The sequence below is a fragment of the Myotis brandtii genome, unplaced genomic scaffold (assembly GCF_000412655.1).
Source record: "Myotis brandtii unplaced genomic scaffold, ASM41265v1 scaffold581, whole genome shotgun sequence".
NCBI classification, from domain to species: domain Eukaryota; kingdom Metazoa; phylum Chordata; class Mammalia; order Chiroptera; family Vespertilionidae; genus Myotis; species Myotis brandtii.
In genome coordinates, this window is record NW_005370182.1 from 1,648,095 (window position 1) to 1,705,852 (window position 57,758).

At 40.7% G+C, this 57,758-nt stretch overlaps 1 protein-coding gene across 1 annotated transcript; it reads right to left on the reverse strand.

Annotated features, from left to right (window-relative positions):
* Positions 1 to 10,043: 10,043 nt before the first annotated feature.
* On the reverse strand, positions 10,044 to 54,806 carry LRIG3 (leucine-rich repeats and immunoglobulin-like domains 3). Its single transcript, XM_014550085.1, has 19 exons — positions 54,664 to 54,806; positions 51,697 to 51,768; positions 51,414 to 51,488; positions 29,089 to 29,220; positions 28,379 to 28,522; positions 27,205 to 27,348; positions 26,755 to 26,898; positions 26,196 to 26,339; positions 25,197 to 25,277; positions 24,101 to 24,172; positions 21,038 to 21,109; positions 20,356 to 20,519; positions 17,925 to 18,245; positions 16,522 to 16,803; positions 15,134 to 15,586; positions 14,182 to 14,340; positions 12,450 to 12,593; positions 12,070 to 12,345; positions 10,044 to 10,705 (listed from the first exon to the last, which is right to left on the reverse strand). Exons 1-19 carry the CDS (start codon positions 54,789 to 54,791, stop codon positions 10,461 to 10,463), a joined length of 3,252 nt encoding a protein of 1,083 aa, XP_014405571.1. The 5' UTR covers positions 54,792 to 54,806; the 3' UTR covers positions 10,044 to 10,460.
* Between the last annotated feature and the right edge of the window lie 2,952 nt (positions 54,807 to 57,758).

The window sequence follows — 57,758 nt, forward strand, 5'->3', positions numbered from 1 at the left end:
GGATAGAGCATTGGCCTGCAGACTGAAGGGTCCCAGGTTGAGAGAGAGAGAGAGAGAGAGAGCGAGAGAGAGAGAGAGAGAGAGAGAGGGAGAGGATGAGGACAGGAGATTTATCATTTGGAAAAAGAAACAGTATGTGTTAACACCTGGAGTCTAGGAAAAGTATAGCACAGTTGAATGTAAATATTACTGAGTGTAGTCCATGATGAGCAGAGGGTAAGAAAAGAGTTTGTAGAAATAGGTAGTTGGAAGATTTGCTCTTCAGGTCTTATATTTCATGGGACTATATAAATAATATCTATAATAGAAAGATTAAAATACATTACATTAACAAAAATATATTAAAATAGATAATTATTCTTAACTGCTTAATTAGTTTTGATTAATTAGGGGCTTGGTCTTTTCTGACAACATTCATAATAAAATTACTTGATGAATTAAGGTCATTGAAGTGCAAGTCAAGAGTTAAGACATTGATAAGTATTGTGAAATTCAGCAACACTAGGAATTACTGACGTTCCCAATGAAAGTCACAATTAGTCCCAGGAACAGAGAAGTAAGCATAGCTACGATTCACAAATATGAAAAGTATTCATTTCGCAGATAATAGATATTATCTTCAGCTCCTCTGTAATATCTTCATAGCTATTACATCAGAGAGGAATTTAATGATATACTTATGATACTTAGAATCTTTAGTAGAATTATCCTAAGAGCCTACTCAGAATTACACAAACACACATCTGTGCACATACATAGATATTCTTAACTTGGCAGGGAAGCTAGATAAAATGTGAAATGGAAGACATAAAAATAAAACCAATTACTATCTTGGCAACAAGGGTTCTTTCATGCTACTTAGCCATCTCTCTGAAAATAAAAGTACGCATTAACAGCAATTCAGACAGTAATATGTTTCCATACTTATATCTCTATGAACCCAATAAATAATCCGGATATACTTGGACATAATGACATCTAAAACTATAGAGAATTAAGAATAAAATTGACAGAGTAATGAGACTCCGTTTTTTAAGAAGTCAGACTTGGGGTGCTTTCAAATTTTAGGTTTTCAACTAAACTTGCTAATATGGCCCCACTTATCTTGTGTATCCTGAAATAACGCATCTTTGAGAGCGACCCTTTGATTTTATTCATTCTTCACTGTAGCACTGGTATGTCTACCACGTCCTTGAAGTTAATGCGAAAAGTTACGAAGAATACTAAAAGAAGAAGTACCTACCCTTGGAGAGATTCCCAGAGAAAACCCACGAGAACTATAGTTCTCCCTTCATCCCCCACTCAATAAGGTAATTGGCTTAAGTCCATGAGGCTTCTCCAAGTGGAAGAGGGGTCTGCTAGAACCACATTAATCACAAGTGCTTCCACCATTAGCCATTAAACTACAGTGGAAAAGTTAAGTCACCGCACGCATGACATGCTGTGGTCCAGGGAGGAGGAGAAGTGGTGTGCCTCCTTTAATTACTCCCATGGAACTGAGCACATGTCTAGCCATGGTCTTTTCTTTTACAGTTTCCCAAATAATGAGCACTCTAATTGCTTCAGCTGGAGCAGCCCTTGCTCATTTTAATACCTGGCTGCCAGTGTTCTTCTCCTTTCTTCCCTCTGTTCTCTCCACACACGTTCTCCCCTTCCTCCCCCTTTTCTGGTCTGAATTTGATGAAGGTCTGGTTTTTACTCCCTGAAAGTTTAAGTGGTTGAGTTAAATCACAACTTTCTTTGGTCAATCACCTAGGGAGCTTTTTAGGAATTGGGGAAACATTTTATTTATGACTCAACTTTCCACCTGTGCTGACATGGCATGGAATTTACAGCTATATGGAAAGCGTTATAACCATCACCTCAGAAATTCCACATTCTCTTGAGCTGCATTATTATGGGGCATTTGTCAGGCTGCCAATTGCTGTGTCAGCCTCTAATTGATTTATATTAGCATCTGTAGGAATGAAGTGGAGTGAGGGTGGGGTGAGCCTGGGACCACTTTAGACTACCCAGTTCCTGAGTTTCCTGTGGACATGAGAGATTTCCAAACAGAACTGAACACAAGGCACCATGGCTGTCTCTTTGCTTTATTGTTGGGCAGCATCTCTAAAATCACTAGTACATACGTTAACAAAGCCAGTATAAACTTTGGTTACTTTGTGAAAAGTTGAGTGAGCTTCCCTCTTTCTGCCATGCTGTTACTTAACTGTAAAGAACACCTGGCCCTAAAAGGTCGGATTCATTTTCCCCTGGGGAGGGGGGTGAATAAAGAAACCAAGAAACACCTTCAAAATGTTTTCCTCTGACAGCCTTCATTTACAAAATAGAGCAGTTAGCTTTAATAGCTCTCTTTTACACTTAGATTCCACTCCTCCTGGATTAGAAACATAAATCTAAATTACTCATTTAGAAACACCTGGTCTGAGGTTAGGTCTGCGTTGAGGAAACCTGAAGAAATCAGCAGAAGGGGATCGTGGTGAGAATGCCCAAGACACCCATTCACTACAACATTGGTTCTGGGATGCATTCATGGTTTATCCAAGAGCTCCCAAACAATGGCGCTCCCAGAGTGTCCTGGCCAACCTGATTTTAGCTGTTGGCATCTTTGATGGACACCCCAGCCCCTGCTATTCCCTAATGTATTGTATCTGGCCCAATTCACACACACAGGGAATGTGCCTGGCCTCTGTTGGTATATGAGTTTGCAACAGAATAATCATGCCCTGAGCACTTTTTATATGTCAAGCATTGTTCCAGTTGCATTGTTCCTGATGTCTAGAAGCTTCTGTAAGAGGTGTAGGACAGGGGACAGGGCATGATAGGAGATAGGCATGGTGTGAGTGTGGAAACAGAACTATATGATGAAAGAAAGGAGTGCCATTGGTTTATTTGGGCCTCTGGCTATGGGGCGACCATAACTGAGAGGACCTCTAGGGAAGGGGTAACTTCTTTCTACTGCCCACAGAGAGCTGGCTAGTCAGTAGAGGTCCTAGTGGCAATGCCAGGCCTGGGGCACAGTGTGCCTGGGACACAGAGCTCCGGGCCACAGCAGACCTGGAATACAGTGTTCCTTGATCTCCATGCCCACCTCTAATCCATCAGCAAATCCTGTTGACTCCAAAGTCAAAATATATAATTATAATCCTCACTACCTTCACAGCTGAAATTGGCATTGAAGCCTGAAAAAAAGAGTTTCCAGAAAGGCAAGAGAAAAATAAAGAGCGAAAAGAGATTGAAAATGTACTACTAATTGCCTAAATATTTATTCATTCATTGAACAATCACAAACTGAGCACTTTTTATATGTGAAGCATTGTTCCAATTGCAGGAAATAAAAGGATAAACAAAATTAATAAAAGTTGCAGGAAATAAAAGGATAAACAATAAATGAGGACGATAATTGCAGGAAATAAAAGGATAAACAATAAATGAGGACGACAGACAATAAGCAAAATGAATGAGCTGAATAAATGGTATGTTACACTGTGAAAAATGCTAAAAAGAAAAATAAAGCAAAAAATGTGCTTAATGGTATCAGGGGTGGGGGCTGCAATTTTATATGGGGTGGCCACAGAAAATTCAATCATTTGAGCTGTGTCCTGAAAAACAGGGAAGGATCCAGCAATGCTGACATCCAGGGGCAGAGCACTTCACGCGGCGTCGAAGTGGAAGCAGGAGCATATGGTTTGAGGGAGGAACTCGGTGGGGGATGAGTAGGAATGTGCTTAATGGTTTCAGGGGTGGGGGCTGCAATTTTATATGGGGTGGCCACAGAAAATTCAATCATTTGAGCTGTGTCCTGAAAAACAGGGAAGGATCCAGCAATGCTGACATCCAGGGGCAGAGCACTTCACGCGGCGTCGAAGTGGAAGCAGGAGCATATGGTTTGAGGGAGGAACTCGGTGGGGGATGAGTAGGAGATGATACAGGAGAGGTCACACTGGGGTCAGATCCTAGGGCCTTAGAGGCCATTGCAAGAACATGGGCCTTTTCTCAGTGGAGCAGGCCTGGGTACTGAGGGGTTTTTATTCAAGGAAAGACTTTCATGTTAACAAGTTCATCGAGTGGCTATGTTGTTAATAGTAAAGAGGGCAAGGTTGGAAGCAAAGAGATTAATTACATGACTATTATAATAATGCAGCCAAGATGTGATGGTCCTCTTTTTAGGCTTCATTGCTAATTCCACTTCATCTTTTGTCCCCTACACTTTTGGCTCTCTTATCTACTCACTCACCATCTCTCTCCATCTCATACCCTCTCAGGACTTAAACGACGCACAAGCTAATGATTCACCTCCCTTGGTCAGGAGCATGGTTTACTCTCCTGTGTGTTATACTCTCCAATAGTTGATTGAAATTTTCACTTGGTTTTTTAATAAGGTCCTCAAATTTTAGAAAATAGAATTTATTATCTTCTCTCACCAAACTTATCATGTTCTATGTCTCAGTTAATGGGTGCTACCATCCATCTAAATCACAAAAGCTAGAACTTTGGTATCTTCGCTTTCTCCTTCACAGTCACTTCCCACTTCATTTAGAGCTTTTTCTGGTGAGGAGGACATTCTGATTTCTTGCTTCCATCTTCACCCACCAAATATCAACATGTCTGCATATGTGGGTGTCTGTGTGTTACATATACTGTACGTGACGTAGCCACATTCAAAAATGGCATGAACAAACCTATGGGCCAGGCTCAAGTAACAAGAGGACAACACAGGCTTCCCTGTGATTTTTTTCACGATGATTCATATAAAATTCTATGGGGAAAAGTTGCAGTAAAAGGAAAGGTTTGGTGTTGAAAGAGGAGTGGATTCTGCCGGATGAGAGAAGAGAAAGAGCACCTCAGGAAAATAGTTTTGTCATTTGTCTAGGAGCTTCTTGGGGGAAGGATCTTTGTTTTAATAGTATAGTACAGCCTAAGCATCTAGGACAGCACCTAGCACAGTAGCCACTCAATCAATGTTTGCTGAACTAAAAATGAGAAAATATGCACAATGACAACCAACAGTATGTTGCTATCAAATTTCAACTCCAAGCTGTACATATGTCAATATAAAGCCATAGAGGTGCATAGGGGCTGGGCAGGGGTACTGTATTATCCTGTTAAAAAGTTGGGAGGGGGTGGGCTGGAGAAGGGGCATGCATGGTTCAAGGGGTGGGCTGGAATCAATGTGTGGAAAGTTTTACTTGTTATAACTGGGGCTTAAAGTTTAGCTCTTGAGGGTTTTTAAACAGGAAGGTGACCAACTTAGATCCATTTTAGAAAAGCAATTCTAGCAACAGTGAAACAAGGAGTTGGGTGAGAGAGATACAAGGGGCAAGAAGACACTGCTGCAAGGGACAGATACTGATCTGAACTTGGCTGTGGTAATGGGATAAGAGGAAAGGCATGAACAGCCTTGAGATAATTCAGATGCAAAATCAGCAGGAATGGTGATAATTGCTAAGTAAACAAAGGGAGTACCAGAACTGGACCAGATAATCAGCTTGTTCTAGGACATGCTGAGTGACGTATATTCAACAGTTCTAGGTAGCTCAGGTAGGATTAGACACCAAATTAGTTCCTGTAACAGGGGCCCTACTAAATTACAGCACTTAACTCATTGTAAGTGTTTATTTACATACCTGTTTCCTATACCACTGATAATAATTAGGACAAAGATAATTTTACTCAATTCACGTCACCTATGCAACATATACAACTTCGTATATAAAAAAGTTTGACAACTGATAGTATGTTGTTACCAAATGTCAACTCTGAGCTGTAGATAGGTCAAAATAAAGCCATATGCAGAAATATCATATAATTACAAAAAAATGACCATAATTTCATGAAGGAATTAGGTATTATGCTCAAATATGATTTAAGAAAAAAAGTTGGACATATTAAAATAAAAGCCAAAATCAACCATGAAACTGAACAAAGATATGTGAAAAAGAGGAAATAAATGTAGAAATCCGAGAATAAAATTGTAATGGTCTTGAGTTGCTCTGCCTTATTCTTTAAAATGTATTTTCAAAAATTCTTTAATTAAAAAAAATGTACATCTAATAAAAATCTACATGTGAATATTGGTTACAATTTCTTTTAAAAATAAGTTTTATTGATTTTAGAGAGAGGAAGGGAGAGGGAGAGATAGGAAAGTCAATGAGAAGCATTGATCTGCTACCTCCTGCAAGAGGCATGTGCCCTGACCAGGAATCGAACCAGTGACCTCTTGGTGCTTGGGACGTCACTTAACCAACTGAGCCACACTGGCTGGGTTGGTTATAATTTGTGTTCATGGATATAAATCGTCCATGAATGATTTATGGGAGGATATGGAATTCAGGATAAAGAATTCAGATCCTTGACTGGAAATAGAGTAAAAATGGGAAATGAACTTAGTATTTTTGCAATAGTAACAATGTATTTGATAAATTGTACACATTTCAACCTATAAATTTTCTACCTCAAGTGAAAGCAAACATCTGTATTAGAAAATACCCCACCACAATCAAACTTCTCAAAAAAAACCCAAAATACAAATGGCCCAAAATATTGGAATAATTCACTAAATGTATGTGGACAGACCTCCTCTCTGTTAAAATACAAACTAAAGTACCTCTGGGCCATTTTAGGTCAAACTTGAAAACTCTCAAGATGTTTCAGTACACTCTTATTATACATTAAAGTGCCTCATGGAAAAGGTAAGTTCTGGCAACTGGATGTTTCTGGAATACTGAAATTATTCAATGTGTGAAGAAACTGTACCCCCTCTTTAAAGACTCTAATAGTTTTTTGGCGGGATATTGTGTTATTCAATGTGTTAATAAAATGCTGTTTTAAAAAAAGTATTTCTAAATTATACTAAGAACAGCTCTGACAAGGAGTTAATGTCCAACGTATGCAAAGAACTCATACAACTCAACAAAAAATCCAGTAAAAAAAAAAAATGGGCAGAAGACCTGAACAGACACCTCTCCCAAGAAGACATACAAATGGCCAACAGATATATGAAAAGATGCTCAAATTCACTATTAGGGAAATGCAATCACACCTGTTAGAATGGCTATTATCAACGAGACAAGTAATAACAAGTGTTGGAGAGGTTGGAGAGAAAAAGGAACCCTCCTCATTCACTGCTGGTGGGAATGTAAACTGGTACAGTCACTATGCAAAATTGTGTGGAGGTTCCTCAAAATATTAAGAATAGAGTTACCGTATGACCCAGCAATCCCTCTTCTGGGTATCTTCCTGAGAAATTTGAAAACATATGCACACCTGTTCATTGCAGTATTATTCATGGTGGCCAAGACATGGAAACAACCAAAGTGTCCTTCAATAGATGATTGGATAATGACAATATAGTACATGTATACCATGGAATACTACAGCCATAAAAGATGAAATACTGCTATTTGTGACAACATGGATGGACCTTGAGACTATCATGCTAAGTGAAAATAAGTCAGTCAGAGAAAGCTAAGAACTATGATTCCACTCATATGTTGGATATAAAACTGAAACTCATAGACACAGACAACAGTATGGTGATTACCGGGTAAAGGGGGCCAAATTCCTGGAGATGGAAGATGATTTGGGTGGTGGGCACACAATGCAATATATACATTATGTATCATAGAAATATACACTTGAAACCTATATGATCCTATTAACCAATGTCACCCCAATAAATTTAATTAAAAATAAAATTTAAAAAAGAATTTATTTAAAAAAATAAATTATCTTATTACACAAGTCCAATTACTGCTGATCCAAGAGTGGGAGGGACAGGGCAGGCATTTTGCAATGACATTTGGTTCTCATTCTCTTAGAAAAATACTAGCATAGCACATCTCCTGCAATATTGATTGTGAATTACTTCCTATCACATTAAATCAAAAGGACTAAAACCCCTCAAGTGTGCACAAAGATCAAAGCACTTTCCAGTCAAGTTTTAAACCATAGTCCCATTGGTTTTATTCTGAAAATAACTGTTGGTTTCTTTCTGTAGGATCACTGTGAAAATAAATTGTAAAAGTTCTACAGATATTTAATCTTTAGAAAAATGTTGTCTACCATAACTAGGGAATATTTCCCCCAATATCTTCAAAAAACAGATAAAATTATACACAATAACTATCTTATCATTAGTGTCAACAGTGAACAAAAAAATACAAGTTGTGTGAAATCTGTTAGGATAGGTTGTACATGAATTGGTCTTGTATCAGAAAGCATAGAATAATTAAACATTTTAAACATTCCTCCTCATAAATAAGGCAATTTGATATTTATTTACATTAGTTTTTTTCTTAAGTCTGTTATTTTAGGATTTCTTAATACCTACTGGACTCATTCTGTTAATTGAATATGAAGTCTCAAAATTATACATCTTTTCCTGCAAATGTCCAAAAGAAGTTAAGCTCCTCCTATTTCTCTAGCAGCTAAGATTATATGCAATCCATAATTTCAGCATATGAGCAGAGTAAAAGGGAAAATTATATTGATGCAGAATGAATCTAAGTTTTGAATTTCAGGCATTAATGACTTGAATGACCCTCTGTGCTTCAGTCTGGAAAAGTTAAATGCTTTAAATAAGTTCATAATTATTGAAGAGGTCCCTAGTGATGCTTGCATCACATCTGGCAATAATGAAGACAAATCAACAGTAAGACTTGAAAATTTGGCAATATGATAAAGGCAAGGCATCTGAGATCACTTCTTCGCACTTTAGTCACTGTGGTCCAAGGGAGAATCAACTTCCTGCCTTGGACTCGGTGTCTAAACTAAAGAAGGAAAATCTTACTGCGATCTGGGTTCCAGGCTCCTGGCTCACAAACAACAAAGTTCTGAACTCACTGAGCAGGAAAACTTTGCCCAACATCTCTTCAGAGGAGAATCTGCTTTCTCTAAGAGCTGTTTTCAATTTACTTCAAAGAACTGACAGTGACATACAGTCTCACTTCCAACTGGTTCAATTTTAAAGCTGAATGTGCTATATTAACTCCTTCCACACCAATTTAATTTTTCTTGGGCAAGAGAAGATTGTTTTAACTACAGATGTGAAGAATTTTCTGGAAAAAGAAATCCAACTTCATCATCTGCATTATTTTTTTTTTTTTTCAGAGAGGTAGGGAGAGGGAGAGATAGAAACATCAGTGATGAGAGAGAATCATTGATTGGGTGGCTGACTCCTGGATGCTCCCTACTGGGGATTGAGCCTGCAACCGGGCATGTGGCCTTGACCAGAATCGAACCTGGGACCTTTTAGTCTACAGGCTGATGCTCTGTCCATTGAGCCAAACCAGTTAGGGCATTATCTGTGTTATTAAACTTAAGTTTGTTTTATTCTATTGCTTCAAGCTATGTCACTTAACTACTGTTTAAAACAAATATTTAAATTATTTTATGTGTCTAACAGATCTGATACTCAGTTTTTAACAAGTAGAGAGCTATGATGATCAAATTACAAAAATATTTTAATTATTAAAGAATGTTGCTGGATAGCTTAGAATAGCTTTTTCTGTAAGAAAATCAGTAAGAACAGCAAAGAATTCTACCAGCATCCTATTATAACCTGGAATAGTGGATGAAAATCCACATCTACTTTAGCTGTTTTAACTACAGAAATGTGCAAAAAACCACCCTCGTTATAATTAAAGGGATGGTGAATGTGAAACTATTTGGAAAAGCACAAGGCATTAGACCACATAAGGCATTATTATAATTAAGGACTCATGGCTCCGGCAGTGACTTAGCAATGATGGTTGTACTATATTACACCAGAGTATAACAAATCTTTTGTTTGAAGAATTAGAAGCAAATTAACATACCTTGAATCTTTGCAGCTCCTTCTCACTTACTATATGCTTTCACATACACTAATCTGATTTGAGTCTATATTACAACCCTGGGAGGTAAGCAAAATGGTTGAATTTGCTCGTATTTTTATGTGCTGCATATAATTTTCATCAATTTGAGACATGATAATATGAAATAATTAAGCCTACACAGTGTTGAAAACAATAAAAATGCTATTATATAGATGACACTTGGGATCAAAATGATACATTTTATTAAATGTAATGTGCAAAGTAAAATGAAGTGACCTCTATTCAAAAAAAGTACAAGACAGGTATTATTTAAATTGCTTTAGTACTTATTTTCAATAAAAAGAAATCCGGCATTATAAAAATACATAAAATAGTCATGGATTTATACCCTTAATTTACACAAGATTTTTTTGTTGTTGCATAAAACAAAGTTATAAAATACTTTAAAAAGAAATTCTTATATGAAAGTTACTCCCAGTATAAAATTTTTATAAATTTTGGTAATTTTGGTCCATCTGTATAAATAAGACATTTTATCCTTTTAAAATTCATAACTCCATTTAAAAACATAGGATTCTCTCTCTTTTAAATAAAAGTCCACTTGAGGTAGTAGTATATTAGAACTCTTTGGTCCCATCCAGTCTATGTGTCCAAGTCATAAGACTGAAAATTTGGAGTCCTGTGGTTTTCTAAGGTCTGTTTATAGGTACATGTGTGATTTTCTTGCTGAAAATCTGTCCTTTCTTTCCCATCTTCTTCTGACTCAGAGTCCAAGTCTGGGGAAGAATGAGCTTTCAAGTGAAAAGCTCTTGGCTGACAATCCGACGTCTGTCCAAAGCTTGAAAAGACATCTAGGTGAGGTCTCCTCAGAGGCTTTCCAAATGTTCCTAAAAGAAACAAAGAAACCCCTTGAGCATGTGGCACCTTTTGCTAACATGAAGTCATCAGAAAGCACTTCAAATGGAGCACCTTGCCCCATGAACATGAATAAACATTTTCGACAAGTCCACATTATGGTACTTGGGGGTATGTGTATCTGTGTTATGGAGACAGAACTTACAGAACTCCTTGTGGTTTAAAGAGATCCCACTTGGGGTGCATGCCCGAGATCCCCAGGCAGGCCCTGTGAAGTGTTAGATGACAGGATACCTACATCCCAGAGATAGATAGATAGATAGATAGATAGATAGATAGATAGATAGATAGAGATATAGATATATATCCACTTAATGTGTCCATTTCTTATCACTTCTATGACTTATAGTAATATTTATCATTGAGCAATGAAGTTCTCCAATGTAAGTTCAAAACCCTGCTTTAGGACTTAAGAGCCCACAGTCTCCATGAAGGGCAAGTTTAGACAGTAACATACAAGTAAACTGTGCCTGAATAAAGCATCTTTTAAAATAATCCTTAGGTCATATTCTTTCCTTTTTAGCAGCACAATTTTATTCAATTGACTCAAATTCTTGCCTGAGTTTCATAAAAGATATTATTTTCATTTTTTCCCCCAAAAGGAATATAAATAATTATACTGTGACAAAATATAAAATGTCTTAATAGCTGGGTAAAATATTTTAAAATTCTATTTCTTAACAAACGAGACAAGCTGTGGTTTCTTTTCCCCTATCTCCACTCAGTGAAAAGATGACCTAAGTTCTTCCATCGCGCTGGTTCCAGGCACCAGACGAAAGAAGTCTGCACACGAATCTTGGTGCCAGCCGGCGTCGACCACCACCACTGGGGGCTTTAAGGCTCTGCTGGTCTCCTCTGCCAAAGGTAGTCTAGCCTGGCTGGTGAGCAGTTAGTTGTTGCCAGGTAGGACGCCGTCTACCCTTCAGCTGCAGGTTTAGTTATAAACCACCAGACATCCAAACCACAATCATGCAGTGCACACAACTCCACCCCAAAGGCTGTTGTAGCCCAAAACCACTTTTTCCACATGGCTGAGAGACTGAGCTCCTAAGTCACTCCTGAAACTCCTGTGTCCTAGAGGGTGCCACACACAGCGCTACCCAGAAAGCTCCTAAGGCTTCGTTATGGACTAAATGCATAATCAAGTAAAATCCCCCATGCCTGACTCTGCTTTTAGAAATATGTAAACTAACAAATAGAATGTCATAACAGAACCATTAAAAATCAAAGACATTTTTCACTCGCTCAGCATCTGAAGTTCTCTCTCATTGCTCTCCCACACGCAACGTGGGCTAGGAGTCCCATGTCAAGGTATCTCACCACTGAATGAACTTACCCATGAACGAATTACTTGAGGTAATTGGTGCTGGCTCTGAACTTGGACTAAAATCTAAAGAGGACTTGTTTGGACACACATTTTTCGGGCCAGGTCCTTCATGTGGAGAGTGAGTAGAGCTGATTAACTTCCTCACGTGGGAGGGCCAGCCTATGTCACTGCCACTCTGTTCGCAGGATTCTTCGGGAGGATGAGGACATGGGTAGCACTCCTTTTTCTTTATGTAACTGGCCTCACAGTGGTCCATTAAAGCAGCTCGAGGGTCCGGGCTGCAACCTTTTTCATGTTGAGACAGAAGGAGAGAGAGTATCAGAAGGAGAGAGAGTTAGCGCTTGTAGAAACCTTGCAGGAAACAGAACTCGGGTAGGAAGACCACATACCTGCGTGATAGGCTTCAAAGGGATCCGGCCCATATACATTCCCCTTCACATACACAGGGCCTGGGGGTCCCAGAAAGGGACACAGGAATGGATCTGTGACAGCTTCTACGTCGGTTTCACTGCTGTTGTCAATATGACATGTCCCTTTAAAACAGATATCTTAGTCACTGAACCCATTGTATCCAAGTACTGTTCAGTACTCTCTCTACTTTGGGCATTTTCCACGTTTACAGACTTTGGATAGGGCATCATATAAAGGAAAAAAATTGCAGAAATTTAGGGTTTTTAAAAAAATGCATCAAAGCCTACGGATTGGGTAAACTCGTGACATCTCACTAACAGGGACTTGATGAACCACTGTACCAGGTGTGCTAACCTGTTTGCTGGCCCCACCTGCTGGCAGGGGAAACTGGTCTGTGTATGAGGACTGCAGCAAAGCGCTGGGACCTGAACCACAGGGTGCCAGCAGCACTGTCCCTCCGCCACAGCCAGTGATCAGGACCACACACTGGCACTTAACCAATGACCTCTCACAGTGACCGAGCAAAGATGGGCTCAGCCAAAACCAACTCCTATCGTGAGGATCTGAGCTAAACAACTCAGAAACGAGATGCCAGTTAGCCGTGGACCCAGCAGGTGAAAGGCAAGAGATGTGGTGAGGGTTTGGAGGTGCCTTGATGAGCCATGTGCCTGGAAGAGGGGAACTGGACAGTCAGAGGGTGGCTCAGAGAACAGCAAATGTGCGGAATGTGACTCGGTAATGATGGTGACCCCTACAGGGCCCCGAGAGCAGATCGACCTCCGGCCCCAGCACCCAGGCGACGGGGCACTGCTACGTTCCGGCTCTGCCCCTTTAGCCTTTCATGCAGACCTCCATGAATGTCCTTTCGGTAAACCCTGCTACATGTGAACGAAAGTGGGCCTCTGCTCTTTGCAACCAAATGAGTGTAACTGGAACATCCACTTTTATCTATCTGCTATTACTGCCTTACCAAGCCCTCTGTCATTGTTAGTTGAAGTTTTGCTCACCACTGACTAAACTGTAAAACTGAAAACAAATACTCTTCTTTCCCAAGTGTGGCATCCCCCACAGAGCAGACACTCAATAAACGCTTGCCGGAAAAGGTGCCAAAATGTTTGAAAATAATGTCAATAGCTTCCACTTGCTGAGCCCTTAAGATGTGCCAAGTAGTTTTCCATTACCGTTTCATTTAATTTTCACAACAACCGAACAGGAAGTACTGTAACTGTCCAAGGAGACACGGAGTGTCAGAAGTGGCTCTTGAACTGAGGCTGTGATCTTACTTATGCTGCCTCCATTTTTTTTTTCTTAAAACCATACAGTTCTTAAAGCAAAGAGTCAGAATTAGATTTCTCTAATAAAGGTGTTTTTAAATCATTTGACTTTCAAGACCGTGCACGAAGCCAGCCAATGCCATTTAATAAGGACAACATTCAGGGCACCAAAGCATATTTACAATGTAAAGAAAATACACTGCATGGAGGAATTAAATTCTACTTAACCTACTTGTCTCCTTTCATTGTCAGAAACAAAGCTTTTTTCGTATGTAAGAAAAAATGTATTCAATTTTAGCTTTACTAGTGACCTTAGGCCATGTCCTCAGATCCGTTTCTGGTGAAAATTAATATTATATGTGAATCTTCCATCAGGTTATTTCAAAACGGCCCTCTCTGAGAGCCCAGAGCAAAGATGTTCACCTCAAACACTTACCATTGCTGTCGTGTTGTGGTAAGAAAAATCCGCCCCCTGAGGAAGTGACGAACTGGTGGTGGCTTCCGCTTTCCGAGGAGACGTACCCATCCTGTCTGTCAGCTAGCGTTCCCTGAGATGACAAATAACTAGGGATATCTGCCGGCAAGTTGGTCTCATCTACAATCAAACAGCAGCACTCTCTTAGCCAAGAAGGATCTCAAGTGCCCCGCGGGCTTCCCCGATGAACAGCATGCACTGCTTTGGTTTCTGTGCATTCAAATCACCGAGTCCCGCAAAACCAGCTGGTTGTGCAGCGCGCAGGCAGGCAAGTCAGGGCTGCTCTGGGAAGCCTGAGCTCATCTCCTACCTTATCGCCCGTGGGATGCCCCTCCCAGACTTCAAAAGCAACAAGTGTTTAAAAAGAAAGGCTTAAGGATTTTCATGGGGTGGTACCTAAGCTCTGGAATCAAGCTTGATTTCTGTGATAGTCCTGACTTACTCCTCATAGGAGTCTGCACATAGGCCTCTCCCTAATAAGTAGTGTCCTTCCTAGACTCCTGCACACACATGACAAAACCAAAACCTACAGCGGAGTATAAACCTCCTAGCTAAGGGGCTGGTCCTGGTTCTCCATCAGCATCTTAGGAAGGAGTTAGGCTACTGAACTCTTATGATGTCCACGGGATCTCACAGCCAACAGGATATTCGGATGAGGTTTTCACAAAAAGTATTAATCTTTAAACACGGGCTATATTTTGGGCCAGGGTGCTATTTTTAGCTAACCATATTTCTGCAGCTTGAAACAAATGAGTCACCCTTCTGACATGGCCTCGGACTCCAAGACACACATTCTGGAAGAGAATTACCCCGGGATCTCACACTCCCCCACACACACACACACACACACACACACACAAACACACACACACATACGACTGCTACACCCCATGCCAAGCTTCTGTTTACACACCTGTGTTGGTAATGCTGCAATCTTCATTCCTCCGCCTTGTGTGGTATATGATGACCACCCACACGAGCGACGTGCCCACCACACAGCAAACCACGGCTATGATCACGATGCCCACAGTGGCCCACCCGTCATCGTCTAAGGATGAGGCAGTCATCTGCGGGGAGTCGCAGGTCGGAGTGGGGATCACACTGAGGCGCACGTGGCCTCTCTCAGTGCCCAGCGTGTTCGACATTTCACAGGTGTATTTCCCAGCATCGCTGACATCTGAGTCCACAATGATCAGCAGCTGATTGCCTGCTGCGAAAAAGTGCCTCTCCGTGACCACCAACGGGCTGTCGTCCTTGGTCCAGTTCAGCCTGGGAGGAGGGCTCCCTCCCGCGATGCACTGCAGGACGGCTGTTTCTCCCTTGGTTACAGTTCGGTCCAACAGGGGCCGCAAAAATGATGGCGTTTCTGAAATGACAAGTTATGTCTTTAATCTTTTCAATGAAATCAGGCTTTGCATAAGACCTAGCACTTGAATTTATTCAAAGTGAAAGGTGAAATTTTATTCTCCCATAAACTAATGCCCAGGTTTCTTTTAAAGCCTAAACATATACAACTCGTGGGATTTCATTTCATTGTCCAGGTGTCATTTTCTCATAACACCAGGTAAGGATAACATTTACTATTTTTTAACCTCAATCTCCCTCCCTCCTGACAAGGTTGAGGAACGGTGGAAGAGGGGCAAAAGCATATTTTTCACAAACAGAAAATGTATAAAAATATTTTCGAGCACAAGAGTGTGTTGATGCATAAAAATAAATCAGAACATTTAATTTTTTAAAGAGAAACTTTCTAGTGCCAGGTGTCCAGGCATATATTAAAATTCTGGAAATGATTTACTTTTATTATGTGGTGTTAAGAGGTTACTTTAACTCCTTTAGAGATATACATATGACTAACATGTTCACGTTTTTAAAAAAGTGTTTGTTTAGGAAAAAGATAAAAAACAAACTCTGATTTCCAGAGTGGTAGGGTAAGCTGAGAAAAGACACTAGGTCCTTCCCAATTTGTTCGTGTATTTATTATGTCAGACATTCTTTGTAGTGTTGAGAACCAGTGGCGACGGCATGATGGGGAGAGCAGGGGTGGGTGAACCCTGCAATACAGGGAAAGCATCTCCGGCTCCTAGAAACAGAGAGTGCGGGTTCGTCTCACTGGCTGTGGCCTGGAAGGTGTGAAGCACTCCTGACTTCAAAGAGTCTGAGGAGCCATTTGTTGTTCCCAGGAAAGGGCAGTGTCCTCGGGCCATCTCTCACCCTCACAGCTCTGACACTGAGGGTCTCTGGGTAAGCTCGTACCTTTATGATTAATTTATATCACAGAATCTGAAAATACCCACTTACCTAGGACAGTCAGAGTCGCATTGGCAGAAATGCTTCCTGCGCTGTTCTGGGCTGTGCAGCTGTACACCCCGATGTCCTCTATCTTCACATCCACGATAAAGAACACGTCATCCTCAGGCATAACATGCATGCGCCTCTCCCTCGCGGCAGGGAAGTCTGTGCCCCCGTCCTTCTGCCAGGCTATCTGCGGGGCCGGGTGCCCCAGGGCGGCGCACTCCAAGCGCGCCATGGCCCCCGCGCGGATGGTAAGGTCCATGGGTGTCTTGGTGAAAGAAGGGAGCACTGAAATCAGAAACACAATGTGGGCGTTAGCACTGTAGCATTTTAGAGGCTCGTTTTCACGCCTTTTGTTTTTGATGCTCACAAATGTCCCTGACAGAGGTAAGGCAGGGTTATTTCTAATTACAAGACAAGGAATCTAAAGTTGAGATGGAATGATTCAGTGACTCCCTCAAGGTTACAGAGGTACAGAAATGATGGGGTCAGGAGAAAACACAGGTCGCCGGGATCTTCAGACTGAAGGTCTTTTGGCTATTTTCCAGTTTCCTCAGTAATTATCTGTGAGATCTTGGGCAAATCAATTTATCTCTTTGTACCCTGACCACTCCATATTTTTTTTCTTTTAAGTCCCTCCTGACTCTAATACTCCATGACTTTAAATGTGTTTTGTCCTACAACTTAAACTCAAAATTGTTCCATGTCAGGTCTCAGCGATCATTTGTGGAATGCATTAATAAATCATATACAAAATCTTTCACAGGGGAAGATACAAACGATTAAATGACAAAGTGGCAAGGATCCCATTGTAAACTGTATACCTACCATACAAAGCCAACCATGATACCCTTCTTTTACTAAGAGCAGCTAACACTCACTGCTTTTACTGAGTACTTACTGTATTCTAGGCAGTCTGCTAAGTGCTTTACACAAATTATTTTACTTAATGACTATCATACCTATATAAGGTAGGTACTATTATCCCTAATTGACAGATGTAGGAATGGAGGCACAGAGAAGTTAAGTGACTTGCTCAGAGTCACACAGCTGTAAGCAGAACTGGCAGAATTCAAATCCAGATCTCGGCATTAAAGGCGGTACGCTTTAACACTACGCTTAGGGTGTCCCATATCAAACTAGTGTACTGTGAACTCCAAAGAGCACAAGTTGTCTGGTTCATCTCTGGGTTACCCATCATGCTACATACGGGTCGACATAAACAATGCTTCCTTAGATACAAATAAACCAAGAATCTTAATTTTGTGGGATGAGAGGTAGGAGCAGAAAGGGTTAGGTGGAGAACGCTGAGAACAGAGGACAGGATAAGGAATAAGAGAAGGAACCAACCAGGTGCTTTGTTTCTACAAGGTGCCTTTAAATGCAAAAGGAAAAGTCGGATCACATACTGTTTACTGTAAGCTTGGCTTTGACGGAGTAGGATGAGCCAAAGTGATTGGAGATGACACACTGGTATTTCCCTTCGCTGGTAAATTCCACGTTGCGCAGCCGAAGAATGGTGGTGTACTCCATCACCTCCCCACCTTGGGCCCGGAGGTGTGCATAGTTCTCCATTTCAGCATCAGGCAGTAGTTCGTTGTCCTTTTTCCAAGCGAAAGTCATTGGGGAATCACTGCTGCTGGCAGCCGAGCAGATAAAGCTCAAATTGGAACCTTTTATTGCCGATTGTGTTTCTGGCTGCACCGTGATCTGGGGTTTAGGGAAATCATCTGTTCAATAATGGAGAGGAGGAAACAAAACCATTTTAAGGCTTGAGAGTCCACATGCTACTCAGATTTGAACACCGAAAACTCAAAACAAACAGGGGCTTAGGTTTTACCCTTTGTGTGTGTTTCCCAGATGGAGTAGCCGCCCCAGTGTTGAAACGAGAGCCCGGGAGTGTTTATAAAGGAATTCGTTCTTCAAGTAGAGACAGAGATCTATTTATCAATCATTAACTGAGAGGAGCCTGCTGTTTGGGAATACAGTGTATCCCAGACCCCTTGAGCTTTTTAAATGTAAATACAAGAAAAAAAAATCAGTTAAGAAATGTCCAGGCTTATGGGCCACTTTTAAAGGCTACTATCAGGAAAACTGCAATTCTTTCCATGTCCTCCACATATAAGGAGCAGCAAAAATGAAAAAAAAAATCAATCAATAATGATAATCAATATCACTAAAGATAGCAATGAATACCCCACTTACCAAAAACAGAACCCGTATTAAACACAGTACTCTGTATGGGAAGCAGAAAAAATAAGCCTGCAGTGAAAGAGAAAGCACCTCCCCCGCTCACTGGGAGCCCTGGCTTCCAGGGGACAATCCATCAAGCCGCTGTGCTACATGTCAGGGCTACATTATAATTACAGCTAAGCAACTCTGTCATTCCACACAGTTATTTTTAGTTCTCTGTTACTTTTTGGAAAAGTTACCTTTTTGAACTTCAGTTTCTCAGAGATGCTCTAAACCCAGAAGGAAACATCTTGGATCTACCAAAATGTATTGTGTGGGTTCGTGTGTGAGAGAGAGAGATGGGGTGAGGGAGGTGCTCTGATAACTCCATTGCTGCTAATTTCCAATGCCATGCCTGCACGTTGTACTCAAAGACAGTTTCTTCTTTTGTATGATTATTCTAAAATCCTCATCTGGAAAATCAATGCTCATTCCCCACTATGGAGGTTAATAAAACATTATAGCCACTGTATATACAGGTGGGCAAAAGTAGGTTTACAGCTGTGAGTCTGCAGAACAGTTTATTCTTGCATTGTTTATTAATTATTGTATTATTGCCCATACGAACTGTAAACCTACTTTTGACCGCCACTGTATGCCTCAGAGTAATAAAGAGTTCATATCTGGGAACTTGAGAACTGTGAGAATAGCTCAGGTCCTTATAGAATAAGGCCAAAAGCTTATTTAGATCCAAAAGCTACATCATTTTATTTCCAGAAATTGTTGGCACTGTTTAATGCTGCAACCTAAATATATATATATATTTGTTATACTTATCTAAACAATCATAGGCAAAGCAGTTTTAAATAAAAATTTTAAAGGTCAATGTAAAATTAGGTTCCGGAATATCTTAAAACACGTGCTAAAATTTCGGCAAATTGTGACTTCATGTTCAATAGACGCATTTTTACAAAGGTCTCTGTGGCAGTGAATAGTAAACTGTGTCGTGTAGTAGGCAGCAAACTGCACCAGGGAGATGAAAGCGTGGTTTTTTTTTATCCAGATCTACTAACTAGTAGGTGACATTTGGGTAAGCACATTTCTAATGCCGAGATGCTTAGATGCTAAAACAATAGACCTTAAATTTATTTATAATAAATTTCCTATTGCTTGTAATGCTTTACCCACCAGTAGTAAAAAATTTAGCAGCCTATAACTCACTGGCTAATGATTTGCTCTTTCTACTCCACATAAATAGCATCTGCCCCGGGATTAGTGAAGTCTCTTCACTGAGCTCACAGGAGCCTGTCAACAACCCCCGGAGTTGGGACCGCAGATCCCAGAGTTCCCATTTCATACGTATAGAGACCGAGGTTCGGGGAATTTAAGTTATGTAGACGGGCTGGCGCTACACCCTCCCAGTCTCTGGAGCTCCAATGTCATTCTCTTTCCATCAAACCACCCTAATGCCCAAACGAAGATGACGAAAACTCTCCTTCCCATCTGTAAAATTAAAATAATAAGCCAACTACAGATCCATTTTCACCTACCTCAGCAGAAATAAGTGCTTTATTAAAAGAGCATAAATTTATTCAAAACCATTATTTGGACAAATGGGAGACATAAAAAGAAGAATGACTAAAAGGCAGGGGCAATAGTTAGACTCACCACACACAAAGCCATCTGGGCTAACAGCAAAAATGCTTCTTCCCTTCAGCAGCTGAGGATGGGCACAACTGGCATTTACAAAGCTCTGAAAGTTGTTCTCCGCCACCCACTGAGGGAGCCATTTCAGTTGGCAATCACACAAAAGGCTTGATGTATTTAAATGCCTGAGGAGAGTAATTACATTCAATTTGTTTTGTATGAAATGCAGATTTGTACAAGTAAACCAAACTCAAGTAAATATTAACAACACGATGAATGTGGAAAGCAAATACACATATCATATGTAATAGTATCCTTTAGTCCATCTTAAAATGCAAGAAATGTGACCAGCACAGTTTTTTGTTGTTGTTGTTTTTCCTGACCTAGTGAGACAGAAGTGCTGATAGATCAAAAACACCTCCCTGCTGAACACTTGTGACTATGATTAGGCCCTGTACTGTATAAGGGCTCACAAAGTTAAAATGCAAATTCATCACAGAAAGAACAAGAAACTTCTCTTTGTAACAAAAGGAATGGATTTTTCCTTCATTGCTTTTCTCTTTTCTCTTGTTTTCTGGTATAAAAGAGGGCCAATATTAAGAAAGTGCTAGACACATTTTACAGGGACATAATCTAGGATGATATACCCCATGGTGGTTTCCCCTCTATGCTTAACTGAAAACTCTTAGAAAGGAAAACTTACAATTGTTGAAGTTTCTTCATTTGTGAAAATGCATTGCCTTGTAATGACATGATTGCATTGTCACTCAGGTCTCTGAAAACAATCACACACACAGATTAGAGCCAAGTATGGTCACCGCATGCCCTCAGGCAGAGACTGGGCCCACACTGCCCACTCCATTCACCAAACACTCTCTGTGTTGAGATGCACAGATGGGTCGACTCCAAAGACCCACCAGGAAGTTCAGGCTGAAGAACAAGGATCTTTGTATGAGAGGCCAGTTCTGTTATGGTGACAAAGATTCTCTTTACATTACCACTTACAGGTTACTTGACTCATAAAGGCCCGAACTGTCCTGCTGTATAATTTTATTGAAGTTCTCATTATTCAAGTTAACCATTTTCAATACACAAATAAAATTGCTCGTAATTATGCTTTTAAGAAAACCAGCATGTATAGAATAGTCCCTAAGATGCGCACTGTGCTAAGTGGCTGACGTATATTACATTTATTCCTCACAGCAACCCAAAAGATGGCATTGCTACCTTGCTCAGCAGGAGGAAAAGGGCAATACGATTTGAACCCAATTATTTTCAATTTCCAAACCTATGCTTAATTGCTAGCCTAATTCTGCCACCCACAACTCGCTACTGTAAAGATGGTTAAGTGTTTAGACAAGATGTACTTGCTAAAACAAACAAACACTTGAGGCAGAACATTTATACAATGAGCAAATATTCTGGGCGGATTTTATTTTTAACTAGTACTTACAAGTAGTTTGAATTAAAGTGCTCTCCACAATGATTACTACTCTGTTTTTCTTTACAAGGGTCAGAGTATACAAACAGGATTTTGAATGAGACAAGTGGCCACAGAAGACAGAATGAAGGTACCAAACACAGGCAGAGAAAAAAGGCTTCGAGAGTCAAGGAGGTTTAGCAAATTGAAGCAGAGGTTAATACTCCACTAATTCCACTTTCCCAGAAATGGAATGGGTCGGATGACAAACCCTTTTGGCTGGTTTTCCTTTGAAAATAACTTGTTTCAGTAAGTCCGGCAATACTGGTCTGGCCTTCCAAATTCTGCTTTGCACAATCATTCCACCACAGCCTGAGCTGCTGCCCTGTCAGTATGGCTAGCCACCCAAATCTCCCACAAGCTAACAGGTAAACCAGGCCATGACAGCACGATGGCCCAGAGAAAACAGCGCAGCCTCCACTCTCAACACAGAATAAACAAGGGCACCAACCAAATGTATATTTTAAATTATAACTCCTTTTGTCTAAGTTAACAGATATTAAAACTTCTGGCTATAATCATGCCTTAGCAGTGAGAGTGGACATATCTAGATTACTTTGTACTTTTACTGTCCAAGTTTAAAACATATACTCATGGTTATAAGCAGCTGGTTGGTTCAGTGCTCATGCAAGTTTTGACTCCTATCATGGTGGGCTAGCCCATTCTCCTAAAGCTGAAGACAGGTTAGCCCAGGGGTGGGCAAACTTTTTGACTCGAGGGCCACAATGGGTTCTTAAACTGGACCGGAGGGACGGAACAAAAGCATGAATGGAGTGTTTGTGTGAACTAATATAAATTCAAAGTAAACATCATTACATAAAAGGGTACGGTCTTTTTTTTTTTTTTTTAGTTTTATTCATTTCAAACGGGCTGGATCCGGCCCTCGGGCCATAGTTTGCCCGCTGGGTTGGCCCCTAAATGCCATGTCAAAATTGTGTGCTGAGTGTTACTAAGAATGGCCAGTGGCAGAGACTATGAAGGCAAGAGCTCATGTGATGCAGAGACACTGTGAAGGCAGAGGCAGCCCTGGTTTGAGTCCTGAATCTATCCGTTGCTAACTAATGGGTTAGTGGCAAGAGAACAAGAAAAAGGACAATAAAAGGGGGAAAGAGGTTGTACGTTTTATAATTACACAACAGCAGTTGTACATTTTATATTTAAACAACAAACTAACAAAAACTCTCAAAGTAGGGGTAATACCCTCCAAATGTCACTCTCAAGAACTGTGGGGATTGTTTTTTTCTAATATCCAAGTCACCTTCCTAACTGTACAAAGGAATAAACCCTCAGAATCTCCACTTCTTGGTTTAAAAATAAAGATGATAATAACTATTGAATAGTCTTGTCATAGGATTAATGAGACAATACACCTGGCATCATGCCCAACATGTTGTGGGTGCATAATAAATGGTAGTTTTAAAATTATGTTTTATTTTTATTTCATTTTTTCCATCACCTGTATCATTTACCTCCTCTTCCAACTCCTCCTCCTTCCCTCTCCCCCAATCACCACACTGCTGTCCATGTCCATGAGTTCTCTCTCTTTTTCTTTCTTTTTTGCTCAATCCCTCCACCCTGCCTCGTCCTCCCCTCTCCTCCCCCCTCCAGAGCTGTATGCCTGCCCTCCATCTATGAGTCTGTCTGTTTTGCTTGGTAGTTCAGTTTGTCCATTAAATTCCACATATGAGTGAATCATATGGTACTTGTCTTTCTCTGACTGGCTTATTTCACTTGACCTGGAGAACAGTATGCTAAGTGAAATGGTAGTTTAAAATATATATACCACTTGAGAAAAAATAACTAAACAAAACCCAACATAATCTGCAGTAATGCCCCTAAATGGCAAGGAAGATATATACCTGTATACTTCTAGACCAGCCGTGGGCAAACTACGGCCCGCGGGCCGGATCCGGCCCGTTTGAAATGAATAAAACTAAAAAAAAAAAAGACCGTACCCTTTTATGTAATGATGTTTACTTTGAATTTATATTAGTTCACACAAACATTCCATCCATGCTTTTGTTCCGGCCCTCCGGTCCAGTTTAAGAACCATTGTGGCCCTCGAGTCAAAAAGTTTGCCCACCCCTGTTCTAGACAGATACAGATGGATGGATAGATAGATAGATAAGCAGGTAGAAGGGCAGACAGATAAACAGATGTGTAACTGTACTTTATGCTATGAAGAGGATGTCAACAAGATTACATTTTAGTTTGTCTTATCTTTCCTGACACGTAAGTAAATGCCCATCTTAGTCTACCAAGGATAACTAAATTCCCGCTACTCACAGATGTTCCAACGCATCCAAACCAGTGAAGGCTTTTTTGGTAATAGATCGAATCCGGTTTCCCTGGAGGATTCTGGGGGCAAAAAAAAAAACACACAACAAAATTTACATTGGAATAGTTAATAAAAACCATTCTGGGAGTAGAATTCTCATGACAGGAACTGCTTTTGAAATCACTTGTGAGTACTTTATTTCCTTGAATTGAACAATATATTCTGTAAAAATGTATCTGTGCCATGTACTTCAGTAATATAGTTCAGCATGGTTTTCACAGCATTCGACAGAGAACCCAGCAAAAATAGGTATTCAATAAATGACTCTGATGGTTACATTAGAGCAGTGATTTTCAAAGTCTCTTTAGGAATGGCGAGGCATTCCTACGGGTGGAAACTTTATTCCAAGGACACTTTCTCAGCACTTTAATAAATAAAGCAGATAACAGTGGAGCCTTTCTCTTTAGCCTCCCCACAGACATTCAGGGCTATATGAAACCTCAATTTGAAAACCACCGGCTTACAGTACAGAATTTGGCCACCTGCAAGGCCATTACAGATAACAGTGGAGACTTTCTCTTTAGCCTTCCCACAGACATTCAGGGCTATAAGAACCTCAATTTGAAAACCACTGGCTTACAGTACAGAATTTGGCCACCTGCAAGGCCATTTTATGGCTACAGATAAGCATGTTTTGATCCTGGACTGCTTGGAACCTACTTCCATATTCTCAGTAGATATTGGGTCACTTCATTGAAACATTTCTGTGAGTAGACTGCAACAGTGAAAATTTCAAAGTGTTGAAAGTTTTACACAATGATAATCTTTAGAGTCTAAGCACTCTCAACAATTTAAAATTCTTATCTAGATATTAAAATAAGTCACACACACCAAAGTGTTGAATAAAAACCCTTAGACCCAAGGAAGAAAGCAAACTCATACACATCTTGTATAACAGCCCTCATTTAGGGAAGTGACAAAGGGTAGCAACCACATTAAGCACCTATTTCTACACTCCTTAAGCTTGTGGAACTGACTGAATGAAGACACAATGTTTACTTTAGGTCAAAGAGGGAGTCAAATTATGAGGCAAATCATACTCACAGCCTCCGCAGTTTGTCAAGCCCAGAGAAAGCACCATTCATGTCCTCAATAGTCCAGGAAATTTCATTGTTCTTCAGATCCCTAATATAAAAGAGGGATGTTGTGAAACTGGTACTAGGTACTTAAGAGAATATGCAAGCATTCTCTTTAGGGACACACTCAGAAATCTAAGATCACCACCCAGGTGGCATGTAATTTGTAATAAATTCCTCATTAATTCCCCACATCATCTCCACCCCTTTCCAAACAATAGAAAATTCGCGCTCTCTCCCAACGTAACTCCTACACCCTGTCCTCTTTTTACCACAGCATTTTAAGGTGGTTTTTTTTGCCCAAAATCAGGACAGCTGACTGGAGCTCTATTAATTCCTCTATCAAGATGACTAAATTCTGAAAGACTTGAATAGTCTGAAAAATACATTAAATTTTAAAACCACTGTTCCAACCACATAAGCAGGCGTTCGCCAAAGCATACAGTGTGTCTTTCAATTATGTAATGCTTCCAATAGTGAACAGAGCAAAAGCCTCTGACAGTGCAAAAATCAAAAGCCCATTGCACAACATTAAAATTAACATTTGCCGAGAGTTTTCAAAGGTCAGTTAATCAACTCTCTCTTCTTTCTCTTGGACAGAGACCAAGTCTGGATATAACTGGTATGAGATCTTTGTGCTCTGGGTAAGTTTTAATCTGCATTTTCTAAAGAAAAATTAGTGGATTTGAAATTGTTTCCCTCTTGAGCAGTCACCAACTTCCTGGAGATCCTGAGAAGGCTAAGTATAATCACCAAAACAAGCTGATCACCGTCCTTTTTAATCCCTTTAAGAAACACACACGGGTGAAATGGACCGATTTTAATCAAACTGATCTGGGAAAGATTAAGACACTACTTCTAAGGCCGCACACATTTCCTTCACAACAAAGGAAATCTGCTGGGAGAAAAGTGGGCACATTTAGGAACCAATTAGGTTCCTGTACAGAGAGCAAAATGTGTAACTTACAAAGTCTTTAAACTGGAAAGCCCCCGGAAGGCACAATCAGCAATGTAGCTGACTTTGTTGTTCCCAATGTGCAGTGTATTTAGCAAGCTTAGGCCCAGGAAGCTTGAATCATCTAACCTCGACAAGTGATTGAAAGTTAGGTCCCTGGAAAGGAAAAAGGAACAAAAATAAAACCTATCATAGCTTTTACTTTCTAATTCAACACGATGAATTGTTTAAAGAAACAAAACAGGTAATATTAATGTAACCACATTAATCCTTATTCTAAAACTCTGCCTCCTTACTAATACCCAGGTAAACATTATTCCTAATCCCAGTAATTTAAGAGAAACACCTCTATTTGAAAATAGCCATCACTCACTGCTTCAGCTCAAGTGCCACAGACCTGAAGCATCCGAGTGGTCTCCAACTTATCACAACAAAAAATGCGACCAGGTTGCATGTGAACAATGCTGTCACCTGGGATACTGTTATGAAAATTTCACAGATCGGTGGTAAGAAGCTCATGCTCTGGCATGATCCCTGCTCTCAAACTTGGGGAGAATAAAAGGCAACTCACAGCTCACTGAGTTTTTGGCAGAACTCCCAGGCATCAGGGCTGATCCTGTTGATGGCATTTTGGCTGAGATGAAGTTCCTGTAGCATCAGCAAGCCATAAAGCCAGCCTTTGGTGATCTCTGTTAGGTTGTTATGGTCCAGCTGCCTACAGTGACAACACGAATCAAAAGCAGGATCAAGAGTTCATTATCTAGTCTCTTCAAAGGGGACCAATGATGACAGCCTATTACATTTTCCTATTGTTACTAGTTAGCTTCTGTTAAAGACCTCAGCAAAAAAACAAACAAACAAACCATGTGCTTATAAATTCTCAGTCACTTTACCTGAGACAAAACTAAATTATAAATGATTGTAAATGATGAGACTTTAACATGATAGGATTTCAAATAAAAGCTGCTGAATGTTCAGTGATCACACTACCTGGATAGGAATTATGATAAACCACACTTACAAGATTTCCATGTTGCTCAGCCCCCAAAAAGCTCCATCCATAAGTCTTGTTACTCCATTTCTTTGCATTTTCAGAGACTTCAAAGCTCCCAGCCCTTGGAACGTGAGCCCATCTACATTTTTTATCTTGTTTCGGTTCAGTTCGCTGCATTGGATATTACAGTTAAATTGTTAGCTTATAGGACAAATTCTGGAGGTAGTAATAACATGTCACATTACTACAATGTAGTTACACCAGCCAGTGTTAAATTACATATTGTCTTAAATTTCTAAATATTTTTATCCAGAAAAATGTTCATTTATTAACAGTAAGTAAATTTCCTTCTGAAATGTGTGATGTATTTTTGAAATGATAAAATACTGAAACTAGACTACACTTTCATTTCAAAACTGTTGTCCACTCAGTATAAAAGTAAACAAACTAATATATTTTTTTTAATTATCTGGAATAATGAATGTTACATTCAGACAGGAGGTCTTTTCAGGAACAGGGACAAATTTATCCTGGCCAATCTGCTTACAACAGTTGGTTACCCTCATGATCCTTCATGTTTAATGCTTTCTCTTTAAGGCCGTCGTTCTCAACCTTGGTTGTACGCTGGAATCACCTGGAGAGTTTTAAAAATTACTGAGGCCTGGATCTTACCCCCAGAGGTTCTAATATAATTGGTGCAGGGTGTGGCCTGGTCACTGGGATTTTTTAAAGCTCCCCAAGTGTCTGTAATGTGCAGCCAAGGTTGAAAACCACTATTTTGTAGGAGCCTGTTCGCAGATCATTCCACCATTATTAACGAGACAGTTCTTTACAGCCACTTAAGCTATCAGAGCCTCCTGGAGTTGTCGGCATGATTCTCATAAACCACAGCTGTTGAGAGTCCCCATGATTTCTCCAGTGCCACAATGACGCCTTTGTACAGAGGCTGCTCAATGATTACACTGTTCACTCTTTTGGTAACAATCCGACATGCCTTGTCAGGCAGGAGCTTGTACTAGGTGACTTAAGGCTGTTCTGATCCGGGGATTCCACAACTCTCGCTCTCAAAGGGAAGACAGCAACATCCTTGCTTCTAAACTCCTTCTGCCACATTGTGGCTGGTAGGGGACGGACCCCAAGGGTGTAGAGGAGGTGAGGAAACATTACCTAAGTCTTCGGTCCTAAGAGATGTTTTACTTACAGGTGTTGCAGTTGGGGCAGTTTGAACATCTTGGGTGGTATAGCTGAGATCCGGTTCCTGTTCAGCTTCAACGCCAGGAGCGTGTTGGCCAAATTATCAAAACACCCAGGTTCCATCGACGTGATCCGGTTGCTGTTGATGTACCTGTTGAAAGTTTGAAGATGAGCTTCTCTTTCTGGTTTCTTTGGGAAGACAGAGCGCATGCATCGTCTGTGTTATAAAGAATCTCCACAGAACCTGACCACCAGCTGTAACAATGGACACTCTAAATAATCGCTCTGTAGGTCCTTGTGGACCAGTACTGACTATGATTCACACACTTTGGTGGGGAAAGAGTAACTGGAAAATCTGAAAGTTATAAAAACTTGTTAGAGATGTTTACTCACTCTTTGGAAACTAATTTCATTTTTATGAATGTATTAATAAAACAATAATTGAACAACAATGGTTTAAATCTGATTTCTTTTTAAAGAAGCAGTCTGTACCCCGTAAATTTTCTAACAGTCAAGGGATGTCTAATTTTTTGTAAGAGTAAAATGAAGGTTATGGTTGTTCAGATTTAAAGCAAATTATAAGTCAATAAGAAAGTTAAATTTTTGATACATCAGCAGTAAAATAAGCAGTTTGTTACATCTTAAAGTTGATTTTCTTGTTATAACATGATAGTTCCACCAAAACTAAATACTTCTGCTAAAGAAATCTTGACTTACAGATATTTGAGTTGTAGAGGTGGAAATGCAGTTTTAAGCTCTGAAATATTATTGCTGCTGAGGTCCAAAGTTTCCAGGGACTGAAAGTGTTTCAGCTGTTCAGGTACTATTTCAGCAATCCTGTTTCCAGCTCTGGAATGAAGGAAAGCAAAGATAATAGGAAAGATGGTACGACAATCGGAAAGGTGAATAATATTCTCTATTCCTCCCTTGCTCTCCAGAAAAAATGGAAAACTGCTCTAACAGTACTTTTTAAAAGTTAAACAGTATCTCTCTAGTCACTTTAATTTTGAATTAAACAGTACATTGTAACATTAGAATATAATATGAAGAACATCCCTATAAAAATATGGGCGTGTTACCTAAATGCTATGCACTTCGGAGCAAAGATGGCTGCACTCTAACAGGAGGCTGAGTGCCCTTACTCCCAGCCACGGACTGGATTTACAGCTAAAATACCGCGCAGTCGGCTTGGAAAAACAAGAAAAGCATAGCTGATTGGACGTATTTTGACCGAGGAACACTGAAGACAAACAACGTAGAGAGTGCACCTATACAACAGCTCACACGATGTGGTAGGGCTGAGCCTCATAGCCTGAAAGGAGAGTCCTCCCATGAACGGGGCAACAGCAATCTAGACCCAATCACAACAGAAGAGTCCAAATAACCCACAAAAGGGACACGCCTAGAGCATACAGCTCAGAAGTACAAGGAAGACACACCTCTAGGTCCCACAGGACATTCACTACAAAAGCCCACCCCACAAGACGGGGAGTCAGAGCAGACATATCTAATACATAAATGCTATGCACTTACACTGCTTTTTCTTTGTTATTTGGTTAATATTCATTCTTCCTTTTCCTTTTTATTGAACAGTATGTGAGTGCCCAGCACCGAGCTGGCAGTCCAGGCACTAATCTGCTAGTTCCCTCTTCCTTCTTCTTGATTCCTAATCTACCTGTAATTCTTCGCTTGGAAAGTACCCACACTTCAATACTCATCAGACCGGGGCTTTTTAAAAGCCATTCGAGAAAGATCTCTTTTTCTTTAAGAAATAACAAGTTTCAATACATTGCCACAGTCTTTCAAACCAGTGGATGTGTTTCAGGGCTCTGAATTTTATACAGTATCTCAGTTTACGTAATCACTGGTAGTAATTACACTTAAAATTTTTGACATTGCCCTGGCCGGTTTGGCTCAGTGGATAGAGCGTCGGCCTGCGGACTAAGGGTCCCGGGTTCGGTTCCGGTCAAGGGCATGCCTTGGTTGTGGGCACATCCCCGGTGGGGGTGTGTGCAGGGGGCAGCTGATCGATGTTTCTCATCGATGTTTCTGACTCTCTGTTCCTCTCCCTTTCTCTCTGAAAAATCAATAAAATATATTTATAAGAAAAAAAATTTTTGACATTAAGTCCTGAATACCAAACCAGAATGTCCAACGTGGTAGCTACATGCGGCTCTTTAAATTCAAGTAAAATCCAATGTTAAAATTCAATTCCTTAGTCATCCGTAGCCACATTTCAAGTCCTCAGTAGCCACGGGTGTCTGGGGGCTGTCAAACGGGACAGTAGGCACACAGAACATTTCTATCACTGTGGAAAGTTCTATTGGCAAGCACTGTACTAGACTACAAATTAAAAAAAAAAAAAGAGGCCAAGGCAAAGCTCTAAAGAGGTCATCAATACAATAGATTCCAAGGCGAAAGTCAGCGTTAAATGGCCATGTTGCTAGAAAAGAGGAATTAAACTGAGGTGAGGGTCATCTTAATTGCTATATCAGATCTTTGTCATTTCAGTCATTTGGCAGAGGAAATAGCACGTTAAGGTAGAAAGGTTGGGAAGGTAACAGTCTACCTACAAACAAAAGGTCTTCTCTTTACAACCCACCCAAGAACAATAAAACACTCTGAAGGCAGAACTCTGTATGCAAGACAAGTCACATGCTGGCATTTCTAAACCTAGTCTGCAGTTAACCTCTGCTTAATGAGAAAACTCAGAAGATGTATCTCATATATGTGTATTTCTTACCAACAGATATATTTCTATGGTGTTGAGTTTATTAAGCTTTTTTGCATTATTATAATTCACAGTCCTCTCACCATCTCAGAAAGCTCCTGAGGTAGGTTCAACTTGATGTATTTTCCACAAAGTCCTGTGTTGTGTTCTTACGTAGCCCTTACCCTGGCGGCCTTGTCTGTCATACAGTGCACTACCCCCTCCATGCAGGGATATGTCTCTACACCTCTATCTTGGAATGTGCATGGAATCTAATCATGTTGAAGATATATTATTAGATTCCAAGCTCTACGCTAAGCATTTTTCAATATATATATTTGCTACTTAACCACAACAACATTTCTCTGGTATAGATATTACAGTTAAAATTAGGAAATTAAAGCTTTTAATCTAATAGTGCAAGCACTCCCAAAGCACCTCACAGAGTAAGTCCTTATTGGTCCCAAGGCCATCCCTGAAGGCTTGTTTCATGGCATACAGTTTCAAAGGTATTTTGACAATTAAGGCCTCAAGGGGAGATGCACCTAAAGAAATGCCTACTACTTCCCACCCTTGTAAAAATGCTGTCCTTCTGGTTTCAAGCTAATGTGGGAATCCACCCTGGCTCACTGAGGCACCATCATGCCACAGTAAGGAAGCCCTGGAAATGCTTCAGCTGTGTTTGCACACAAGGTAGATCAGAGGGGGCCAGGGTTCTGCATGTGTCTGGCACCCATCACAGAAGAACTTCCTGAATGTGTGCAAACTCAGGTGTGGCTTTCCTCACAAAAGAGAATTAAGGTTGTTACGTTTTCTATTTAGACAACTAATGAAACTTCTCAGAGCCGTGCTGAAATCCTCCCTATGTCACTTTCAAGGACTGTGGGGGAAATCTTTTTTGATCCAAGTCATCTGAGAATCTAACCCCATTGTCAAGTAATTCTATACAAGGTAACAAGGTGATGCATATGCTAAGAGCTAAACTTTTGTGATAACAGTAAGGTGAAAAACACACACGTACAAGGCACAAATATCAAGGCCTCAGATTCCCATAACGTCTTACAGACTTTGTTTAGAGTTAAGTCAGCCATGACCTCTGATTCCGACCATTTCCCACATCTGGATTCACCAGTGTATAAGCTCCTTGATCTAGTTGTGAGGTACAGGGCAATGCAAGTGAGACAATTAGTCAATTTCTAGGTCCCGGAGATGGATTCAGTCCAAGAGACAAGCCACAGGGCCTTAGGGTTAGTGTGTGTGGGTTAAACAAAACCACGCTTTAGGGGACAAAAATGTTCGCTTAAATACATAAGCCAACTGTTGCATTACCAGGATGTTCCTCCCACAATCAGTGGAGTAACTCTGAAGTGCCCAAGTCACCTCCCCCACCCTCTCCACCACCCTCCCGTTCCCAGCCAGTACCTCCCATTAAACTCTGCATCTGGTTTTGGCCCCCAGGCTGTCTGGGGCTAGTACAGCTACACTTATATTTAACAACAACAAAAAGAAAATGCTCGGCTTTAGTTTTCTGCAATAAACGGAGCAAATTGGTTTTTTGTGGGAGGGAGCGGGGGACCCACAGGTGTCTATCCCCTTGGTCAAATAAGGCTACGAGTTAGATAACAGGCCCTACAATCTTTGGTTTATATATTCGTTTGTTTATAAGGTAATTATGAACAAGGTATTAAAACTGCCAATTACTTGAGTGACGAATAAAATTTTCCTTGCAGTGAAAGTATGCTCCAGCCAAAGCCAGCCATTTCCTGAGCTGCACACCTCCTAAACTGCAGTGTGAAAGCGCTCAGTTACAGACGGGGCGGCACAGTGCCGTCTTTGTCAGCACCGCTCCCGGCACAAAAATCCCTCACAACTGCCCGGATAATAGTCCCTGTATCACAGAATCCGGCCTCTGTCCTCACGGAGCTGAACTGAATCCAAATACCAGTTTCACATTAGCTCTCAGACTTAACTGGCCAATAACCACCTGATATGCACCAGTTTTGTTTTTGTTTTTAAAGCCATGCTTTATATCATGAAAGGGTTTTTTTAAAAGGAGACAGCTACATATAAAACACTAGATTGAAAACTCTTTTTAATCACCTAAAACCCTCCATCTAAACACGTCTGATACTAAGAGTGGGCCACAATTAGCCACTTCTAGAAGACAAAGATTTAATTCAAATCTAGCGTTCTCCAAATATGGATACCTACCAAAATTGATGGGCACATTAAAAGCACTGCTGTTAATGTTTTTGGCGGGAAGTATGAATTGCTTTAACAAAACAACAACAACAAAAGCCAAACTGTGTGAATATCTTTTTCCATTACTTAAGTTAATGTGAAAATGCCATCTTTGCATTGTTCAAAAACCACACTATGGTACTGTAAGCATTGGAAGGTGTTTCAAACATGGTGTTTCAATCCATCTTAAAGACTACGAATATTTTGGTCTTCTCTGCTTGTTGACAGTACAAAGTGTTCCATGGTTAATCACTGCCGAGGTCAAGTATAATCAGTCCCTTGTGGACAGACACAGACCTGGGGTCCTGGTCGGCTGGAATGCACAGGGTTCCCTCGGGCTTCTCAGAGCCACAGCAAACACAGTCCCAGGTATTTCAGCCGTGGCTTCTCAGGCCCAGCAATAAAGGCTTCATTTTGCTGCTAACTTCACCTTTCAGCCTACTTTGCCAAAGGCCTTTAAATGTAGAGGCAAACATGACTGACCATTTTGTATGATGACATTTGTTCTGAGAGTGCTCAAGATCTAATAATGAAGGAGGTAGATATGGTCCCTGACCTCACAGAGCTGAAATTCCCATGGGGAGAAAAGGCAGGCAAACAGGAGTGGTCACTGAAGTGACAAGTGCTATGATAAGGAAGTAGTGGAGTGGCAGAGGGAAGGGCAGCCTCCTAGTCAGGAGAAAAGGCAGGCAAACGGGAGTGGTCACTGAAGTGACAAGTGCTATGATAAGAAGTAGTGGAGTGGCAGAGGGAAGGGCAGCCTCCTAGCAAGTGGTGGGAGGGGTGCAGGAGGTCAGCAACACTTCCCACAGCCAGGAGCCCCCTAGTGTTCCAAGCAGAAGCAAGTGAGAGTGAGGCAAGGCTTGATTCCCTTTGAGGAAGTGAAAGAAAAAAGACAGCCTTGATGGCTGAAGTATAGTGTTCATGGGTGGAGACTGCAGACAGAGGAAGTTCAAGCGTGAGGTGCTGGCAGGAGATAACAGTAGGCCAGGTGGGCATGCTGTAAGGCATGTGGGCATGTGGCTTCTATCTGAGGATCAAGTAGGAAGAGAAGGACAGAGGCTTTCAAATGGTGGGGCGACAATCACAAGTGCATTTTATTTTATTTTTATTTTTTTAAAATATATTTTATTGATTTTTTTACAGAGAGGAAGGGAGAAGGATAGAGAGTTAGAAACATCGATGAGAAAGAAACATCGATCAGCTGCCTCCTGCACACCTCCTACTGGGGATGTGCCCGCAACCAAGATACATGCCCTTGACCGGAATCGAACCTGGGACCTTTCAGTCCGCAGGCCGATGCTCTATCCACTGAGCCAAACCGGTTAGGGCCACAAGTGCATTTTAGAAAGGTTGCTCTGGCAGCAGTGGGTAGAAAGGCTGGGTGGGAGGCAGGCAACACCAGGTGCCGGAGCACCCCCAGGAGGTGCAGAGGACACATGACGGCACGTTGGGATGACGGTGCCTGTGTGCCTAGATGTCCCCGTTGTGTTTCCCAGGGCCCAGGCTGTGCTTTTCTTCTTCCCTGACATACAAGCTTGGGTTTCCAGCTCTGTCGTCTCTGGCACTACTGGAATTCTCATCCCCTCCACCTGTGCTACCACAGTGCTCTGTATCGCTGATACGGGAGGCCTTCTAATGCAGAGCACAGACTATGGTCCTCTCTTGCTCAGGTGTGAGATGCTGACTAGAAGAGCCAGTATTGACATTTTAGCGTGCCTATAGTCCAGTGATGGCGAACCTATGACACGCGTGTCAGAGGTGACACGCGAACTCATTTTTTTTTGGTTGATTTTTCTTTGTTAAATGGCATTTAAATATATAAAATAAATATCAAAAATATAAGTCTTTGTTTTACTATGGTTGCAAATATCAAAAAATTTCTATATGTGACCCGGCACCAGAGTTAAGTTAGGGTTTTTCAAAATGCTGACACGCCGAGCTCAAAAGGTTCGCCATCACTGCTATAGTCACTAGGGAAATAGAGAAATGCATTCTTCTCATATATAAGAAATGCGCTTATTTGTTCTGATACTGTGAACACCTCCACTAAGTGTAAATCCGGACTAAGTTAATAACAGTAAAATACAACTCATGAGGTTAGTGACATAACCACTCAGTATGATGATGACTGGCTTTACTTTTTGACTCACTGTGACCTCCAGAAAGCATAAGAGTCTCAAAAGAACCTCAGGTACTCATAGGTGGATATAGATGCTGTTAGTTTATTTCCAGAGTTTGAAAGGAGAGTCACAGAGTGAAATATTCTTTGTTAGTGAGGAACCAGAATATCAGGTTTTTTCACACTGGAATTCCTGAACCAATTAAACTATAACTTCTTGGTGAATAAGTAGTGTCTGTCAATCGTTCCAACTGTCTCCAACAGGAAGCTTAAGGCTTTGCAGCTGGGAGGTGTAAAGATGTGCAATATTGGCTATTTAGAGAAGGTATGTGTGTGTGGCACTTTCCTTACAGAGAGGGTGTGCTCAGTGAAATTTAATTTGAAACTATTTTTTTATATGTTGCAATGCCCTCTTTTCTTAGAATGCATTTCTCTAACCACATCCCTTAAGTCCAATTCAGTTATTGCAACTAACAAATTGCTGAATCCGTGGTCATTCCATACAACCACAGAGCAAGTATATTAACTGTATTGACTGGGAGAGTCGGCCTGGCCCCAAGGAAATTCTGATTTCTATATATAACTTGCAAGCAACCAGTTTAACATCATTTATAAAGGAATTACAAGTTGTTAAAGAAAACACTACATTTTGCAAACACTTTAAAGGGCACTGATACTTCCAACAATAACTCTCCCCCCCTCTCACCGCCCCCCCCCACAAAAAGAAAGCTTCCTTGGAAACTATCTTGGCTAGAATACTAACACCCCATAATATTAGGTTTCTTTAAACAGAGAGACTTGGCAAGCAAAGAACCTCTTCCATACAGATAAAAATAAACTCTCTCTGCTCATCTTTTTTCTAAAAAAGTAATTAAGTTTCATTAAAAGAACATGTTTAGACTGGTCCACTGGTACTGTGGCATCAAAGAATAAAGCCAAATGAGGCAACGTTAGCAAGGAGAAGGATTCTTGATTAAGAATTAATGATACTAAGCAGCAAATGAGCCACTGTGAGGGGCAAAGAGTCAGTTCTTTCAGCTAAAAGCCAGGTCAATATAAAATGTAATTATCTTTTGGACCATGAACATCATAATGATGGCCACATGTCTTAATAAAATAATCAGGGCCCTATTAATAAGGCAATTATAACACATGTTAAAAATGAAAAAAAAGAAATGAGTCAAAAAGCCATTCACACCAGATACAAAACAACTCTTTTTGATCCCCAAGTGTAAATTCAATTTAGTCCTTTATATAAACAAATTTAAGAGCAAGTTTTTCCATTTAGGATGCTAAAGAAGATACTTACTGAACAATTATTGTAATCTGAAACGATTTAATTACATGCAATAAAAATTCACTCTAGTGACATTTAAAATTTCCCCCGTCTTTTGAGGCAGAGGCGCTCCCTAGCCATTTCCATGTGCCAGACCACTGTTATGGTTCAGCTGGGAGTCTGAGTCTTCCCGTTAGCTTGTGATTTACTTGTGAGTGGAGAGAACTTCTAATTCATTTCTGGTTCCACCACGTCGGGACTAAATGAATGGGTTCAAGACCCTGAAGCGACTGGCCATGATTAGTCCAGAAACTCTAGTCTAGATCAAAGTTCAGAGTAGCCCCTAAGGATTTATGTACCTTGAGGTTCTAGATGCACATGTACGTCCCAAAATGTTACGGCCACTATAGCCATCACCCAGCAAAAGGAAACATAAACCTCTGATCCTATACACTAACCAACCTGTTAAATTGTAGGAGCTCCTTTTTTATTTTTATTTTATTTTTTAAGTAGGGTCTCTTTGAAGCAACAATTCAGACCACAGGTCCCCAGCAAGGGGACGCTGATTCTGTTCTGATTCACTACACTTTGATTTTCTCACCTGTCAACAAGAGGAAAAGAATGATCTCTTCCAGCTCGAAGAAGCTGAGATTCTGGATGTGGATGACAAACACTGGAAGTGACAAGGTTTGCTGCAGAGGCTTCACACCATCATGCCGAAGCTGCGGCCTTTTAGAGAACCCGGGCTCACTTTGGGGGCTCCACATCTTTACTCTGTTGGAGTCCCACTACCTGGCCGCCCAGCCTTCCTTGGTTTACCTCCTCATTTCCCTGGGGCAGAGCAGAGCCTCCATTAGCTTTCCAAGAAACCATGTGTGTGTGTGTGCGTGTGCGTGTGCGTGTGTATGTGTTTCATGTGTGGAATATCTTCATAGGATTGACAGTTTGGGTGTGTACAGAGTTTATATTAGACATCCTTTTCCCTTAGGATTTGAAGACAACGTTTTGCTCTATTATTGCCCTTACTACATAGTTGTAAGTCTGAGGAGCCAGAGGCGGTTCTGATCCTCTATCCCAGTGTTTCTTCAACTTCAGCAGGCATCGGAATTATGGGACAGGGACTTCTTGAAGCAAGACTGGTGAGCTCACCTGCAGGGTTTCTCTTTAGGAGGTCTGAGTGGAGCCTGGGGATCTGCATTTTGCCAGGTTTCCACATGATGATGATATTGTTAGGAGCACCCTTGGGGGAACCACTGGCGACCCTTACAGCTGATCTGCTCCCCGCCCCCTCCTCTCAGAGCCTCTCTTTACCTCTAATGTCCCTTAATGTAGGTTGTGTTTATTTCTTGTTTGTTGGTGCACTTTCAACCTACAAATGTGTTTCTCAGTTCTGGGGGATTTTTTGGTATCTTTGATAATCCTCCCCCTCCTATGTACACAGACCTCCCTTGTGGCACACCAATTAGATAGGTATTAGACTTCCCAGTGGATCTCCCCATTTCCTCATTTTTATCTCCCTTCTTCCATCCCTTTGTCTTTTGGTTCTTCTTTTTGAGAATTTTTCAACTTTTTCCCAACCCTTCTATTACCTTTTAATAGTGTCTGTTATTGTATTTTTAACAGCTGAGTTCCTCCTTATTTTCTGAAATTTTTATTATTATTTTTTACCGTTCTTTTATCTCCAGAGATATTAAGTTGTTTTGAAGTTCCCTTCTCCTTCCATCGGGTATCCTTCTCCCGTTTCTTTCAGACTCTGACTTCATTGTTAGAAACTTCCTCAAAAGTCTGGTGATCACTGGCTACCCGTTCATATTTAATAAAAAGCAGCACTGAAAAGCTTACCAAGGGCTGTGAGTAGAATGGACCTGCTGACTGTGAGTCTCAGGCATCTCCACGCCTTACTGCTCAAATCCTGCAATTTCAAGTCTAGGGCCCGGGAGGGCTGACAGGAAAATAAGCTGAAGGGCGGGGGTGTCAGTACCATCAGTACTCAGATTTTACCTCATTTCACTGGTTGCAGAATCTGCTGCCCTCAGCCCCCACCCCTTGCCCAGCTGGGCCTGTGCCCCAAATTACTGAGATTTTCTGTTTCAGATCTCCAGAGAGTAAATTTCCAATCTTCTGTCTATACCAGGGGAGGGGCAGTCACTGGGCTTTGAATTTTAGAGGAGGAACCCGGAGGTCTTACTGCTTCTTATAAAAGAGGTTTAACCAATCCCCCATTTCTAGTCTTACTCTGCACCCCACCTTTACAGGTCTTGAGTTCCTAAACTATTTGGAGGTTCTGCAGCCAAAAACAAAAAATAAATAATAAATGTTTGCTTCTTTTGGATCCACTCCAGTTTCTCTCTGAAGTCAGGTACAGTTTGCCTGTTTGCTTGCAAAATTTTTGTGGCGTCTTTCATTTGAACTGTCTCCCTATTTTCTCTTTGTTCCCATCAATGTGCAGTCCTTTAATTTCATTTTAAGGGAATTTAGGAAGTTGCGGAGTTAAATGAATGCATTCAGTCCACCATCTGTATTAAAAGGGGTACAAAGTGAACAGTCAAGGGTAGGTGCCACAGAATAAAAGTATAATTCATCTAATAGATGACTCGTGATCCAAAACCTCTCAATGTGCTAAAATGATGGTCTAGAAGCAACCAGAGAAATTAAGCTGGGATAAGGCAGTGTTTTGGGTTTTTAATCCATCATTTTAAAAGGCCAATCTGAAAGCAATTTAATGAAAGTGACAATAGACTTGGGGATGTCAGCTGATGACAACTCAATATGAGACAATACTACAACATGGTCCATAAGATGCCAATAAAATCTTAAGCTTCATTAATTTCCAGTATTTGGGGCAAGAGTGATGATGGTCCAACCTTATTCTGTATTAAGACCACAGCTCTAATGTTTGTTCTGGGCACAATATTTTACACTGCCACGCTAGACGAGGTGTATGTGGGGAAGACTTTAAAAATCTAGACCTACACTGGCCAGTACAACAGCCACTGCCTGTGTAAATTATTTAAGTTAAATTGAAAATTCAGCAACATTCGCCACATTTCCAGTGCTCAGCACCCATGTGGCCGCCAGTGGCAGCACAGACACGGCATATTCCCATGATGGCTATTCCCAGAGCTACTGGAGAGCCCTGGCCTAGCCCCCAGTTCATATAGGAAATTGGAATTGGACAATGAGCTGCGGAAAAGAAGGCTTTATAAGAACCTTATATTGTGAGCCTGGTTTTATAATGCAGAAATAGAAGGAAGTTGTTCTCTCCAGCAGAACTAGGACAATAGGTACAGGAGCCACAGAAGGGCAGAGCTCAACAAATAAAAAGTCCTAGCAATTAGAACTATTCACAGTGGAAGGGCTGCTCCCCAAGAAGTGAGCTTTTGTCCCTGGATGTGCTCAAGGGGAGGTTGGGTAACCTCTCTTTCAGAGGTTTCTCCCTGGAGAGAAACGTCTCTTCCAATTCTCAGTTACTAAGATTGAGTACAGACACTCAACACTAACAAAAAATGAGTTATGACCAGTTATATAATATAGCAAACTGTTTCTAATTCCTCTCTCCTTAGTTTTTTGGATACATAAATGGGGATGGTGGTGAGGAATTGAAATCAAAAAAAGACAGAAGGAGAATAAAAGAAAGAGGGATTTACACAACAAACTGACTACTTTCCTGACATCTTTAATGCCCTCAATTCCCGGGCCAATACCTTGTGCAGGATTCCATGGCAATCAGTGACCAAGTTTTTTGGATACATAAACGGGGATGGTGGTGAGGAATTGAACGCAAAAAAAGACAGGAGAAGGAGAATAAAAGAAAGAGGGATTTACAAAACAAACTGACTACTTTCCTGACATCTTTAAAGAACAATGTCCTAAGTTCCCGGGCCAGTACCTTGTGCAGGATTCCATGGCAATCAGTGACCAAGTTCAAAAAGAATCTTACTTTTTTTTCTAAAAAATTATGCTTATTCTGATTCTATTCCATGTTTGTTTCGTTATGAAAACATTTGAAGCTGCTCATGCACTGTGAAACTGACAGTCCAAGAACGGATACCACGGTTACTCTATGCAGCATAAATATTACCTTCCTATTTCATTTTGTCGTCTCCCTCACTCTACAGACTACTGTGTCTACTGGCTAAAGCTTAGTGAGAGAGAGGGAGACAGCCAGGCAGGTGATTTTAAGTACTAGAAAGGAGGTGCTTATATTTATAATTGCCTTTCCTTTCATGTTTTGAATTTAGTACTTAAGCAACTTCCAGCCAAAGAAAGAAGTCTTACTGGTTAGAGCCCCATTTCATTGTTTTAGTCTCTCTACCCAACTAGAGCTCCCAGCCTCTGGTCTAAGGAAGATAAGAGATAGCAGAGATACTAACATAAGGAAGAGGAGGAGGAAAAGCAATGAGGCTAGGATACAAACACATGTTGAATCTTGCCACCCCAGTCATGAAAGGCAACTAGCTATGGCTTTATTGTTTTGTCTCTCTTGGCAGCGCAAGCCTCATTCAGCTTAGAGAAGACTCTGGCAGAAGCTGTACTTGATACTTCAAAGCAGCAACCAAAAGGGCTAGCTAGCGTAAAGTTGGGGGAAGGGATGAGGAAATGGTGTAGGTTCAAGATAAGTATTATCATACAGGAGTATTTGTAGCATGCTACACTGGAGGGTCAAGTCAAGGGCCCAAGAACCATCACTGAATGAAGAAAGTTGCTTAATGGGTCACTATGTCAAATCTAATAATGTTGTTACCTTGGTAAAACAAAGTTGCATTAATGAAATTTTTAAGTGTGTAGGAACAGAAAGATTAATGGAATAGTTTCTTCTACAGTTAACTAGGTATATTAATTTGGACCGAGCTACCCATTTGGTCATTCGTCTAACAAACACGTACTCAAGTGTGTACCATCTGCCAGGTTCTGCACTAATGCCAGGGAGAAAACAAGGATGAAAACAGACATGATCTCAGCTTTTATGAAGTTTCATTCTGGGGGGCGGGGGGGGGGCGGAAATAGACAATAAAGTATCACAAACATGCAACTGAAAAATGTGACAGCATATATTATAAAGGAGATATGAAAATATATAAACCTAAGCTTGGCTTAAAAGGTGGGGGAGGGTGAGTTTTCTAGGCAGAGGGAAAAGCATGTGCAACAGGACCTGAGGCAGGAACAGGCTGGCACATTCCCAGGAGGAATGAGTCCAGAGGAGGCTCAATGGATCATCCAGAGCACTGTATACCTTAAGGAAGATTTTGCTCCTGACCTAAGAGCAATGGGAAATTCCTGAAGGGTTAAAGAGCCATGGTCACAGATTTGTTTCAAAAACAATCATGCTAAATTGAGAATTCGAAAACCTCGCAAACTTACATTCTGGGGCGTAGTTTCAAGTAAACGTGAAGATAAACTTAGAGTCACAAACATACCTTTGTGTACAGTAAACTCTTTTATGTGCAAATTACATATAAACATTTTTAAAGTCCAATAAAAGAACACAACTTATCATATTAACATGTGCAAGTGTTTATTTTGTCAGACTTGAATTTCATGAGCTTATTTCCACAGCAGCACAATAACGCCTGGCTTGTACTGGTGAAGTCTGCAGCGCCCTAATGCAATGTCCCTTACACAGGAAGTCACTGGACCACTCATCCACATGGGTAGAACATATATTTTGGGGTGAATTTTTTAGTTAAGTGATCAAATTCCATGGACTCATCTGTACCCAGATGTGGGTAAAGATGGGATATGGGTTATGTCCACTTAATCAGAACAACACTCCCCAATTCCCCAGAAACTTAAGCTCTAATTTTGACTAAAGCTGGTCCCCAATTGCCTTAATTAAAATGACAAAATGGTAACCACTTTTCAAATATTGACTCACATAAATTTTGGTTTAAAAACAACTAACAACACTTTGAGCTGTTCTGCAGAGATATAAAATTACTCAGTTACATCAGCATTGGAAAACGTGCTTATTAATGCTTGCCTTCCTTATATGCAGCTTTATCTCTGAGTTGTGAACTACTAAAATATCAATGTTTTAAAAGTTATAAATTGAGTTTGATTATTATTTCAATAAAGTCTGTGCCATGCAATCCATCAATAATCTTTTAAATCACTATCTCCCAAACTGATTTTTTTTTTCTTAGTCTGATTTTTGGAAGGAAAAGGGAAATGCATGCTTATGGATGAAATTGCCATTGAATATAGAACTGGGTTCGGTATCTAAGTAACAGAACACTGTTGATCAGATTTCTAACCAATAGTTCACATGGACCCTTTTCAGAAGTCCATATGCAAATGACACCTCCCCGCCCCCCCCCATGGCCAATTTCCCTTTGTGGGAAAGAGATGTGGCCCTAACATACAGCAGGGCTCAGAGTTCCAAGGACGGATGGAGAACAGGTATTCGGTAAGGCATACCTGTTAAATAGCAAAGTCACGTTATCTATCTGTCTTCAGGGCACTTGATTCAGAAAATGAACATCATTTAATAACTACTTGAGAAATAAGGAGAGAAGCAGATTCTGTGCTTAACTGAAGTGTAATCATTGCATTCCCCTGCTATAAAAAGTCTGCAATAACTCCCCAAACCTGTAAAACACCTGAGCCGATCCGCACCAACTTACCCCAGTCTCCGTCCTCCCCTAGACCTCACACACCCTCACAGTCCACACTTACTGAAACCACGGCTCTGCGCTGGGGCAGCCCAAGCGTCTCCCTCTCCCAGGGCAGCACTGTCCTAGAGGTATCTCTTTATTGTCTCTCTTCCCGTTATCATGATTCAAAGTAGAGGCCAAGTCCGATTTTTCTTTGTTCCCAAGCACTTAGCACCTATTAGGCCTTGTTGTTGGGCAATATGAACAGCTCAAAATCTACCTTATAGCACACAAGCCCTTCCTCGTTCAGTTATTCACTATAACTGAAGGCGCACCCAATTTTTAAGACGAGCTGAAGAACACAAAAGTTTCCTGAAAATTCACCCCAAATGCAAAGTTCTTTCTCCTCCCTTCTCTGTTGCTGCCAGGATAATGTTTCTAAATCCTCTCTTCTTCCTGTGACCCTCCTGTTCCAGAACCCACTTTGGCTCACTGCCTCTCGTCTTTGCTGCTCCGCCAAGCCCACTGCAGCTGTAACAGCAGCAGCTGTCGCTGCTCACTCTGCTCAGAGCCCTTTCCTGTACATCATGCCACTTGATCCTTCCCCGGAACCAGATGAGAGATGGAGAAACATCTTACACTGTTTTTACAGATAAACAAAGAAGAGTTAATTAACTCTGCCCGAAGCCAGACAGGTCATTAGTGTGAGACAAGACGAAAACCCGTGTGCCCCACTCTCAGCTCAGGTCTCGACTATTGCACAGGGGCCCGTGGTCGCTCTCGTCCACTCACACTTACTGAGCCTCTCCTACGTGCCAGAGACTGGACGGGGCTTCGGAGGGGGCTGAAAGCTCAGTAGGACATGAGTCCTACCCTGGAATGACTCATGTGTGACAACTGCCAGTGGAGAACTACACATGTTGTACTTGTGGGAGTTTCAAAACCGAAGAATAAAAGTCACACCCTTCTCAGAATTCTACAATGCCACACAAATAAATTCCCAATACTCCCTACTCCCTGACACCCAGGATTGTTCTTTATAAATCGCATCAGATCCTGGAGCAAAGTTTGACTCTCATGCTTCCCAGAGTCCCCAAAGCATCCCCAACACAGGAGGACATGATGTGATGGAACCCCATCACACATGGCACTAGGTTCTAAAACCAGTGGAGCAGGGGAAAACCAGCTATCATGAACATATCCCTAAAGATCCCTTAACATACTAGCAAAAAATTTGTAGGCGGACATATTCTTTCTTTCTGTCTCAATGAGTCCCACATAGGGCCAGTTTTGTAATTTGGATTTTTAGTTCAGGACCTGATGATGCAGTTCCCATGTGTGATGGGCAAAGGGGCTACGGAAAATCTGTATCTCTGAAGACCTAAGTCATGCTCAGTGGGTCAAGATATTCACTTAGAACAGAGGTGAACCTTTTTTCTGCCAAGGGCCATTTGGATATTTATAACATCATTCGTGGGCCATACAAAATTATCAACTTAAAAATGAGCCTGCTGTATTTGGTCAAACATTTAATTAACTCACCCCTAATGCCTTGGCAGGGCCAGACCAAATGATTTCCTGGGCCTTATATGGCCCATGGGCCAGATGTTCCCCACCCCTGCCTTGGAACAATGAGAAATGGGAGAGGGGGTTTTTATTTCCCAAACACTTTCATTTCTCACATACTCCAGGGCATGTGCTCACTGGCTACAGTGGTGAGCTAAATCCTTGTGCTACTTAAATTACTTCTCTTGTTCTTTTTCCTTTAATTATTATTGCTATTATTATAATCTTTTTTTTTTTTTACCAAGCACACATAATTGAACATAAATTAAGTGGAACACAGGTATGCTTTGTCTCCACTGTAAATTTTTAGTCACTGGTATAGACCAAGTTTATAGGAGATCTGTTTGAATTATGCTAACTGCATGCGGCTGTTCCATAAATATTCCTTAATTCATATACTAATTAAGCACCAGCTACATGCCATCCATCTACATTAAGTGCTGGGGAAAACAAGAGTGAGCCACAGAGGCCTCAAAGTATAGAAGGGGAGACGATTACAAACACAATCAAGAGAGACAAGGCAAGAGGGCAGAGGAAACGAGGAGATGGCCCCCACCCCCAGGTGCCCCACAGGACGCCCTTCCCCACCTTTGGGCCAATTCAACTGTCACCTGCCAAGTGCGTCCCTCCATGAGCCCCCACTTAAACCTGTCAACCCCCCTCCCACCACACACTCTCCCACCTCCTTTCTGCTTTATTTTTCTCCCTGGCCCTTATCACCTTCTGGCCACATTTCTTATTTATTTTACTTCTTGTCTTTCTCCTTCCATGAGAGGGTCAGCTCCTGAGGGCAGAGATTTTTAGCTATTTTGTTCACTGTTGAATCTCAACCCTAAAACAAGTACCTAGCACATAGTAGGATTTGGTAAATATTCAAAAATGAGTCTTCCCGGACCACACTAAAGGGCAACTGCCGGAGCTCTCAATCCCTTTGTCCTCTTTCCTTTTGCTTCTTAGTCTTTATGAAGAAACTCAAGTTTCCTTTTAAAGTTTGTTTATTTGTTTATTTTTTCTCAACCCTCAGGAGAATGGAAGCATCCTAATAAGAGGGACTCTGTCTGCTTTGTTCGCTGCTGTGCCCCCAGCACCAGAACAGAGCCTGGCACTGTTTATTTATTCCACAAATTTTAGTGGAATGGAATGGTCATGATCATGGCTTATATTCACTGAGCATATGCCAGTGGGTTTTACCCTTCTCTCTCTCCAAATCCTCACAACCCTAGGAGGTGGGCATTATTATTTTCATTTCATAAATGGGGAAACACGGATAGACGGTAACTTGTCCACGTCCACAAACCAAGCAAAGGGAAGAGCCAGCAATTAATTCTGAGCCATGTGACTTGGGCCTCGCATTTAATCACTGTTCTATGGACACGGCCGGAGCTGCACTGTAGAAGAACAGTGCCGTCATCCCTCCTGGCCAACCTCGGTAGTTTCCTCCTCATCTGCCCCGTTGTAACCACCCTCCTGCCTCCTCCAAGCCACTCTCCACACTAAAGCCAGAGTGACACTTTCAAAAAGCGAATCTGATCACCTCAACCTGCTTGCAATTCTCCAATGCCTTTCCATTGCTAGAGCACCCATTTTAGGGTCCCACCCATGAAGGTGATCATTTTTTGTAACAACTTCTTGGGAAGGATGACAAATGTCATCTCTGGAAAAGTATTATGAAGAAAACAATGAACTTGGGAGAAATGCTCTACCTTTGAGATAAGAAATAATGAGAAAATGCTGATTTGATTATAATAAACTGGACTCTATCAGTAATTCCAAAAATATTTATGCAATTTCTGCTTAGAATCAGCCAGGCAGATGTGTCAAAATGGATATTCTTGGGCGCCACCCAAACCCATTAATTTAGAATCTCTAAGGATTCGGTCAGGAAATCTATGTTTTTAACAGGTACTCTAGGTACCTCTTGGACATTCACTCACCTAAACCTTTTCATCTCTAAGATAACAAGCAAGTATCTGCATGTTGAGCAATACCATATAAACCATCAATGTCAAGACTAAGGCTCAACTAGCTTTATTCAATGACCAATAGCTCCTCCCTTATTCAATAATAACATACACACACACACACACACACACACACGTTATTGTTGAATTGTGCCTCATGGCAGCTCCTGTGTTGAGCGTCTGCCCCCTGGTGGTGTCAGTGTACGTCATAGCGACCAGTATGCTAAGTGTCCTTCCGACTGTCTGACTGGTCGCTATGACGGCACTGACCACCAGGGGGCAGACGCTCAGCACAGGAGCTGCCTTGAGGCACAATGGCCAGTTACAAAAAAACAGCACCGTGGACCTGGTGCCCACAAACCAACACTCGGCTTCCCCCAAGTGGGACACAGGCCCGCCACCACCCCAGAGCGACAGCCCACCAAATCACAGCCAATGCTGCCAAGACCCCATAGCCCAGCCCAGCCCAGAAATGGTGGCTGTGGGAGCTGGGTAATGACATCACACAGCAACGCCTGGCTTCCTCTCCCTAGCGACTAGCATCCTTGGAGTTTCTTCAACCCAGGAACACAACTTGCTTTATAGCCAAGTGCAAACATTTTACACTTTAACCAAATGTCTGTGAAGCATTTTCCCGTGCCTCATCTCATTTGATCCTCACAGAAGTCCTGGAGTAGGAAGATAGGAGACTCGGTGGAATCCTATTTTCATTAGCCAGAAAACGGAGATTTAGAAAGTTTAGAAACTTGACCCGACTGAAAAGAAGTAAGAAGTGGTGGACCTTGAAAATGACTTCAGGTTTTCTCACTGTACAGAATATAGTCAAACACTGCTGCAGTTAAATATTTTACCCTTTGTTCTCCCTGCGTGATCTACAATAATTATCTGCTTCATGCTAATATTTACTGCTGTGTTGCTGACAATTACCTGAAAGAGAAGTTGGGGTGCTTCACTGGGCTGGAAAAAGTTTAGCTAAATCAGAAAAAGCAGGTCTAATTAAGCAAATGTATTCTATATATACAGCTAAGTTGACTCGCGCATGCGCCATACATGTAAAGCTCTCGCTGGCACCAATTGCGCGCTTGTGTTTCCATCTGTCATTGTCGATCGTGAATTTGGTCGACACTTCTATTATAGAGAAAGGGCAAATAGCAATACTGAAGTATTTCTTCTAATTAATTTCCTTCCAATGTGCAAAAAACCATGCACCGGGCCACTAGTGTTATATAAATCACAGATTCAAATAAGACCCAACCCAAGTCACAAGTTTCAAGTGCCCATTGCTTGAGCAGCTCACGCACATCATAGGAAGCCAAATCTATCACATCCGTGAGCACAACTCACTTATGCCAGGTCAACAGTCTTACTACAAAATATGTTCATTCCAACTATCTCTTTTCCTAAAACATACCATCCTGCCATGGGTGGGAAATAACTGTGAGAGAAAAATAAACAAAAAACACAAATCATGTTTTGCTCTTAGAATGCCAGTTGACTTCTGAGCTAGTACTGGGTGGGATTCAAAGAAAAGCAAGTCTGTTCAGGCCTTTTATATTCTGGAAAATCCCTAGAAATGTTAGAATGAGGTTTCTTAATGAGCAGATTCAATGCTCACCCAATGGCCAACCTAAGACAAATGCCAAGTTTCCCTGACATCAGGACTGGTCCTTAAATAAACTCATCCCTGGACATGGGGTGCCATCTGACCCAATATTAGCTCCTGGCTCCTGGAGAGAAAAAGCATTTTACCAGATATGGTCTTCTCTACTCTTCTCTGCGTCAGCCCCTCGAGCTGGGAGGGGTCCCCACTGCACAGAGCAGCAGGAGTACAGAGCACTGACACCAAATCTCATGCTCAAGACTCCAACTAATTTTTCCCTTTCTTTGATATGTTTAAAATTACTGAACTTGTGTAAATTACCTGGAAAAATGATTTCCTACACATATTGTTAAAAAAAAAATCTTGACAGAATAGAAGTCAAATAATCCTGAGAACTACTTTAAAAGATGTGGGGTTTAACTGTGGTGCTACAGCAAGTTTCTAATCTGACTCATGTTATGTGGTTCAACAATTTTTTTTTTTTATTTCAGAAATGGGTAAGTATTGACTTTTAGCTCTGATTACTTTCAAGTGCTTCTATATTAAAAAAGCACACACACACACACACACACACACAAGTTCTACCCTACACAAGACAAGGCAGAAAGTAATAGTGCTTTAGAAACAATGATTGTGTACTGCAATAGCCAAAGAAGCCTACAAGAAAAAACAAAACATTTGTAGAAGAAAATAGGCAGAGAAGTGAAATTTTCAAGATATTTCATAGGTATAAAAACAATTTTTCAGCATCCATATTGAATTAGCAGCCCACCACATAAATTACTTTTCACAGATTCTATGTGATCTAAGTAATAAAAAGGATCTATCACTATATAGATCAGTGGTTCTCAACCTTCTGGCCCTTTAAATACAGTTCCTCATGTTGTGACCCAACCATAAAATTATTTTCGTTGCTACTTCATAACTGTAATGTTGCTACTGTTATGACTCGTAATGAAAATATCTGATATGCAGGATGGTCTTAGGCGACCCCTGTGAAAGGGCCATTCGACCGCCAAAGGGGTCGCGACCCACAGGTTGAGAACCACTGATATAGATGACTAAAGCAATCCCTGGTTAGATGTACTGCAACAACTTGAGGGGAAAGTGAGATTATTCAAGTTCTAAAATGATTGGAACTCAGCACTCACTAAAGTGAAACACAAACAAAATATGAAGATGACTTCAAATTCAGAAGGTTTCTAAATTTCCATGTTTTATTTCAGTTTTCTAATTACAAATGATAGCTACAAAGTGCAAAATCACTAGGTTATTTATTCCCAATAGAACTTTCTAATTCCCTTACCAGTTCTTATGCTTTTAACTCTGTAGCAAGCCAAAGAGAAGACTTTTTTCCCCGCCCACCCCCCCACCCCAAATTCTGAAACTCCACACTGTGAATGCTCTCAGCCATGAAGTATGCACTGACCCCCACCCCCCAGGGCTCTCTTGAACATGCTGACAGAATCTGCCAATACACAGGGACAAGGACAGAGGGGTGACGTGGCATTCCCTGAGATTTAAAAAGGCCCCTGTGGTCAAAGGAGAATAGCTAAAGATGTTAAAGACACCAAAGCCAGGGCTTCATCTAGACTCCAAAATTTTAAGCAATTGTGAAAGACAGAAAGCAGGTATTAATGCTAGCATAAAAATATTTTTTAAATTCAGTGTTTATTTGTCAAATATCAACTGCTTTTTCTTTCATTCCTTTCTGTTTCTGATCTTTGGAAAAACCACATCAGTATCAGATGTCACTTAGCTCTTATTCAAACAGAGGAAAGCAGACACAGCGGCTGCACCAGTGACTTAGCTGACCTGGGCCCTAAGTAAAAACAAACCTCTATAAATCACCAGATGTAAGCAATTGGGTAGTGATCACTTTAATTAATTGAACAGCTTTCCTGAAATTTACTGTATAATTTCGACCCTCCCAACACCTTTCCCAGCAGCACCTAACAATGGTGTTATTTTCTTCGGTTGTTTAAAGGAGAAAAACATTTTTAACGTCAGTGGATTAAATATATTTTTAAATTATTCAAGATTAAGATGGCAAACTACTTAATTTTAGAAATTAAATCATTCACATTCTAAATGCTGCCTTTAAATGCCCAAGTCAAAATTATTCCAAAATATCTTCAATGCATGAATATGTTATCCCCCTTAAACGTACGGAAAAGCTAACACCATTTTAATTTTATTTGAAAACTTGTATTTGCAAAATAATGTGCAATGGTATTTCTAACTTCAATCACATTAATTTATCTGGATAAAAGTTCCTATTTTGATTGGATGCTTCTGAACCTTGATTTCCACGCGGGCGCCACACTTAAAAGAGGATACTCCAGTGCCTTATTAAAAACTCCATTTCTCCTCACAAAACAACTCCAATCATTCTCCACTAGCAGCTAAGTAATAATACCTAACCCACAGATCCCATCCCAACCATTAAGCAATACCAGAGGTAAAGTCCCAGTCAACAGAATATAATCAAATACATGTCTCTATGGGGTGCAGGAGGCTCCCCTGAATTTTGGAGGCCAGTTCAGCAATGAGTGAAGTGTAAAGTGTGCTGTTACAATGATACTTCAAATTTAGCAGAGAGAGACTGGGGCTGAAAAACAAGTCAACAGTTTTAAACACCTCATCGCCCACTGAAGGGAGTATTCTTATTTTGCTTCTAAGGCAGTGGTTCTCAACCTTCTGGCCCTTTAAATACAGTTCCTCATGTTGTGACCCAACCATAAAATTATTTTCATTGCTACTTCATAACTGTAATGTTGCTACTGTTATGAACCGTAATGTAAATATCTGATATGCAGGATGGTCTTAGGCGACCCCTGTGAAAGGGTCGTTCGGCCATCTCGACCCACAGGTTGAGAACCGCTGTTCTAAGGTCTTTACTCCAGCTCATATCCAACTGCTACCCACAGTCCCTGCAGACATACATATGAAATCCTGCTAACATTCACTTACAAGGAGAGAAGTGTAATGTTTGCTGAGACAGGTCCTAGATTTGGAATGGTCTCCAATTCATTGTTGTTCAGTTTCCTATAAATGCCCCCAAAAAAAGAAAAAAGAAAGCTGATTAGGTCATCTGTAATTCATAGAGACAAAACTCTGTAAAATTATTTAAAATTATTGTTAACTCAAGTTAGCAGTTTTAAATAATTTATTGCAATCCAAATGTTTTCACAGTTAAGTAATGTGATGGGCAGTGTTTTATTCAAACGTCAAATAGAAGATAACTACGACTCACACTTCTCGAAGGCTTTGAAGGTGGCTCGTGGAACTTGCCTTGATGACAGACAATCTGTTGTGACTTAAGTCCCTATGAGAAAACAAAAATAAAATGATAAGTCGTTTAAAAAATCACTAATAGCACTTAATGATGTACAAGACAGAATGGATCTGTGAAATATCTCTATCAACACTGGTGATGACATAAGACATAATTGGCCCATCCTGACCATAAACTAGATGGTAGCCAAAATGCCAAACTCCAAAAACACCAACTCTGAGGACAGAATTAGTTTAGGAGGCTGGCAGATTCCAATGCTTTAAGCCCACAAGTGTTTTAGGAGATGTGTTTTGGCACAGGGTGAACAGACCTTTTGTGAGCTGGCTGTTTTGCTTCACCTTCCCCATCCCCTACCATCTCCTCACTTCCAACGTGATATGATGAAGTCATGGCTTAAGAAAAGTGGCTAATTAGGCAGGTTGCCGAAACTAAAACCTCTAAAGAAATCTTTTTCTTTTATTATCATAAATTTAAACATCAAGTGTCTTATTATAGTCAAACAAAGTAGAAATTGCTTTTCACACATTTATTTCTCTGGGCTAAGGCAACAAATTATTTAAAGTATCATTTTGTGGTGTGTGTGTGTGTGTGTGTGTGTGTGTGTGTGTGTTTGCATGCGTGCACACTCGAGTGCTGAGGGTAGAAAACAACCTAAACCCTATGGTCTCCTGAATTCCCCAAATCTCAGTACAGTGGGGCCTTGACTTACGAGTTTAATTCGTTCTGAGACCGAGCTCGTCAAGGAGCTCGTTAACTCAAATTACTCTATCAACTCAATGCAAAAAATCAGCCGAGAGACAGCTGGTATCTCAAAAAACTCGTTAGTCGGGACACTCGTAAGTCAAGGCCCCACTGTATCTGGTAATATATTGTGTAATTTAAACCACATTAGCCACCTAACAAAGTTAAGCAGAATGTACAGAAGGCTGTGATCACATTTCTTTTCAATCCTTAAAATAACTCTGCTTTCTTACGCAAAGATTCAGTCTAACTTGACCTAACAATTTCCATTGGACATTATTCTTTTTTAAAAGAAGCAACACAAAACTTCTGCATACACAATAATCTAGGCTAGGAAGTCATCACCGCATTTAAGATTCAAGCTGTGATTTTTAAACCTGCCAGATATTTGGTTATCTTCCCTATATTTGTCAACATATTGAATACGTGCCCTCAAAATGGTGCGATGAAAATAAAATGGCTGGACAGCCATTGAAAACCAGGCTAACAATAATATGGTGTAAAGCTCTCCCGCTGAAAAAGGTTAACCAACCCTTACTAAATTAATTCTTTCGGTGTTTAAAGAGAAAGATTTTTAAATAACCAAAGTTTCAAATAACCAAAGTTGATTGGAGAAAAAGCATGAACCATTTGTTCTATGCTCAAGCATGCCCCCCAAAAGAAAAAGGCAGAGAAACACAGTGTTACTCAGTGCCCATCCATTAGTTAACAATTAGAAATCAGAGAGCCCTTTCAGCCTTTGAATTTGTGTTTTGAGAATAAACCTGGATTTCTCCATTTCACACACACACAAAAATCTGCAAAGGTTTTTTTATTTGAAACATGTTTGCCTAAAGACCTACCAGACAGTAACAGACATGAGCAGATTTGTTCTGGTAGAGTTATAACATGAAAAAAAAAATCTGGCACAGTCTTTCAACTATAAAAATCCTGCAATTACAACCACTGCTGTGCATGCTCACCACGCTGGAGCCAGACACTTTCCCTCACAGCCCCAGCTCAGGTCCATCTGGAGTTCATCAAGGAAACCGTGAGCCCAGCAACTCACGTTAGGATTCAAACAAAACCTGTGTGCTTTTAGCACCACAGACAGTCACAGATTTCCCACAGGGTTCAGAAAACAACCAAGGAAAAGAGTCCTTCACCTGGGAGGTAGCCTGAATCAACAGAAAGTCTCACTTGGACCCACTTAACTAAACATTGAACCGGCAAAAAAAACTGCCTCCCCTATTGTTTCAAGTTTTTTTTTGTTTTGTTTTGTTTTTTAAGGAGGAACCAATCTGGCATTTACATTTAACACAGGTGATTTTCTTTTTAATTAGAAAAACTAAAACCATACTCTTCACTTCAGTTTAAGGATTATTCCACAAGGCAAGCCTGTGAGGAAAGAGATGGAGTGCCCAGCATTTTTCCCAACCAGTAATGGGAGGAGAGGTCCGACAAAAGGCCTTTAAATGGAGAAAATGCCTCCAGAGAACAGTGCACATGCTGGGGGGACCGCTCACTTCTGACTCAGAAGCAAGAGCTGGTAACCTTAACTATTTCAGTGATTGCAACACTTCCACTCCTGAGTCCTGTGTACTACTATTAAAACCACATTCTATGTGGGAGAAAAAAAGACACCCCTTAAGTGACTTTTACTGCTAAATACTTAAAGCCATGAAACTTTTAATGCACCTAAATTTAGACTTAATTCAGTTTATGTTTCAGAAATGCTTATTTTCCAGTTAAAGGATGTCACATTTTCCTAAATTTTCCTTATATTGTTTTTATAGCTAGACCATTACAAACAAATTCCAGTTGTACAATGTCCATGTTTTGTTAAAACCCGTAAGAACATTCAGTAAGGAAGGCAGATTCATTTTAGACTCCCATTAGTGAACATCTTCACCAAGAAACTTTTTTTTTAAGAAAAAGAAACCATTTCTATTATATTTAGGGACATATCTTTTTTAAATGTTTAACAATTTTTTTGAATTTTTTTAAAATTTATATTTCAATGATCATTTACATTCAAGATTATTTTTTGTTGGTTTCAGGTGTACAGCTACACATAGTGGTTAGACAACCATATACTTTACAAAGTGTTACCAAGAAACCTTAAAAAAAATACACAAAAAAACTTTTGGTAGTGAGGTTAATAAAAGGAAAAGGTGGTCAGGCAGGGAGGTGTTAACTATTTACCCAGAACTCAGCTGGCCAAATACTTGAAAATCAAACTCTACTTGGTAGACACAATCTTCCTGAATATTAGCAAGCGCATAGATATATATGAAAATAATTAATTTACAACAATTGGTTCCAGCTATCATTTTCTTCCTTTCAGCATTTGGAAATCTGACTTCCAAGTCAAATTTTAAAATGCAAATCCAGCACAGCTTCTTAATCAATCCCACTGGGGCCCGCAGAGCTGCTAATTCAGCAGAAATCTGGAAAGCTGAAAAACAAAAAGCCAGGCTGTAGCTGTTTTAAGACACTGATCCAGAGTGACTCATAAATCAGCCTGCTATGTTCAAGTTTTAGTCTGGAAAATACAGAAAAACAGCTGCGAAAACCATACGGACTATTACCCCCACCCCAGCCCTAATTCTGATACCAACCAAAGGATTTATAACAGGCGGACACTAAGGAAATCCCACCAGCTGAAAGAAGTCCCTTTCGGACTCTTTTCCCCTGAGCCCTACTAACTCAAACATCTCTACGTGTACAATAAATAATTTTGAAATTCCAGCAAAATTTTAATAATACTTGAAGCTCTCAACGGCAATTGAGCAACTTTCCCCTCTTTGGCTAAGTAACATATTTCTAACAAGTGCTCTTCTTTAGGTTCAGGACTCTGTGAGCACAACTCTAGATGTAAACTCAAGAATGCCTTTTAAGGCAGTTAGTTGTAAGCAACCTTCAAATAGTTACTGTTTTAAGAGCCACTTCCACTAAAATACTAGAAGTTATTTTTTGAAAGAATGGCAGCATTATTATGTTACAGCTCAAACTATTCAACTTTTCACACATGAGGTTCCTATGGCAATAAATTACAACTGAATAACGTGAAAAAATAAATAATTATAACAAATAGAAAGACTGATTTTTTTAAAAAAAAACTTGCTAATTCAACAAAAAAAAAAGGAGGACACTAAGCTTTTTCTGAAGAGTGCTCCCATAAGCTAGTCCTGAGGCCAACTTTCATTACTTTAATTACCTAAGGAAAGGAAGTTAAGATACAGAAGAACAATATGCATGTTTCTACTTATGTCTAAACTCTGAAACAATCTACTTAAAAGCCTTTCTCATTATGTAAAATTTAAGAAGCAGCTTTCTTATGCCTCCTGTTACCAACACCAAGTAACAGAGAAGTTAAAGCTCCATTTCTTGGGTTTTTCTTCTCCTTTCAAAGGTGGAGAGAGGAGACCTGCAGAGCTCTAAGCACAAACAAAAGGAACATTTACAATAAAGAATTTAGACCACATGGTTCGGTGACAACTACAAAGTTGGTTAAAAGTCACACAAGTACAAGAATGACAGAGCTGTCCAATGAGTGATCACAGTGGGGCTTCTGACAACAGACCTAGTGCTTATTTATACAAGTGGAACTTATTTTCACATACATTTAAGGAATGTGGACTTGTATTGAGACAATTTACTGCTGGCGGAAATGTAATTAAAGATTGTGCTAACCAAATAAACTGTAATTTGTTTTTAGTGTGCCACCAAATTATCTGCAAAACAAAATCCTAATTAGGTCAGCTACTTTTAAGATAATGTTTAAATAGGTACCAAGCCCCTTTTGGTTTAACTCAACTTCTAATCAAGAGCAATACAGTTATTTTTTAAAAGACATCCAAATTCACAAAAATATAATATTGCAGGGTATGAGGCCTCTTGATATTGAGAAACTATTGAATATAAATTAGATTTGTGAAAGATCCAAGCCTTTCCAAACACAGCCCAGGAAGCACTACTATATTCATTTTCTTTTTCTCATCCCTCTGTTACTCATAGGTGTTCACCTCCAGTCAGTTCCATATGTTGTCAATAGAGCCATTCACATTTCATGAATAAGGCAGCATGACCTCCACAAGAGGCAATTGAGCAGAATTAGCCACAACTAATTGAAAGTCTTCCTGCTTTGGGTTAAAGCCTTTATCTCCATCTTCAATTGTAATAAAAACTACTAAATAAGACATCCCGTGATAAGAGATTAAATATCAATCTAAAACTCTCCAGTTCTACTTTTTTATTAAACCAAGGTTTGCTAACACACAAAGAATATTATTTTGATGGCCAACAATTCTACAATTCAAAAATAAATATTCTGATTGGCACAATGATTTAAAAACAATTTCCTTCTACCATCATCATCATCATCATCATTATTATTATTATTATGACATTAGGATAGTCTACTAGAATTGTTTAGGAACTTAGAATTTCCATTGCAATTCTGCTAGGCCCAAATCTATTAAGTATAGACTGTACTTTTACTTCTTTTAAACAATAACTTTTTTATTTTTAAAGCACAAGTTTTGACTGTTTACATGTTACAGGAGTCCTCCCATTTCAACAAAACTAAGGTTGGGAGAGAATAAAGACATGACATTTGGAAAGAATCAGCCTTTCCAACTAAACTACATTTTTTTCCTTGTTCTTGCACGCAGTTGGCAGTGATTTCAGGTTTTCAGACTTCACAGCTAGCATCCAAAAACTTGCATAATAGCACTCAGCACTCTCTCCTAAACCGTCTGGGCGTGCTGAGCAGCTACAGAAATCACGCCCTTGGTTCTCAAAACCAGCTCCTTCCCTTCCAGATCTACTGATCGGCCTTGCCATCTTCCCACCGGAACGAAGATGTTACGATCTGGTCTAGGAGGGGGATTTATGGAGCACCGGAGAACGAACAACAAAAGAATGTCCATCTACCACAGCTTGGACAGTGCCCCAACTCTAGAGAGAGGACTTCCTACATGAAAGGAGCGCATTCAATACTGGTGGGGTACAGGGGAGGGGCCTGACACAGTTAGAAACTATAGTTGAACCCCAGGATCTTACACACGCACAGGGGGAACCTGAGAACTCCCATAGTCCGCAGGTGGCCACCTCTCCCGGCCAGGCAGGGGCGCGCATTGGAACCCCCTGGGGAAGCTCCAGGCGCAGGAAGTTGACTCTACCCCCAGAGTTGTCAGTGGCTCCCTCCCCTCGCCCAAGTGAGGCTAGACGGGTGCGCCTAGCAACCCCCCCCCCCCCCCCCCAAGCCCCCCCCCCCAGGCCCGGGGGGGGGGCGG

Coding starts and splice junctions, on each gene's coding strand:
- LRIG3 (XM_014550085.1), bottom strand. CDS start 54,791: ATGATAGCTGGAACCAATTGTTGTAAATTAATTATTTTCATATATATC. Junction 28,523..29,088: donor CCTCTACAACTCAAATATCT/GTAAGTCAAGAT, acceptor AACTTTCAACAG/GTACATCAACAGCAACCGGA. Junction 18,246..20,355: donor CCCAGATGGCTTTGTGTGTG/GTGAGTCTAACT, acceptor ATTATTGAACAG/ATGATTTCCCTAAACCCCAG.